This window comes from Castanea sativa, chromosome 4 (genome assembly GCF_040712315.1).
Source record: "Castanea sativa cultivar Marrone di Chiusa Pesio chromosome 4, ASM4071231v1".
Classification (NCBI taxonomy): Eukaryota; Viridiplantae; Streptophyta; class Magnoliopsida; order Fagales; family Fagaceae; genus Castanea; species Castanea sativa.
The window spans coordinates 7828898-7900986 of record NC_134016.1 but is presented as its reverse complement, the minus strand read 5'-3'; the positions used below and the strand labels follow the sequence as shown (position 1 = coordinate 7900986).

At 34.7% G+C, this 72089-nt stretch overlaps 3 protein-coding genes across 5 annotated transcripts; all 3 read right to left on the bottom strand.

The window, feature by feature from the left end:
* Positions 1-26304: 26304 nt before the first annotated feature.
* Positions 26305-28054, bottom strand: LOC142631848 (uncharacterized). Its single transcript, XM_075806171.1, has 2 exons — positions 27705-28054; positions 26305-27571 (listed from the first exon to the last, which is right to left on the bottom strand). The coding sequence occupies exons 1-2, from the start codon at positions 27946-27948 to the stop codon at positions 26553-26555; spliced, it is 1263 nt and encodes a 420-aa protein (XP_075662286.1). The 5' UTR covers positions 27949-28054; the 3' UTR covers positions 26305-26552.
* A 4660-nt stretch (positions 28055-32714) lies between these two features.
* LOC142630683 (uncharacterized) lies at positions 32715-40546 on the bottom strand. The gene is made up of 11 exons (XM_075804709.1): positions 39945-40546; positions 39257-39381; positions 36845-36987; positions 36549-36754; positions 35714-35995; positions 35574-35632; positions 35213-35249; positions 34887-34958; positions 34594-34744; positions 33587-33730; positions 32715-33412 (listed from the first exon to the last, which is right to left on the bottom strand). The coding sequence occupies exons 2-11, from the start codon at positions 39372-39374 to the stop codon at positions 32996-32998; spliced, it is 1629 nt and encodes a 542-aa protein (XP_075660824.1). The 5' UTR covers positions 39375-39381; positions 39945-40546; the 3' UTR covers positions 32715-32995.
* Positions 40547-48966: 8420 nt separating this feature from the next.
* LOC142631625 (uncharacterized) lies at positions 48967-55756 on the bottom strand. 3 transcript variants are annotated; one of them, XM_075805835.1, is made up of 7 exons: positions 55126-55756; positions 54099-54198; positions 53537-53602; positions 52528-52642; positions 50943-51025; positions 50560-50621; positions 48967-49549 (listed from the first exon to the last, which is right to left on the bottom strand). In XM_075805835.1, the coding sequence occupies exons 1-7, from the start codon at positions 55347-55349 to the stop codon at positions 49438-49440; spliced, it is 762 nt and encodes a 253-aa protein (XP_075661950.1). In that variant the 5' UTR covers positions 55350-55756; the 3' UTR covers positions 48967-49437. The 3 variants fall into 3 exon arrangements, with proteins under 3 accessions (XP_075661950.1, XP_075661951.1, XP_075661952.1); XM_075805836.1 differs by having other exon boundaries at positions 50943-51007; positions 55126-55755; XM_075805837.1 differs by lacking the exon at positions 53537-53602 and having other exon boundaries at positions 55126-55752.
* Between the last annotated feature and the right edge of the window lie 16333 nt (positions 55757-72089).

Sequence of the window (72089 nt, the reverse complement as noted above, 5' to 3'; positions counted from 1 at the left end):
TTTAGCTCTGGTAAGTTCCACCTCACACTTGTACTCTAGATTCATTTGTAAACACTTTACCATATTTTAACCTCCTGACATTTTTTGCAGGCCATCCAAGAAATTTTCGCGGCTGAGAAGTTCGTGGAGGATTCTCGGAAGCGCGCTGGGATGGAGCAAGAGCCACAGCTAGAGGCAGAAAGGTCCCTAGCCAGGTCCTAGCAGAGAATGGGAAGGTCACATCGCAGCTGGCGGACTTAAAAAGAGAGAAGGATGGTGCCGAGGCCAGCTTAAAGACGATGGAGAACCAAGTGGAAGGGCAACGTAAGCTTCTTCGCCAAAAGGACGACGAGCTCTCTCAAGCCCAACGGGCACGCTCTGATTTGGAGAAGGAGCTTACGCGGGCGAAGGAGGAGGCTCGCGCCCACAAGCACGCACTAGAGGCCACGAAGAAGGCCAGCTATCAGGAGGGAGTAAATGCAACACAAGAACGGTTGACAGAAGCCTTTGCGGCCTTGTGCCGAGAGTACTGTCAACAGGTCTAGGGAGAGGCCATGAATGCAGCAGGGGTTCCTCAAGCTTCCGAGCTGAGGAAGCCCGAGAACATTTGGCTTCCCCTAGACATACAGGAGATAGAAGACCCTCCTGTTGTTGCCTCCTCTGCCCTTCCTCCTGTTGTGCAAGAACTCGTTCCTGATCCTACAGAACCTGAAGGTTCCCATAAAGAGAAGGACGAGCGTGGTGGTGCCGAGAAGGAGCAAATTCAGAACGTGGAGCCCCTCGTTCCTTCAACAGACAAAGGGAAGCAAGTTCTGTCTACCTTTGAGCTGGAACTGAAGAGCACTGAGGCTGGCAGCAGCTCCCTCCAAGACCCCCCTCCCCAAGCTTAGGGCCTAGCATAGGACTTTTATGTACTCCTTTTTTGATGATGTATATAATTAATGAAGAACAATTTTATTCAACTTTCACTCATGTCGTATTTGTTTTACTTTATTCTTTTTGTGCTTGTCATGAAAGTTCTCACTAATACATAGTTAAAGGAAGAACGGAATAAACAAATCTAACTCCAAGAGTTGCACAATTATAACCTCCAAACAACCATGCGCATATTTGCTTTGTAAAGTAGAATATTTAAGAACCTGATAGAGATTAACTTAGTTTGGATATTAAACAATGCCTTAGTTAAAAAACTCATATGATGGTTAAACTTTTGTAATCTGAGGCATTACTTTCAGTAGGATGTAAGGTCCGAGGGCCATTCCTTACAAAAATTTGTTTAACACTTAAAGATATAGAACTTAAGATCTAAGTCAATGAATGGTAAGATACTGATTTCCACAAAACGTGTGATAAGAATAAGAACAGTGACTAAGGTGCTTTTTAACAAATGAGAAGATATCAATTTCCACGAGGTTTATGGTCCGAGGACCATACTTAACCAAGTTTCTGTTTGACACTTAAGAATAGTAATTTCAAATGTTAATTTCCCCAAAGTAGAAGGTCCGAGGACCCGGCATAACTAAGGTTCTGTTTAACAAATGATAAGATATCAATTTCCACAAAGTTTGTGGTCCGAGGACCATACTTAACCAAGTTTCTGTTTGACACTTAAGAATAGTAACTTCAAATGTTAATTTTCCCAAAGTAGAAGGTCCGAGGACCCGGCATAACTAAGGTTCTGTTTAACAAATGAGAAGATATCAATTTCCACGAGGTTTATGGTCCGAGGACTATACTTAACCAAGTTTCTATTTGACACTTAAGAATAGTAACTTCAAATGTTAATTTCCCCAAAGTAGAAGGTCCGATGACCTGGCATAACTAAGGTTCTGTTTAACAAATGATAAGATATCAATTTCCACAAGGTTTGTGGTCCGAGGACCATATTTAACCAAGTTTCTGTTTGACACTTAAGAATAGTAACTTCAAATGTTAACTTCCCCAAAGTAGAAGGTCCGAGGACCCGGCATAACTAAGGTTCTGTTTAACAAATGAGAAGATATCAATTTCCACGAGGTTTATGGTCCGAGGACCATACTTAACCAAGTTTCTATTTGACACTTAAGAATAGTAACTTCAAATGTTAATTTCCCCAAAGTAGAAGGTCCGAGGACCCGACATAACTAAGATTCTGTTTAACAAATAATAAGATATCAATTTCCACAAGGTTTGTGGTCCGAGGACCATATTTAACCAAGTTTCTGTTTGACACTTAAGAATAGTAACTTCAAATGTTAATTTCCCTAAAGTAGAAGGTCCGATGACCCGGCATAACTAAGGTTCTGTTTAACAAATGATAAGATATCAATTTCCACAAGGTTTGTGGTCCGAGGACCATATTTAACCAAGTTTCTGTTTGACACTTAAGAATAGTAACTTCAAATGTTAATTTCCCCAAAGTAGAAGGTCCGAGGACCCGACATAACTAAGATTCTGTTTAACAAATAATAAGATATCAATTTCCACAAGGTTTGTGGTCCGAGGACCATATTTAACCAAGTTTCTGTTTGACACTTAAGAATAGTAACTTCAAATGTTAATTTCCCTAAAGTAGAAGGTCCGATGACCCGGCATAACTAAGGTTCTGTTTAACAAATGATAAGATATCAATTTCCACAAGGTTTGTGGTCCGAGGACCATATTTAACCAAGTTTCTGTTTGACACTTAAGAATAGTAACTTCAAATGTTAATTTTCCCAAAGTAGAAGGTCCGATGACTCGGCATAACTAAGGTTCTGTTTAACAAATGATAAGATATCAATTTCCACAAGGTTTGTGGTCCGAGGACCATATTTAACCAAGTTTCTGTTTGACACTTAAGAATAGTAACTTCAAACCCCTGAGGTATTTATAACTTTGAACTGCTAACTAACAAAAGCACACTTTATTAATAATAATACCTTCGAAGGTTATTTACATTCCATGGGCGTGGTCAATTCTTTCATCTAGGTCAGCTAGCCGATACGACCCTATGCTTGCTACTGAAACAATGCGATAGGTGCCTTTCCAGTTTGGTCCTAGCTTACCCTAGGCTGGGTTCTTAGAAATGCCCACAACTTTTCTTAGTACAAGATCCCCAGATGCGAGTGGCCTTAGCTTCACGTGGGCATCATATCCCCGTTTAAGCTTCTGTTGATAATAAGCCATTTGGACCATAGCTGCCTCGCGCCGTTCTTCAATTAAATCCAGACCTTTTTCCAGGAGGCCATCGTTATTCTCCGGGCTAAAAGAACTCGTCTTCAGGGTGAGAAAACCTGATTCCAGAGGTATCACTGCCTCGGCTCCATAAGTCATAGAGAATGGCGTTTCCCCCGTGGACCTGCGCGGTGTAGTCCGATACGTCCAAAGAACATGTGGGAGTTCTTCTACCCACCTGCCTTTCGCATCGTCCAACCTTTTCTTGAGCCCACTGACTATGACCTTGTTAACGGCCTCGGCTTGCCCATTTCCTTGAGGATAAGCTGGGGTGGAGTATCTATTTATGATGCCCATATCACCACAATATTTCCTAAAAGCCTTGCTATCGAATTGAACGCCATTGTCTGAGATAAGTGTGTGTGGTATACCGAATCTAGTGACAATGTTTTTACAGACAAACTTCTTGGAATCAACGTCTCTGATATTTGCTAAGGGCTCGGCCTCAACCCATTTAGTGAAGTAGTCTGTTCCCACGAGAAGCCATCTTTTGTTTCCTGCAGCCCTCGGAAATGGCCCCACTATGTCCAATCCCCATTGTGCGAAAGGCCAAGGACTGGAGAGAGGGTTGAGAACTCCTCCAGGTTGATGAATATTAGGGGCGAACCTCGCACGATCACATTTCTGGCATAGTCCCGAGCCTCCCTCTCGCATATTGGGCCACCAATAACCCCGAGTCGAGCTCGTGGGTTAAGGATCTTCCCCGGTGTGGCTCCCACAAATCCCTTCATGCAGTTCTTCCGGAAGTGCTTCCGTTGATTCAGGGTGTACACATAACAAGTATGGTCCTGAGAAGGATCGTTTATACAGTTTCTGATCCTCAGACAGCCAGAAACGTGGCGCCTTTCGTCGTATCTTATCTGCTTCAGACTTGTCCTTAGGAAGGATGTCGTTCTTAAGAAAAGATATGACCGGGTCAATCCAACTAGGTCCAGGCCTTATCAGATGGATGCGAGCTGCGTTGACAGCGGTAAGAGTTGGCTCTAGCAAATCCTCTACAAGGATAATTCTGGGTAAGCATTGAGCCGAGGTCATGGCTAATGTGGCCAAAGAATCTGCATGGGTGTTTCCACTCCTAGAGATGTGAGACAAGACAAAGGAATCAAATTTAGCTTGCTGATGTTTGACATGGGCCAAGTATTCTTGCATTCTTGGGTCCCTAGCCTCCATGGTCCCCATGACCTGGCCGACCACCAACTGTGAATCCGAGAACACATGAACTTCCTTTCCACCTATACTGTGTACCATGTTCATGCCCACTAAGACTGCTTCATACTCAGCCTCATTATTAGTAGTCGAGAAGGCCTGTCTCAAAGACTTTTCAAAGACAATTCTCTCAGGGGGATATCGGGACAAGTCCAATACCGAACCCTCTCTCGATACCGCTCCATCCACATACACTTTCCAAGTCGGAGGTACTGCGGCTGTGATCACACCAACTGATTTTTCATCCATGTGTGCTTCTTTCAGAATTTCTTCTAGCAATGGTTCGATAAACTCTGCCACCAAGTCAGCGAGGACCTGGCCCTTCACCGAGGTACGAGGCCTGTATTTAACGTCAAATGCTCCTAGAATGGTTCCCCACTTTGCCACCCTGCTAGAGTAATCGGCGCTGCGTAACATCGCCTTGAGAGGCAACTGGGTTAGAACCACCACTGTGTGGGACTGGAAATAATGAGGAAGCTTCCGCGTGGCATGAACTATGGCCAGAAGTGCTTTCTCCAAGAGTAGATAGCGCACCTCGGCCTCATTCAAAGACTTACTAACGTAGTAGACCGGTCTTTGCACCCCACTTTCATCCCTTATAAGGACCAGGCTGACCGCATGGACGGCCACTGCCAGATAAGCAAACAAAACCTCGTCCGCCTCAGGGCGAGACAATATAGGTGGCCGAGAAAGATATTGCTTAAGCTGTTGGAAGGCTAACACGCAGTCCTCGGTCCATTGAAACCCCTTCCATTTATTCAACAGCTGGAAGAAAGGACGGAACCGGTCAGCTGACCGAGAGATAAATACTGCTCGGTGCGGCAATCATTCCGGTCAATTTCTCGGATTTCTTTTGGGTTCGAGGCGGCCGCAAATCCTGAATAGCCTTGACTCCGTGTCTTGGGTTTACCTCTATGCCTCTATGAGTAATCATATATCCCAAGAACTTTCCAGATCCCACACCAAAAGAGCATTTTGAGGCATTAAGGCACAACTTGTACTTTCTTAGCACTTAGAAGGTGTCAGCCAAATCTTTAACGTGTGAAGGTATTATTTTACTCTTCACCACCATATTGTCCACATAAACCTCAATGGTCTTCCCTAGTTGCTGTTCGAACATTCTGGTCATCATCCTTTGGTAGGTAGCCCCAGCATTTTTCAACCCAAATGGCATGACCTTATAGTAGTAGTTCCCTGATGGAGTAATGAAAGCATTCTTCTACTGATCCTCCAATGTCAATGGAATCTGATGGTAACCCTGGAAGGCATCCAAAAAACTCATATGAGGATGTCCGACAGTCGCGTCCACAAGCTGGTCAATACGCGGCATTGGGAACGAATCCTTGGGGCAGGCCTTATTCAAATCTGTGAAGTCCACACATACTCTTCAGATTCCATTCTTATTTTTTACCATAACTGTATGCACCAACCATTCGGGGTAGAAAACCTCTTTAATAGCCCCAGCCCTCTTGAGTTTGATCACCTCCTCCTTGACAGCATCGGAATGTTCCTTGGAAGAAAGGAATGTTCGGGGGAGTACGCGTCAACCACAATGAAATCCACCTCAACTGTTTCTGAGCCGGATTGAACGGGCAAACGAATCTGTCCCTTCGGCACAACGGTCTTTCCTTCAAAGCTTATGAGTGGCGAGTCATAAGGAGTAAGATCTTCCAGCTTCAACCTTAGCCCCTTAAATAAATCAGGGTACATGATATCTGCACCACTGCCCTGATCAATCATCACCCTCTTCACGTCATAATTCCCTATCGTGAGAGTGACCACCAGAGCATCGTCATGGGGTTGAATGGTACCAACCTTATCCTCCTCCGAAAATCCCAAGACGTATAAATTCACCTTCAACTTCTTCAGCTTGGAGCCTGCCTCTTCGGCTTGAGAATGGGAATCCGCCATTACCCTAATGGGACCCGAGCCGGTCCTGCCAGGTGCAGCAAAGATAACGTTAATTGTTCCCAATGCCGGCCGAGATGGATTATTCTTCTGATTGTTTGAGCCAGATTGACTGCCCTGCCCATTAGGTTGACACAGGTGCTGCTTCAGTTTTCCTTCGCTGACAAGCTGCTCCAAGTGGTTCCAAAGGGTCCGACAGTTCTCGGTAGTGTGGCCCACGTCCTGATGGTACTGACAAAAGAGGTTCTGATTCCTCTTCGCAGGGTCTCCTGCCATCTTACTAGGCCATCTGAAGAAGGGCTCCTTACGAACTTTCTCCAATAATTGGTGTACTGGTTCTCGGAACACAGTGTTCACGGCCTGAGGTACTGCCGAGCCGGACTGCCCAATGTAATCTCTCCTCGGCTTGTTGTTGTGGTATCTGTCCGACCTGAAATCCCTTCTCTCCTACGGGATAACCTTCTCCTTACCCTTTCCTTGCTGCTGGTCTTCCTCTACTCTTTTGTATTCATCAATACGGTTCATGAGGCGACGTACGTTGCGGACGGGCTTTTTGGTCAAGGACTTCCTCAAATTGTGGTCAGTAGGAAGACCTACCTTAAAGCTATTGAGCGCCACCTCATCAAAATCACCATCAATCTCGTTAAACATCTCCCAGTACCGGTCGAAATATGCTTTCAACGTCTCTCCTTCCCTCATGGTCATGGATAACAGCGAGTCCAATGGCCGAGGCACTCTGCTACACGTGATAAACTGCGAAGCGAATGCTCTAGTAAGCTCCCCAAACGAACCTACAGACCCCGATTTAAGGCCGTTGAACCACCTTATAGCAACAGGTCCCAAGCTAGAGGGAAAAACTTTACATATCAGGGTCTCGTTATGAGAGTGCACCGCCATCCTCTGGTTAAAGTGACTCACGTGCTCCACCGGATCAGTCCGGCCATTGTAGATGGTAAAGGTGGGCTGGGTAAACCTCTTGGGAAGCCTCCCTTTCTCAATCCTCCGTGAAAATGGAGATTTGGAGAGTTGGTGCAACGCCCGACTCATAGCATCGTTCCCCAAGCCCCTAGAAGGAAGTTTCTTGTGTCTGCGAGCTGGCGGGTCGTCCTCCTCACCAGAGGACATTGCGCTGGGGGTGAGCATGACCTCGAGCTGTAACTACCTCCCCGAATCTCCGCTGAAGAAGGATTAGATGAGGACGGTGAAGACTTACGTCTGGCGAAGCGTAGCTTTCTTTTCAAACGATTAATCTCCTTCTGCATGGCTTTAGGACCGTCCTCGTGGGTGGCGCTGCCCCCGCCATGAGTATGGCTAGCCCTAGGGCATTCTGTATGGACACTTCCCTCACGATCCCTTCGACGCTCAAGACGCTCGAAAAGATCTTCCGGTTGTGATCCTTGAGACTCTGCATGGTGTGAGCCTAGGTCTGCCATAGTATCCCAGCTCCTTTTAGACTATATCCCACAGACGGCGCCAATTGTAAGTGCACAATTGCACCTGGACCCAAAGAAAATTATGGGCTCAGGCCCAATGAGCCTTAAACAATGAAATTTGTAGAGTGTGGGCTTGAAATCTAGACTAAGGGTACTGAGAACTTGATAACAGGCTTTGGCATGCAAACACTTGTAAATAACAAATGATAATTGCAAAAAGTCCTCATCGGACGTAAGCCGAGGACTACCTCCGTATTATTTCTCTTTCTTTCTTAAAGATTACAATTCTTAATTTCTCTCCTTTTTTCTCCGCCCCCACTTCTTTGGCCTTCACCCCCCTTAAATACTTCTTTTTCTGATGCTTTATCCACGTGTTGCTCAAACCCCCTCTAGATATTTCTTTTCTTAGTGCCTTTGAATAGTGATCAGAAGTTTCAGTTCTACTGTTCAGGGGTCACTTCCCCATTAATGCGGCCAGGGAGGTAGGTGCAGAGTCTTTAATGTGGAGGTGGTAGCCTTTGCTCTTGGTATTTTTCTAACACCGGTGTATCTAGAAGGTTCAGGGTTTCCCCCTTTTAACCAACAGTCTTTCCAGAATTCTGGCTTGACCTTCGTAGTGAATCTCCGAGTTCTCTTGGATCTGTCCGAGGAGAAACTCACCCTCGGCTATATCCTCGGACCCTCGGCGTATGGGACGATTCGCAGTACTAACAAATCCTTAGCTCAAGAGCAGTTCGGCTCTCCTTGCTAGAGCCCAAAGGCCCAAATGCCTGCTTGGGTCCTTTACTCCCCACACATAGTATTTATAATTGTAATGACTTTTTAAAGAGGAAATTTAACCGATCAAAACCAAACATGATAATTAAGTATTGGATGTCCATGAATAAAACATCAACAAGAAGAATATCTGCACAAATATGACATAATAAACATTAGAATGGGTGAAGTTGTAGAAACTTTTGAAAATAATAATTATTGTTGTTATGTTTATAAATATGTTTAAGACATATTTATTTAGAAGTATCTTTAAGATTACTATGATTATATGTCTACAAATGCTTATTATTTATTAAATTCTCTAGGTTATGCATAAACTCTATTTATGTTTTCTACGTAACCTTTCCCCCTTTAACAAATGGACAGTCATAAAAGACTATTTAAATCTTATAAAACATCCTTCTTACGTAAGGGCTTGTGAACAAGATTTCAAGAATAGTTAGGCTAATCATTTGTACTTAGGGAGGTTAGCCTATAATAATATGTACTAGTCTGGTATCGAGATAACCCTTTATAAGGCTTTATAAGTAGAAGATGAGATCAGTTGGTCATCTTAAGCCATAAAGTATTTAGAGGACTTCTATAAAAATTGATTTTACGTATAAAATATTACAAATAGTTTATAGTCAATAGAAAAGTTATGCTGAAAATTGAAGGAATGATTTGGATTTTGAAGTTGGGGATATGAAATTCCTTAAAGTTGATCCTATGAAAGGATTTATGAGATTTGGAAAAATTTGATAATTGAATCCTAGGTATGTAGGGTAATTTGAAATTTTGAAATGGATTGGTTAAAATATTTTTTTTTTTTAAATAGAAAGTTCATAATATGTCTTACATTTTCATTATAAGAAAGTATATGTTTAATCAGATAAATTAGGATTCATTTGTTTAAATGTAAAATATTTTTTGAAAATTAGTTTGCCCAATTTGAGGTGTTTAATTCGGCTAAAAATGCTAGTCCACTTAAGAGTATAAAACAAGTTATACCCTCAATTCACAATAGACCACACCCCACCCACCACTGCTACCTAACCGATCCAACCGCAACCCACCATGGCCCACTAGTTCCCTTCTTGACCTAACCTCTCTCTCTCTCTCTCTCTCTCACAACCCAACCCCACTACCCATCTAGCCTAGCACCATAGCCATTCCCCCCATGCAATTTTATAATTATTAACTTATGCAATTTTGAGTGGTCAACGTAAAGTGATAGCTCACACAAAGCAAAAAATGTCTAATTCTCAAAGTTACTCAAATTAGAAAGTTATAAAATTGGGTGTATGATTTGTTGTATCTCTAGAATTATACCTATGTGGCCCACTACCATTGGAGATCAACCCACTTGCACAACCTTATTGAAGATCAAGTTTTAGATATGTTTTTGGTTATTGTGTGTGATGAATTTGGGTTATGGTAGTGGTATTTTTTACAGCTTTTAGAATATTTTTACCATCAACCAAACACATGAAAATATTTTCAAAATAGGTAACCAAACATTGTTTTCTCCAAATTCAGATTTTCACTAGTAGGGAGCCTCAAATAATCACGACTTGTGCATTAATATAATAGGGTGAGACTTGAAAGTAGTAAGTTACATATCTCAGCAGAAGTTCATCCTAGGCATGCTAATGCTGCCTAATTGGTTGGTTTATTTGTAAGACTCGATTACTTGAAAAGCTAATGACCTGTCTATTATTTAAAAAATAATATAAATTCTTACCACATCAATCTCAAAACAAGACAATATAAAACTTAAAACAAATTATATTTTTAAGTTTTCTTAATAGGAAAGTTCACCACATAATCTCCGTAATACATATTTTTTTAAGTTGATTTTTACTGATTAGAAGATTGGGTTACCCCTTAGGGTGTAATTTTTCATAACATCATTCAATTAAAATGAAGGAATGATTGATTTAATTGAGACTTATTATATGGTAGAGATTCGACCTATTTGGCGTTCATTTTTTGTTTTTAGAAGATATTTGTTGGACCTACATTTGATATTAAGGTAATAAACAAATTTGCATTTTTATTCTAAAAAAAAAACCAACTTTGCATTGTAAGATAATGAAATATTGATTTCACTTTAGTAGTGGAGAGGGGTTAACCCTTTTTACAGTGCAATGATCACTTCACAAGTATAAGTGCTTGTGGGGTGTGGGGGGTAAGGGCTGAGGTTCAAGTCTCTAAGAATGAGCTTCACACACATATATACTTAGATTACGTTAAAGCAAAAATTCTATCTTATATAAACAAATTTAAAAATAATAATAAAAGAAAAAACCTTTTACATTCAATATAGTTTTTTTAAAAACCTTTGGCCATGGCCCATCTATGCCAAACTGCCAATCTATCACTAGCCCTCTGGGCAAAGGATTTACCCGACATAGATTTTAAAACCCCATGAATGGAGACTGTAAATAAAGGGGATCTGCTTGGTTGCATGAACGAGCTAGGCTAAGGATTGGGCAAATTTGGGGACCTACAAACTTGAAAAATGTACATCTTCACCAGGATCACTAATTGGGAACTGGTTTGATGTATGCCTATTCCCCCCAAAAAAAAAGTGCCAACTTAAAGCTACATAATCAATTATTGTTAGTGTGTACTTCGAATCAATTTCTTCAAATCATGATTTTTAGCCAAAAAGAAAACTTTAAATCATGATTTATCTTTACTCTTATAGCACAAACGTATCTGCTTTATCTACGTAATTTCTTTGGTTTTTTTAAGGTACAATGATTCAATCTGACCAATATGAATATTCTATAGAACAAGTTGTAACTTCGTTTGTGTACTTTTTATTGTATTTTAGCCTCTAGAAAATATAATATGAATAACTTTCTGGCAAGAAAATTAAAAGAAAGAAAAGATATCTTCTATAGAAGGAATGTAAAACCTACCTAGTGCTGTCTGTAATGTATAGAATGAAAGAGGTTAAAGAGAAATTACAAACCGATTACCCTTACAATTATATCAAAACAAAAAAGGAAACTTCTTTATTCACATACAAACAGAAAATAAATAGAATATCTATAGCAAATATTTCTGTCCTAACTCCTAGCCATCTTTTCAAAAACTAATTTACACTCGTGATTTTATTACTCAAAACAAACTCTAAAAATAGCAGCAAACACACAAACCTCGTAAAGTCTGACTAAGGTCTCAAAGGAAAATTTACCGCGTATTACACAAATTACCAAATGGCTTATGGTCAAATACTACTGGGAGGCCCGACCTTGCTTCACTTCCAACTCAATGCCTTGCAAATCTTCCCAGCCCAGCACCATCATGCCCGCATACACCCGAACTATACCCGGGTTCTTAACACCATAAAACGCTTGCTAAGTCACCCCGTTTGAAACCCCTCTTCTAGACATCATATGCGCCAAACATCGTTGTAATTGGTCTCACCTCCACCATATACTTGACCCACACCTAGATGATGGCACCCAATTAATCACTACACTTCAAAACAATAAAAAAGTTTATCTCATTTTTAATGTGGGATTAAACATTTCACTAACTCATTGTCTTCTATATTAACTTTCATATCTTTATATTTATATTATTATATTTATTCATTTAATTATATGATATTAAAATGCTACAACATTTTATAATGATTGTAAAATTAATTAGTCAAAGGTTTTGTACTTTAGGTTTTGTAATTTAGTGGTATAACCTAGTCTCCTTTAAAAGGAGAAATAGGGTTTGAATCTCCTCTCTCGCCCAATATTATAACTATTGTGTGAGTTCTAGTTAGCTCAACTGGTAAAGTTTCTAATAGTTGAATTAGAGATCTGGGGTTCAATCTTTGCCTACACCAAAACCTGACCAATGTTTTGGTTTGATGATAAAAAGCTATCATCAAAAGCAGACAACATCCACTTCTAGGATGAAACTCTAATGTGTGTGTGTGTGTGTATATATATATATATATATAATGTCAAAATGGGCATTTGCCCCTTCTATCTAAAAGATGTAGCAAATTGCCCCTATTTTAAAACTCGATTTTTAGAAAATCGAGATTCAATGTAAAACTTGATTTGATGAAAATCGAGTTATTTGGAAAAATTCACATGGAACTCGAGTTCCATAATTTTTTTAAAAAAATTTTATTTTAAGTTTGATTGCCAATAACTGGATTTTCTAAAAATCAAGTTTCAATATAAAACTCGATTTTTAAAAATCGAGTTTCAAAACAGGGGTATTTTACTAGATAGTTTCAGAACAGTGGCATTTTGCTATATCTTTTGAGCTAAAGGGGCAAAAACCCATTTTTGTGGAAAATTAATAGGTACTCCCGGAGTATCATAAATGCGTACTCCCTCTTCTCACATGAATGGTGGGTCCCACTAATTAAATTTATGGTGAAACCCACCATTCATGTGAGAAGAGGGAGTACACATTTATAGTACTTCGAGAGTACACAATAATTTCCCCAGTTTTGCCTATAATGTAAAGCTAATTAGTCTTTGTGTCATGGACCATTAATAAACAACAATCTTAAAGAAACCCCTCAAACATGTTATAGTAATCAAGCAAGACGTGCTCACTTGTCCTTGTGGGTGCCCTTATACTAAAGTATAGAGATTCAATTTTTCCCCCTCTATAAATGATCAACGAACAACAGTAAGAAAGGAAGCTTCCCCATCTACCCTTCTGAGTTGTGACAGCGAATCAAAAGGAAGGATATAATAGGGGATGAGAATGGTTCCAACCTTCTTACAAAACTAACATGGATTTTTTTTTTTTTTTTAAATTATGAAAGGAGTGTTTTTGAGGGCTTCAATGGAACAGTGGGACAAAGGAATTTTTGTTTTGTCTTGTGGGATATATAGCACGTCAATTACGTAGGTCCGACCCTTATATGAGTGGATGATATATACTCTTCATGTAAAACATTGCTTTTCTTATTCCGAATTTTGGTTTTTTTTTTTTTTAAGTCTTTTGACTCTTTTCTATTCCAATTAGTTATATTCAATTTTTTCATTCATTTATCCGACTCAATTTTCTAGCATTTTAATATATATATATATATATATTTATTTATTTATTTATTGATAATTCGATAGTTACAACAAAAAAAGATATTTGAATCTTGAATATATTTATTAAAACCATCAGAAAATGTGAACCAATTAAATTACAAGTCTCTTGATATCAATAACAATATGTTATTTTCATATTATAGTTTGCCATTTTTCAGTTTTTCCATCCACTGCCTATCAGTAAGGACTATTTTAACATAAGAACAAAAGATTAAGGACTAAAATGAAACATTTATAAGGGTAAAGATGACTTTGAAACATTGAGCAATGATTGAAGACTAAAATGATAATTCAAATGCAATGTAATTTTAACAACTCAAATCATGGGCTAAGGTTTACCTCGGCTAGCTCTAGTGCTCATCACTTTGTGTGTGCCATCTAAGGAAACTTCAAAAGACTTTCCTCCTCCTCCTCCTCCCCCTCTTCGGCCAAGAAGATGGGGGATTTTTTTTACTATTTTTTTTTAGAGAGATTCACTAGGTATTAAAAAAGGGCACTTGGATGTGAAATTTGTAGATAGGAAATGGGCCACTATACATGGATTTGTGATTCAATATTTTTTCAATAGTCTTAGGATTTTTATTCCAATTTTCTAGACTCAATTATAAGTTCAAATTTTTGAAATTTTTACATTCAATAAGGGGAAATTAAAAAGAGAGGATTAAAACATTTAGGGGCTATTTGGATTTTGGTGTTTCCATCACCCATCACTCTGTTTTCATCACTCATCACTCAAAAATGGTGGGACCCACGGAGAGAAAGTCTGTTTGACTGTGTTTTCAAGTTTTGTTTCCATTACTCAATTCTCTGATTTTTGAGTGATGAGTTAGCAAAATTGAAAACAACTTTTAGCTATTTTTGAGTTATGAAAACAGAGTGATGGTGGCATTTTTGTAAATATATTCATATGGTGGGCCCCGTTGTCTGTGTCTTGTCTTTTCCCTGCCACTCCAATGACTACCAACGGCTCTCTCCTCTACCAGACCATCTCTTTTCTTTCTTTCTTTTTCCCTCTTCCTCTTCTCTTCGCAAGCCACTCTTTTCTCTCCATACCCATTAGCCATTAACACAACCCATTACTCTCACAGTTCCAGTTTGCCACTCCACCTGAAGCTCAAGTCTTCCTTCTACTCCGTCTCTGTCTCTGTCTCCATCTCAACAATAGGTCTTGTGGGCTGTGGGTATTTGTTGTCTCAACAATGGGTTTCTTCGTACCCATCTTCCTTCTGCTCTAGTTTATATCTGTTGTTTTTGGGCTATGGGTAAAAGGGAAAAAAATCTGAAATTTGGAGTGGGAAAGAGAGAAATATGGCCTATGGAAAAAAAAAAAAAAAAAAAAAAAGAGATTCGGAGTGGGGAACAGAGCAAATCTGGGCTATGGGTAAGGCAAAATAATGAGATTTGGAGTGGAAAAGACAAAAATATGCTTTGTGCAATTTTTTTTTTATTTTTTTTTTTATTGTAAGCTTTTTAAATTTTTTTTTTTTTTTATGTCTTTGTGGAGCAAAGAGTTGTTGCTCAGTTGCTCTGTAATTTCTATGTGGGTGTTGGGTATTGTGCTCAGTTTCTCAACTGTACTAATTTCAGCCAAAATGCAAGTTAAAATGCCTTTACTTTATGTCAAAGATGCCTAAATTATAACTTGACCCAAGTTGGTTGATTAGAAAAAAGTCGACAACATAATCTTAAGACTTAATATGGTCTTGAATATTTTGGAATAATATTAACAAAAATAAGTAAAGGACGATCATTGCTTATACTTTGCAATAAAATATTGTAGTTGAAGCCTATGCTATTCGTTCTATTCTTTCATGACCATTTTCCTAAGAAAGTTGTAGTGAAGAACTCTGGTTTGGTTTTGGGGTAAGTGGAGTAAAGAAGAGTGGGTAGGGGTTCTGGTGCATTGGTAGTATATGTCAGAGTGTGGGTCCCAATTTTTTGAGTTTTTGGAGTTGAAAACATAACTAGGTTTTTAAGTGATAAAAAATGAGTTATAGATTGATGAGTGATGATATTTGAGTGAGGAGTGATGAGTGATTTTTTTTACACCCAAACAGGCCCTTAGCATCTCAATTCTCAAGAATCAAGGGGAAAAAGAAACGTAAATTGAGTTGAAAAAAGATAGAGAAAGGGGGATAATAGAGAGAGAGAGAGAGAGAGAGAGAGAGAGAGAGAGAAAACATCAATTTAGCTCTTCAATAAGGAAGAGAAGTGGATGGAGAGAGGAATTAAATGGAAAGTAAATGAACAAATTGCTCTGACATATCTATATATTATATTTAAAAGTTAAAGCGTAACATTTAATATTATTACGCTCTTGTTAAGCCATTTCATCCTCCATGTCATTTTTTCTTAAATCATTTTTTTCTTTATGATTTCTCTATATTTTTTTATAAAATAATTAAATATAGATTATGGACAAACATGTTGGTGCACTGTATTACTATTCAACCGTTACTATTTATTTGCATTAAATACTAATGTTTTTGCTCCAAATTACAAACGTTATCATATATTATATGGCAAATTACACTCTCCTCTCTTGAGGTTTGGAGAAATGACTCTCACCCCCAAACTTGAAAGGAAAAAACACTCCCCTCCCTTGAGATTTGAAAAAAAAAAATAACACTCCCCCCCCCCCCCCTTCTATTAATATTAGTAACAAAATATTCCAATTTTTTAAAGATTCTCTTTACCAAAGTTTAACCATGGTTAGTGAAAAGAGCATTCACATAAAATAAAATAAAATAAAAAATCAATAGAGCATATTATAAAACATGTTGCTTAAGTGGATTTTTTAGTCTCTTCTAGCACCTTTCCAATTAATTTTTTAAAATTTGATGATCCTCTTAGATTTTTTAATCCCACCTCTCTCCAATACTTTGGATCAAAATTTATGAAATAAAACAATTTGTTGAAGCTTTCAAGTTTTTATTGTTTAAAAATGAGTTTGAAATTTTTAGAGTCACTTATCAATATAAAAAACTTTTAGACATGGGTAAATTGGATAGAATTTACATAGGTGCATGTGTGTATATATATATGTGTGTGTGTGTGTGTGTGTGTGTGTTTATCAAAGTGTTGTTGTGTTGCTATTTTTATTTCATTGCAAATCTGTTCAAGAAACAAGTGAAAAAGTGATGTTCATTAAAGCTCGACAAATTCATATATATCAAGGTTTAATGCTGAAGCTCGATAGTAGCTCGACAGAAGCTATATCTATCGAGAATTACAAAATTAAAATTTCCAGATCTGATTTCACACATATCCATGTGTATTTGTGTAGGGTTTCTTTTTTCTCAACCCTAGACATATATAAGGATTATTTTAAGGGCCGTCTCAAGTGATGCAAAGTGATTGTTACGTGCATATTATGACCCGAGACAATTTGCCCTAATTCATCATATTCTCTCTAGAAGCTACTACATCTTTGCGCCAAGGGTTTTGTGACCAATGAGCTTCCTGATCTTCATTGTTGGATGAATTGAAGAACTTTGCAGCCAACATCCTCCTCAAGTTGGTGTGTTAGTCACATACTGGGATATGTGCATCATTGATTAGTCACGTACTGGGACTCGTGCATTGAAAAGAAAAATTCCCGCTACATCACAAGTCCAATTGGGTATTGAGGTAAGGGTTTAACTGTAGGTTGGTATTAGGTACTTGGATTCCTTTTACTTGTAACCGCTTGTTTTAATAATAATGGATTCTCAGAAATGGTGACCTTAAATTCACCTGGTGGGGTTTTGCCTCAGAGGTTTTCCCCATTCCTAAACAAATCACCTGTGTCAAATTTATTTTCTACTACATTTAACTTAGTTCATGATTTGTTTGTGTTACCACGCTTTTTGCATGTAATTGAATCTAATTAATTAACTCAGCTAATTAATTGATTAATTTACCAAAGAGGTCAATACATTCTTGGCCTATCTTCTAATAGATGTTTGTGCTGGTTGATTTATATATATAACCGGTTGTTCAAACTAAGAATTCTTTGTCATATGTTACTCTCTAGAGATCTTATAGATGGTGTTTTTGGTTAATGAGACAAGATCAACAAAACGTAATTTTTATATAATTATAACTAGAGGATACTACAATGTCATGATGGATAGGTTGGTCTTATTTTACTACACTGAGTTGAAAGTAGTATACTATTCAATCATTTTGCCAAATTTTTTTATTAAAGTTACAGATTCCATCTTCAAATAGACGTTTGTGTTAGATGATTTATATATATAATTGGCTGTTCAAACTAAGAATTCCCTATCATATGTTACTCTCTAAAAATCTTATAGATGGTCTTTTTGGTTAATGAGACATGATCAACTAAACATAATTTTTATATAATTATAACTAGAGGATACTACAATGTCATGATGGATAGGTTGGTCTTATTTTACTATATAATCTAAGTAATCCTATGGCTTATGAATTTGAAGAGTTATATATTGTGGGATTTATTTATATGTTCATATGATGAAAAAAAAAATTTGCATATTATTTTATTTTATGTTATATTGGCGTAAATGCACTTTTAGTCCCTACATTTTGACCCGATTTTTATTTTGGTCCCTACATTTTATTTTTACCACTTTTTATCCCTAAATCAATTAACGTGTGACATTTAAGTCTTTACCGTCACCCAACTAACAAAAAATGCTGACGTGGCTGACGGAACAGTAAAATAATAATTAAAAAATCTATTTTGGCATTAAAAAATTGCCACGCTAGCATCTAAATTAAAAAAAATTAAATTATTAAATTTAATTAAATGAAAAAAATAAAGAAATCACATTAATTGAAATCTAAGAGTGCCTTGAACAAGAACAACAAGAACACAAAGCAAGTTTTAAGAACACATATCTAGAAATTTAAAAAAAAAAAAAAACAACAACAACAACAACAAACAACCATTCAAGATCGTCAAAAATGCAGATAAAAAACCACAGATCCAAAACCAAATCAAAAACCAGATCAAGCCCACCTGACACAGATCAAAAACCACAATCCAAGCTTCATTTGCATTACAACAATGCAAACAAACCAAACCCATCTTCGAATCCAAACACACCGGCCAAAGAAACCCCACACCCACAAGAACACCTGGTCAAACTAATCGCTTGAATCCGAGACTACCCAGATTGAAAAGAAAAACCCAAGACAAATTTGCAAACGGAGACGAGTAGACTGAGTATCGACTCGGAATCGGCGAGGGAGTACTCAATTGGCCTGCCGTCGTGGAGCAGACCCGAGCCAGATGAATCAGACTCGAATACGGGTTCAGCTCCAGGTGGTTCCTCTTGCTCCTTTAGAGGTAGATTGAGCTTTTCGATAACGGACTGTAGGTGCCGTTTTTCAATTGAACGAGAGGAACAGGAAGAGGAACACGAAGAGGATGTTGTCGAATCACGAATCGGCGAGGCGATCTCGGATGAGGAAGCAGAAGCAGCTGGAGGATCTGACGGACGAGGTGACTCGGTTGCAGCTCTCAAATTGCGATCTGGTGCAGAAAATCAATGCCAAGAAGCGGAACTATAGGGTGATCGAATCTCACAGATCGCTTGCAATCCTTGAACTCGGTGCTTCAGATGATCGAAGAAATGAGTGGATTCTTCGTGGATATGCCGGAGATTCCTGATCGAAGAAATGAGAGGATGTTCTCCAGTTGGTTTCGTGTGGGTTTTCATGCTATTTGATTTGGTGATGTTCATTTTTTTTTTCCTTGTAGGTTTGATGTTCATGTTTTTTGATTATGGGTTTTTTGGGCTTAAAGATCATTTAAGAACAAGTTCTTAATCTTTTTAGATCACAATTCTTGTAATTTTTTTTAAAATTTTTTTATTTAATTAAAATTAATTTATAACTCACGTGGCAATTTTTTAATACCAAAATATATTTTTTAATTATTATTTTACTGTGCCGTCAGCCATGTCAGTATTTTTTGTTAATTGGGTGATGGTAAGGACTTAAATGTCACGCGTTAATTGATTTAGGAACTAAAAGTGGTAAAAATAAAATGTAGGAACCAAAATAGAAATCGGGCCAAAATATAAGGACTAAAAGTGCATTTACGCCTATTATGTTTCCAATTTTATGATATATGATTTATTGATTATGAGAAAGAAAGAAATGTTCATCTATGTTTTGGAGAAAAATATACACATAAGAGTATAAGAGAGGACTTTTTTATTGCATTGTGTTTCAAATTTTTTGGCGCATTGCGTAGGTTTGCAATTAATTATAATAAAAGACAAGTACAATTAATTACAAAGACCTATGTTATTATGTTGTATAGATTATATGGTTCCTGACCGGAAACTTCAACATGAAAAAATTTTATTGTAGTGTTGTCTCAATTTTAATTGTTGTATTTATTTTCATAAATATGTTTTACATAGTATTTGAAGGGGTTTGTTTAAAAAAAAAATTGAGAAGACTTCTCTCTCTCTCTCTCTCTCTCTCTCTCTCTCTCTCTCTCTCTCTATATATATATATATATATATATATATATATATATATATATATTATTTTGTTTTAGATATCAATTGTAGGTGGGGGGGGGGGGGGTGGGGAGCTCAAATTCAAAACCAGAATTTGTTTGTTCAACTTTACTTCATCATATAAGGTGCAACCCACAATGTCAAAAGTGAAATTGAAGAACAAAATTTGAAATAATATTTTCCCTAAATAGTTATCATATTTTATATGTTTGTAAATATGTTTAATTTTCTTAATAAATATCTCTAAGAATTATGACTATGAATAAGTTGAGGATATTTTTTTGTGTGTGGAAAATATTGGTAGTACATCACTTATTACCATTTTCATATAACATAGTAAACATTAGAATGAGTGAAGTTGAAGAAGAGTATTTAAACATATTTTCTTTTCTAGGATATAACTTCTTCTTTTTTTTTTTCAAATAGATTTAAAAATAGGCTTAACTAGTTTGTTTAGAAAATTCCCATTAGTTGTAGGATTTATTTCTCTTTTAGTACCATTTTTTTAACAATTTGTTTTCAAAAAAAAAAAAAACCTTTGAATACAATTTTTTAAGTGATGAGTACAATTGCAATGCATATTTATGTCACTATATGTTTTATTTGTTAAGAATTTTTATTATAGTATACTTCTTTTTTTGAGAGTTTATTATAGTATACTTAAAATCATCAATTTTCAACACTTGTTGAACCTCTAGCTTTAAAATAGAAAGCCCGATTGGAAGTTCCATCTCCACTAAGAAGCATGTTAATGCAAAAACTGTTTGCAAAAATGAAATTATGATACTTTGGATATTAAAAGATTTCTATTAAACTTCATCATTTGTTGCTTCATAAAAAGATATCCCCTATAAAAATAGGTATAAAAATATTAGTTGGAACTTGGAAATCTCACAATATATAGAATAGTAATGTCTTTTTAAAAAGGAAATTTAACTAAGGAAAACCAAATGTGATAATTTAGTATTGGATGTCCATATAAAAACATCAACAGGAAAGAATGTTCTACATGAATATGACATTATAGAAATTAGAATGGGTGAAGTAGTTAAAGAAACTTTTGAAAATAATTATTGTTGCTAATATGTTTATAAATATGTTTGGAAAAATGGTACAGATACAAATTATTTTATAACATTTTTAGAAACTGTTGATATAACAACTGTTTCTAGTTCTCATCTAAGCCTACGTACTACTGATATCACATTTTTACTTACTAATAATATTCTAACACGTCAACAGTTTGTAAAACAGTTTATGGCTTTAGCATTTTCCATATGTTTAAGACATTTTTTTTCAATGCATATTAGATTAATATGGTTATATGTTTATTAAAATGCTTATTATTCAGTATATTTTCTATGTTATGCATAAACTTCACTTTTCTACACAACCTATTACCCTTCAACAGATGGACAGTTGTAAAGGACTACTTAGATCTTAGAGATGGCTAATCATCTGTACTTAGTGAGAGTTGCCTATAATTATATCTACTAGTCTAGTATCGAGATGACCCTTTATGAGGCTTTATATCTAGAAAATTTAGATTGGTTTGTTGGCGAAAAATCTTGGGCCATAAATCATTTAGAGGACTTTTGAAAAAATTAATTTGACTCAAAAGATTTTAAATAGTTTATAGTTCCGAAAAATCAACTGCTACCCACCATGGCCTACTAGGTCCCTTCTTGACCCAACCTCTCTCTCTCTCTCTCTCTCTCTCTCTCTCTCTCTCTCTCTCTCTATATATATATATATATATATATATATATATATATATCCCAATAGGCATTAACCTATATACAGCCCCATATTCCTTAGCTATTATAATTGTGTTTACATTAGTCTACTTCTTGGTGCTCCAACCTCTCCTGCATCGCCACAACCCTTCAAATAAAATTTTCAGTAACTGGTTATTACATAACTGGTTCTATTGGTGTCCACTCCTTAGTTTTTGCTGCTAGTGCTATGTTTTGTGATTTGCATAATTGATTCTATTGGTGTCCACGTGGATACTTTTACAATAGGGCTACTTGTACCCCCTGGGCCTTTGTGTTTGAGATAATGATTCCTTTATACTTTGCTAGCACCGGTGTAAAAGCAGATTTCTCCAAAGGTATTTTTTACACGGGTCCATTGGTTGCAAGCACGGGCTTTATAGCCAATGTCGTTAGTTTTAGGATAGCAAGAAGCGTCATATTCAATATGTCTCTTTGTGATGGTGCCACTCATGTTACCGTTTATCATCCTAAATGTTGGTTTGGAAACCATGGCAAGTAACCCTATAAAATTATGTTGTAACATGATTCCTATAAATATTGTGTGATAAAATTCATGTCTTCTTGTTTAACAGATATTAACCGAATATGAAGACTGTTAATGAGAAAATTGTTTGCAAATATGGAACCACCATACTTTGGATATTAAAAGACTTCTATTCAACTTCATCATTTGTGGCTTCATAAAATGAAATCTCCTATTAAAAGTAGTAGGATATTATTTAGAATTTGGAAGTGTCATAATATATGTAATAGTTATGATTTTTAAAAAGGATATTTAACCAATCAAAACCAAACATGATAATTAAGTATTGGACGTCAATGAATAAAACATCAACAAGAAGAATATCTACACAAAAATGACATAATAAACATTAGAATGGGTGAAGTTGAAGAAAATTTTGAAAATAATTATTGTTGCTGATATGTTTATAACTATGGTAAGGACACAATTCAAATTCCCAAACAATGACTGGAAGGAAATGGGCTTGAAAGGCCTTTTTTACAATAAATTTGTAGAGGATGGGTTTGTAATCTAGATTTCAAGGATGGTTTAGATAACAAGGAAAAGAACGGGCTTTGGGCCCAATGGCACAAAATAAAGAGTTGTTTGCAAGAGTAAGACTGAAAGTTCCTCCTCGGACGCAATCCGAGGATAGTTTATAATAGTATTTCCTAAAGTTTGGATACAATTATTGATTATCATATACTATTGGCCCTTTTTCTTATTGAAAAAGCCTCTCTTTGCTTCGTATGTCTTCCCCTTTATTTATACTTCTTTTTCTTCTTTTCATCATATTCCACCTCATGGTTGCAATGCTGATCCCGGATACTTGTCCCATCAATTCTTCTCTAAAGCCCGCTGGGGTTAGGGACCAAGTTTCCAAGCTCCATGCTCAGGTCCCATCCTTCCATCTATGTAGTCAGCGTATCAATTACAGAGCTTTTAATGCATGGGCGGTGGTAGCAGCTTTACCTTAGATATTCCACCGCTCTTTCTATTGTCCTCCACGTGTACTGTGTATTCCCGTAGTCGTAGGATTCTTTATAACATAGCCCGGGGACACTAAACCTCTCTTCCTATGTCCTCGGCTTAACAATCCGAGGACACATCTTCTCCTCGGACGTAATTGGTCATTTGTTTATCATATCCTTACTTGGCATTTCTTTATGAGATACATTCAGATACTCCAAGATCATTTTGATGTCTTCGGATTTGGGTTTCTAGCCCAAAAGACTTTGTTGGGCCATCCTTGGTAAATTACTGGGCCCAATGCCCCTACAACTATGTTAAGACATATTTATTTAGAAGTATCTTTAAGATTACTATGATTATATGTCTATAAATGCTTATTATTTAATAAATTCTCTATGTTATGCATAAACTTTGTTTATGTTTTCTGCACAACCTTTCGCCCTTCAACAAATGGATAGTTATAAAGGACTATTTAGATCTTAGAAAACATCCATCTTAAGGGAATGTGTACAAGATTTCAAGAATAGTTAGGCTAATCATCTGTGCTTAGCGAGATTCACCTTTAATAATATCTACTAGTCTAGTATCGAGATGACCTTTTATAAGCCTTTATAAGTAGAAGATGAGATCAGTTGGTAATCTTGGGCCATAAATCATTTAGTGGACTTCTTTGAATTTTTATTTTTTTTTTGAGATATTTTCAACCTACAACATAGCTTCTGATAATAGCTCTTTATCATCAGACTAAGATACCAATAAGTTTTAATGTAGGCAGATATTGAACCCCAGATAGCTTATTTAATCATTAGAGATTTTACTAGTTGAGTTAACTGGAACTCACAAAAGAAAAGAGCATGGACTTCTCAGGAGGTCATCCATCCTAGTACAACTCTCGCCAAACACGCTCAATTGTGGAGTTCTGTGGGATCCAATTCATTAGTGTTGGTATGAAAATTGATTTTGACATATAAAAAATTATGAATAGTTTATAGTCAATAGAAAAGTTACGCTGCATATTGAAGGAATGATTTGGATTTCAAAGTTGGAGATATGAAATTCCTTAAAGTTGATCCTATGAAAGGATTTATGAGATTTGGTAAAATTTGATAAATTGAATCCTAGGTATGTAGGGTCATTTGAAATTTTGAAATGGATTGGTTAGTTTCTTAAAATATGGAAAGCTCATAATGTCTTAAATTTTCATTATAAGAAAGTATATGTTAATCAGATAAATTAGGATTCATTTGTTTCGACATAAAATATTTTTTGAAAAATAGTTTCCCCAATTTGAGGTGTTTAATTCGGCAAATCAAATTGAGCGTATAAAACAAGTTACACCCTCAGTTCACAATATACCACACCCCACCCACCATGGCCCACTAGCTCCCTTCTTGACCCAACCTCTCTCTCTCTCTCTCTCTCTCAAAGGAAATTTTATAATCATTAACTTATGCGATTTTGAGTGGTCAACATAAAGTGGTGGCTCAAACAAATGAAAAAATGTCTAATACTCAAAGTTGCACAAATTAGCAAGTTAGGAAATTGGGTGTATGATTTGTTGTATCTCTAGAATTATACCTATGTGGCTCACCCCCATTGTAGACACCCACATGCACAACCCTATTGAAGATCAAGTTTTGGATATGTTTTTGGTTATTGTGTGTGATGAGTTTGGATTATGGTAGTGGTGTTTTTACTATTTTTAGGTTATTTTTACCATTAACTAACCACATGAAAATATTTCCAAAATATCTAACCAAATATCTCCAAATTCAGATTTTTGCTAGTAGGGAGACTCAAATAATCACGACTTGTGCATTAATATAATAGGGTGAGACTTGAAAGTGGCAAGTTACATATCTCACAAGAAGTTCATCCTAGGCATGCTAATGCTGCCTAATTGGTTAGTTGATCTGTAGGACTAAGCTTAAAACAGATTATATTTTTTAAGTTTTCTTAATAGGAAACTCCACCACATATTCTCCGTAATACATATATTTTTAATGATTAGAAGATTGGGGTACCCCTTGGGGAGTAGTTTTTCATAGCATCATTCAATTAAAATGATGGAATGATTGATTTAATTGAGACTTATTATACAATAGAGATTCAACCTATTTGGCCAACATTTTTTTTTTTTTTTGAGAAGATATTTTTCAGACCTACATTTGATATTAAGGTAATAAAAATATTTGCATTTTTCTTCTTAAAAAAAAAAAAAAAAAACTACTTTGCATTGTAAGATAATGAATTATTGATTGCACTTTAATATTGGAGAGGGGTTAAACCTTTTTACTTTTAATATAGTCTTTTAAAAAACCTTTGGCCATGGCCCATCTATGCCAAACTTCCAATCTATCACTAGCCCTCCGGGCAAAGGCTTTACCCAATTTAGATTTTAAAACCCCATAAATGGAGACTGTAAACAAAGCGGTAAGCATGATTGCATGAACGAGCTGAGTCAAGGATTGGGCAAGTTTGGAGACCTACAAACTTGAAAAATGTACATCTTCACTAGGATCGCTAATTGAGAACTAGCTTGATGTACGCCTGTTCCCAAAAAAAAGTGTGAACTTAGAGCTACATAATCAATTATTGTTAGTATGAACTTTGAATTAATTTCTTCAAATCATGATTTTAAGCCAATTTTTTTTTTTTTAAATCATGATTTTTCTTTACTCTTATAGCACAAACATATTTACTGTATCTCTGTAATCTCTAGTTTTTAATGGTAGTTCAATCTGACCAATATGAATATCTGCCAAGAATGATTCTATAGAACAAGTTGTAACTTCGAAGTACTTTTTATTATATTTCAGTCTCTAGAAAATATAATATGAATAACTTTTCTGTCAAGAAAAATAAAAGAAAGAAAAGGTTATCTTCTATAGAAAGAATGTAAAGCCTACATTTTATAGTCTGCATGGAATGAAAGGGGTAAGATTATCAAAATAAAAATTGAAATGAAAGGTGTAAAAAGAGAAACCTCACTATTATATCACAACAAAAATAGGAAACTTCTTTATTCACATACAAACAAATAGAGATTCTATAGCAAAGTTTGTGGCCTATACATCTTTTCAAAAACCAATTTACACTCTCAAGATGTCATAACACTAAACAAACTCAAAAATAGCACCAAACACACATAAACCTCATACAAGTATGACTTAAGGTCTAAAAGGTAAATTTGCCACCATATTACACAAATTGCCAATTGGCTTATATATAGTCAAATACTACTGGGAGGCCCAACTTGGCTTTACCTCCGACCCAATGCCTTGCAAATCTTCCCCACCCGATACCATCATGCTCGAATACATTGGGATTATACCCAGGTTCTTAACACCATAAAACGCTTGTTGATTCACCCCATCCGAAACCACTCTTCTCGGCACATCATATGAGTCAAACGTCGTCGTAATTGGCCTCATCCCTCCGCCATATACTTGACCCATACCCAGATGATGGTACCCAAGTGGTATTTGACTTGCCCCAATCGGGTATTGCGGAACATATGGGGCCCCCATATGAACGGTTTGAACCGGAACATTTCCGGATTGCACTGGACCCGAAATGTAATAAATAGGTACTTGTTGTACCGCTTGACCCAAATAATGAGAATTTGAGATGTAATGAATTACTTGGTTTTCCCGATACCCAGTTGGTTGTGGTATAACCGATTCACCCATCTCCACCTCAACTTGATTCTCTTTTGGTTCCACAATCGGTTCCGGGTTATCGGGTTTGGTCTTGACAAGTGGAAGATTAAGTATGGCTTGAGCAAAAGGAGCAGATGATGTTGAACAAAATGGTGAACTCACAACCGGAGCAGGAGAACCCGGATCCAAATTCGACACATTTTCAAGCTGCCGGGTCCTTATTTTCGGGTCACGGGTTTGGGTTTGGGTCTCTTCAAAATTATCTAACCCGAATAGATAATCAGGTAATTCAGAAACAATAGAAGAGACTTCAGATCTTCCACGCTCTAGACCCATGCCCGAGCCGCCATGATTTATAGCATCAAGAAACCAATGGTCACGATTAGCCGAGCTGATACTACTGGTTCTACTAGAATCATGGTCATCACTTTTACAAAACAAAAATAGCCTAAGCCGAGCCGACCTTCGGTTTTGATTCTGTGTGAACCGGTCGTACTCATCCAACATGTTCTCAACATCCTCGTCCGTTGTAACAGAAATCAACGCATCAAGATCCTCGTTCGGAAACTGGTACTTCACAGTTACAATTGTTGTACCTGTTAATTAATTACTACTACAACGTTAAAAAAAAAATACAAAAACAAAGAAACGGTTTTTTTTTTTTTTTTTTATTACTGAAATTTAAAAAAACCGTTGAATTAAGAAGTAACGGTTTATGTAGGTAGGTACCTGAGAGCTTAGATAGCTTGGTGAGGAGGGTGGAATAGTTTGTGGCGCGGTGTACAGCAACGATGCGTGTGTCGCCGCCGACGTAGCGGAGTTGGTTATAGTGCGGTCGTGGTAAGATCTTGCCGCCGAAGCTGCACATGAACCGTACACGTGTATGCTGATCATCTCCTCGAGGCGAGGACGCAACGGAGTCGGCCGTACCTGATTCTAGCTCAGTTGCTTTGTGTGAATGTGATGAAGTCATTTCTTGAATTCTGTTTGGAAAAGTAATTCCCGGTTAGAGGAATTCTTTTGTGTGGACTTGGACTGAATTCTCAATTGTACTGGAATCTTGGTTGGCTGTGTAAAATAGAGAATGTCTGTGACTGTGTTTTTGTTTTTTTTGGGGAACATGGCTGTGAAGGAAGAGAGTCACAGACAAATCAAATTATAAAGTGTAAAGGGTCCCACCCACTTGATGTAAGAAATTGAAAAATATCAAGGGGCGGTACCAACTGTGTGATTTTTTTGGGCATATATATGATTGGTGATTACAATGCATGCTTCAAAACCATCGCAACGTGGGATTTTTTTTTTTTTTTTTACATTTAATTGTTGGAGACCCATGTCAGCAATTCACATTAGGGTTGGATTAATCTATAAATATATAAAATAAAATAAAAAGATTTTACAAAAAAAATTAGGGTTGGATTAGATCAGTTCAAGTGGGAATTGGAAACATTTGTAATATAGTTTTTTTTTTTTAAATAAAGTATTGCAGTTGTGTAGAAGATGATTAGTTCTTATGTCATGGGGTTGCAGAGTTATTAACCAATGAAGTGTATTTTACTATTTTTGAATAAAAGAAAGCGATTGATTTATTTGAAAAAATGTTGATGTATAAACTAATAAGAGCTTACCTGTTCTTTGTGTGTATTATGGAATCAGACTTCAAATGTCACCTACAAGCTCCATGCGGGTGATGTGGTCCCCATTTTATTAATTATAACCTCCTAAGACAAAATAAATAACAAAAAAACTTTAACCACATACTATACAAAAGATAGGAAAAAAAAAATTATCCAAACATGCTAAGGATCCTAAAATGGAAGAACAATATAGCTCGAAGGAGTTAAATAAAAATAATAATAATAAAAAGGATGTGTTGTCAATCCCTCCCTTTTTTTGAAGAAGATATTAGACTGACACACAGACACAGGTATTAAAATAGAAAAAAAAAAATCTTGATGTCTTTGAAGAACATCCGAGGTGCCAATTAAAGGTATTGCAGTTTGTTGCTAATATATACTATTTAGGTAGACATATTCGAAGGCTTTTCTATTATTAGTTAGTTTGCTTCATTCATGCCCTACAAAAGGAATCTCAAGGTTTTAATTAAATAAAAAAACACATATTGCAGATTTCATAGTTTATAAAATATAACTAAATGTATGGATCCCTCTCCTTAATTATTCAGAAGAAGAAAAAAGCAAGAAGAAGAAGAAGATTCAAGATCCTAGACTAGTCCTAGAGTTTTGTTATAGTAATAAAAATTGAAACGCCAAAGCTTTGGGTACACAACACAATGGATTGTATAAAATTAAAAAATACTATCCATCCGCACGCCAAAACAAGGGAGGGATTGTATTTGCGTGTACGGTCTTAGATTGTGTGAAGAAGATTAGTGGTTAATGGGCATATGCTAAGTTCTCTCTCTCCACCACGTCTTTGGATTGATTACTTAATTGAATATTTTTGGATTTGGGATTTATTTGGTAGTGGATTATAGATGGTTGATTTTGGACTGTGGATATATAGCTAAAAGGAGATGGGAAAGAGAGATTGGTACCGTTGCGAGAAAGAGAAATTGTAGATAGTTGAGCCACACGATGGTGTGTATAGGTGATGATTGAAGAACTGAGATTTGTGAAGATTGATTTGGGTTTGATTTTCTGGGTTTAGTTTAAGATTAGCGTGTTTCAGATCTGAATTTTTTTTTAAAAATTCTTAAAATTGATAAATTAATTACTGAAGTGGAACTGTTTGAAGTTAATAAAAAAGTTTTATTATTATTTTAGTTGCCACATAGGCTCTAAGTGTACCAACAATTCACATCGTTTGTAACGTAGACATTTTTCGTTAGTGAATTAACGGTAGGGGTTAAATTGATTATTAGTACTAAATTGACTGTTACCATGACCAAATTGATTGTATCTCAAAAATATAAGGACCAAAATAGTATTTTCACTTACATTTTTTTTCTTAAAAACTACTAGCCCACACTAAACTTAAGGGTTGACTCTTCAAAGCCTAAATTTTAATTTCTTAAAAATCTCTTCCTGTATAAACTCATTCACCATAGATAAATTTAAATTGATAAATTACATTAAACTAAAAAAAAAACCTCATCACACGCGCTCTATATATTAATTATATGTGCAAAAAATAAGATGCAAATGAAAAAAAAAAAAAAAAAAGAAGAAGAAGGGAAAGTGAGAGATGAGTTACATTCACAAAGAAGTCATAAAGATGAAGGAGCAAAGATGTCGTCCTGGCCTTGCGTGCTTCACTTGACACTACAGAGTCCCCAGCCGATGTAGTGGTTGAAAGGGCTTTAGTCCACGATGCTGTATACAATCTAGAGGACAACTGAACGGAGACCATTCCCACAAGAAGTGACAATATTAGCGGAATCTAATGGTAGAGAGAAACAGAAAATTGGTGATAAGAAGGAGGAGAAATAAGGCTGAAAATTTGCCCTCAATTAAAAAGTGGAAGTTCTAAATGATAAGAAAACAAGGCTGGAAGTCACTAATATATATATATATATATATATATATATATATATGTCTCTAAAGCATACAATACAATAAAAGAAAATTAGTATTGTTGCACACATGTCTGCATATATGTGTGCAATACAAGAAATGTTAGGTATTGTTTGATAATGTTGTTCTAGTAACGTTGTTTATATTTTTTAGAAATACGTGTAGGTGAAAAAAGTGTGTGAAAGTACGTGTAATATTGTTAAAACATTGAAAAACGTTGTTTAAAATCCCTTATTAAACACCCTCTATATGTATGCAATACAAGGAAGGAAAATTATTATTGCAGACGTGTAAAAAGTGTTACACACAACCCGTAAACAAAGAGGTTGAAATTGTATGTTCAAAACACAATATTATTGGCTAGGCAGAGTCTGTAACTAACATTGCTCTAAAAGAAAATGTAGGTTTTTCTTTTTTATGGAAAATTTGTCTCAAGCTCAACTATTAACGGACTCACTAACGTATGAACCATTTGACAGCTTGGTCTTATATGGTTAAATTGACTCATTTAGGTTGGCTTCTTCTCTGTTATTAGTGTATCACTTCACAAAACTTGTCAAGAAAGTTTCCACATGGTATCTAAAACATCTCAATATCACACCAATGAAGGATGCACGAGGCAAGCACGCCAAAAAAAACAGGGATGGGCCCAAGTTGGCTGATCATAAGACTTAAGGTTATTCTTGGTTTGAGAAAAATAAAACAAACCAATTTAGGCCAAGAGAGTGTTAGAATATTAATTAAATGATTAAATTTATTATCTCAAAATATAATTTAAAAATCTCACACATTGGGGCCCACTTATTAAAGATAAATTTTAGCACACCCAATTTTTATTTCACATTTTGGGCTCCATTTATTAAAGATGAATTCAGGGTCACATGTGAAGAGAGGGAGAGTAGCATTTCAAAAAATTAAAAATCCCATATATTAAGCCTCACTTATGGGAGAGTGAGAGAGTAGTGTACATTTTTTCGTACTCGGAGAGATTTATTCATTTTGATGTACTTGCTTTTCTTATCTCTTCTACATTTGGTTTTTGTAACCGTTTATTTTTTATTCACTTGATGCTTTATTGGCTTATTGCTATATTTAAGATAGTGTATTTTTTTTCCAGCATGTTTGTTCTTATTGATTATTATATTGTGCATGTGTTGATTCATTTGAGCAATGATATTATTACTTGTCATGTTTTCCAAAGATTCCTTAATGCGTCTCGTTTAATGTATTCCAACAAAGATAGGTTTTTAAGCCGTATCAAGACTCAAGCTATATTGTTGCAAAGTTTTCCGGAGTTCAAGTTTTAGATTAGGCTAATTTTGATGTATTGCGAGTAGAATATATTATGGACATTCATTTACTTTTGTGGTTTTGTCATGGATTGCCAAATGAGGAGATTGTTAGGGTCAAATGTTGTTGTGTTGGCAAATTCAAGTCATATATTTGAGTTTTAGTTTTTAGTATCCAAAAATGTTGAAGACAAAAGAAAACAACTCAAAAATCTGCTCAAAACAATGAAGATTAGTGGTCTTGACTCCTGCTGGTTCTATCTTGAGATATGTGCACTATGGTTCCCAGAGGTATAAAAACAGAAGTTGCTGTGACATTGTGGTCCGAAATCAACACACAAATCCATACCATCTAGGCTATCTAGCTATTACAGTCTATGGATATAGATTGTTAATTCGAACCATGTTCTTAAAGAATGTTGACATTATTGTGTAGGTTCTAACTCTTTCTTTTTACCAAAATATTCATCTCGCGGTTGGTTTATAGCGCTATTTGAAAAGAAAACTGCTAAACTAGAACTTTAGCATTATTTAAGCAGCATGTGTCACAATCTGGGAAAATGTTAATCACATCTACGTTATAACCAAACACGTCTAGATCAATATAGTACACAATTGGTGTGAGACTCAACACATAATCAATCAGCACATACTCATACAATCAAATTCATTACAATCCACACCATTTGAGGTATTACACCGCACATTCAACTACTTCATATTATAGTTTCAATAATCATTAAACTGCAGCAGAATAAGTTGTTGAAATATTTTAGTGTTGGAAATAGTCTTCATTGTTGAAAACTCACTAAAAGTTAGATTGGAGAGGCAGTCCTTCACAAATGCAGGGATAGAGATGCACAATGTTTTTACTGTTTTGGTCCTCTTAAAATGCTGCATGCTGCAATTAAGAATTGAATCAAGTAAAATATATTATTGCTTGACGTATTTCCTTACACTTCATTATGGGGTTGGTCCCCTGCTTTGGCCTTCTACTGTATCAAAAAAACAAAGAATTGTGTTCTAGTTTTCTGGTACAATAATTTTGTTGCACCCATCTCAATTTCTTCTTGATCTCTGCTTTCTTTATGTACAAATATAATCTTGTATATGATAATCCTATCCTATTCTAGAGTTTTTGGAAATTGCTTGCGCGTTTGTCTTCCAGTATTTTCCTTGAAACTAATTGCTAGCTCTAGACTACGCTGGAATTTGGGTTACAGTTAATTTCTTCAGCTGTTCCTGCATCTGGCATATTTGCTTTAGCTAAATTGGGTTTCACAGAACTATCTGAAAAATGATGATTCTGCTCATGATTAGCTTGTGCTATCCATATCAAAATTAAAAACACCATGATCATTGACAGAAAGACCATTGACACCCAAACCATCTGAACATTTCTCTTCAAAGGTTTGCAGTGCTTTAGCAGGATCTCAGAAAAGGCATCCTTCACTGACTGACATTCAACCAGACTTTCCATACCTGGGTACGCATTTAGCAGATTTTGTACTGAACTTGAGTAAGACTCCACTGTCTTATAATCGGTATTGGATATAAATCCAAATTCACATGTCGCATTGTTGGCATCAGAACAAGTAAGAAACTTCAATACCTTCCAAAACAAAATAGATAAAAATAATCAGAGATAATGGATTAGACAGATTTTGTCACTGATTTCAGTGATACTACAAGATCCCAGGGATTCATCATGCAGATAATCGCTAAATAGTAGAGATAAATTGTCAATAAAGAAAGCACAAAGTTTTCTCAATTTCAACTGGCATACCTTTGGGATGTCACCTATTCGAATTGTATCAGCTGGACAGTTGTCTGGCTGGTATTGGTACTTTGGTGGTGAAGAGAAAGGATTGCAGACATGAACAAGATTTGGATAAGATGTTGCCTGTAGAACTGATATATTCAGGTTCACCTGGAGAGCGATTTACCAACAAAAGAAAATTCTGAATTTCAGTATTTTGTGTACATAATAAAGTTAATTGAGGTTCAACTAGAAATTGGACAGGTAAGTACGTAATATTTGATACATCAGTGTGCTCTTCCAATTTTGATTCTTATGGTTAGAGATCATTCATAAAAGGGCACAATTTGAAGAGGCTACAAAGTACAAAGTGGTTGAATCAATTAGAGCATTGGCCCCTTTCTTTCTTTTCCTAGACTTGATCCTTTTTTTCTACTTTATGACTCTAAATAGTACATTTCTAAAAAGATACTATTTTAGGCTAATTGAACTCTTCCCTGATTTTGGCATTGTAATGATTTACACGTTATGTCAAACTAAATCATTTTAGGATTGTGCCTAATATCTATTTTCTATATCAAATTATACTTCATTGGCTGGTATGTAATGTGTTTAGGAATTTCATTGTAAGCAGCATATAGAAGACAAGAAGGAATTATAGATAACCAATGCCACTTGAAGAAAATGACAAGAGCCTTGTGGCTAGGTGATATTGCACAGTCTCTTCATGAGAAGAACCTGGGTTCGAATGCTCTCATGTTGTGAGCAAAAAAAAAAGAATCAACTGACAAAGATGCAACTCATAGCTAATTAAATATGCAGGCAAGGTTAGTAAAGTAATTATATAATAAACCCCATAGTTTGAAACTGTATGGCAAATATTGATACAATTAAGACTATAAAGATTTAATTTGATACCAAGACCAATTTTTTTGGCGCTTATTATGCAATTAATCATAGAAGAGGAGACATTTACTTAGCAACTTAAGACAATTTTCCATTAATTATGTAACCAAAGGAAACTAATAATTTACCTCATTTACAAGGTTGTATATCCCTGCACTGACATCAAATAGGACTGATTTAGCTGAGAGCAATTCATCACAAGGAAGGATTAAGCTCAAGCTGTTGTTGTTGGGATTTTGTTGGAAGTTTTCAAGAGCTGTGCAAGTATCACCTGAGAACCTGAAATAGAATTGATTTCTTTTTCAATTATCATGTGCAAACTTCCTTTCCTATGTCAATTTCTTATTTTGGGAAATACTATAATATTTTGTAGTGATAGAAGTATAGAACACATGAGAAATGGCAAAAAAAAAAAACTTACTTTTCCAAGAAGAAGTACATTCCAAAGAACAACCAGCATAGAACTGTAAGGAACCAGCATAGTATGATGAATCTGTAACAGAAGTTACATAATGAGTTTTATTTCTCAAAATACATGGTGACTAATCTGTTTGGATGCAGCTTTTTACTAAAGCCTATTTGCTGAAAATTGCTTAAAAATGTAGTTGTATTTATAAAAATTGAGGTTTTAAAAAACTCTACATTAGCAGATAAGCTCAAATCAAAAGCTGTTGGCAAACGGACACAAATGGGCTAAAATAACAGCTATGCTAGTGTATCCATGTTCAAATGGTTCTATATACTCACAAGTGAAGTGCACGGCAAACCCTCAGAGCTCCAAAGACTGCAAAGAAGAAGAATTTTGACTTCAGTGATTTTAGGTCATTGATGATGGACTGGAACTACTAAAAGTCTTATGTTGCTAAATTCAAGGCAAGTTCTAGGTACTAGATGTTTAGAATTTTCACTTTTTTTAGTAGAAAATTTTCTGCTCAAGTTAATTTGAGGTAGCTTACTGGGAGTTTTTGGATTCTTTTTTAACATTGAGCAGGTTTGAATTAAAGTCCCAATCAAACCTTAGAACTTAATTAAAGTCGACCCTTATAACTATTTAGCTCTAAATCACTAATACTTGGAAACACACACACACACACACCCAGCCCCACACCTGATAAAGCTATGACCGCAACCAGGTTCAATGAAATAATGAATGTGGTTAGTATGTACCTGCAAGTATAAAAATGTCATTAGCATAAAAATTTCATTTTGATATCCAATGGAGAGAAGGAGAGAGTGAGAGAGAATTACACTATCCGTAGACCCTTGTCAATCAGACGCCTGTTCTTCTTAGCCTGCATTTGTATGTCTGCAGCTTCAACATCAAGTTTCTTGGATGTGGAGGTAAGGAAGCTAGAAGTGTCACTGTTTTCACTGGATGTTTCTAAGTTATTTGCAATGTTATTCATTGCCTCTGTTGTGTTGTGTATGGTTTCTGATGCCTCATCTGCGGTGTTAATGATAATGTTCACGACAGTTTTTGCTTGTGAGTGAAATTTTGCACTGCCCGCCAGAACTAACCCAGATGCAGCTCTGCAAATAATAGAAAGATATAACCACAGTTATACTCGTACCGTGGCAGGATGTCTCTTATCACCTTGCTTCAATGTCTAATGTGTGGATGATTCACTTGATAACACAAATTGTAAACTTGTTTTGATGTCAATGCATTTATTTGGTTTTGATCATCTATGCAAATATGTTCATCAGATCATCTTCAAAACTAACTATGGCTCTCCTAACACCCTTACCAAGAACAAGTTCTTTTAACTTCCATATCAGGGAGACCAAATTTTGTAGTTAGTTTTATTTGATTCAGTTAGAAATGCAAAAAGTCTTCATGTGACAATGAAGAATCTGAGAATGGAATTAAACATTTGTGTTTTACGGTCAGGTTTTCCGAAATTTAGAAGAAGGTAAGATTTGAAACTTGAATTACACAAACTTGGAGATTAGTCAGGTGCTATAAGAGCCCTGGACACCCTTGTCAGCAAAAAAAAAAAAAAAAGGTAGCAGAGATTTATGCAAATTTTGGTGTAGTGCTTTTAGCATTGTATTGTGTGGACTACAAAGTTGAATGACTTACATTGCCAGGATTGTTAAGGATATGACCACGAGAATATGCCAGAGGTAACACTGCCTGTGATGACAAGGTGATCTTTGCCTCAGCTTTCCACTCTTTCTAGTTTTACTACAATATATATTTGCCAATAGAAAGCCTCCATATACAAGTCCACACAAAAGCCACAACACCCCAATGAAATATCCATAACTCCCAGTAAATATAGTTGACTGCACAATATAAACAACAATTCTAAATACCAAGTTACATTACAATTTAGGAGGAGAGAGAGAGAGAGAGAGAGAGAGAGAGAGATTTACACTCCAATAATGCTTGTTGGTAATGTTATATCCTCCTCTGTATTTCTTAAAATGGTCTAAAGGATCCACCCTCACAGTATCATCTGACTGTCTAACGGGTTCTGACTCTTCTAAGACATTGTCTGTCTGAAGCAAATTTCTCCCTATGAAACCAGGTAAAAGGAACATTAGTATGCTAGACAAAGAAAAATTAGTAGCTCAATTAAGTTAACTAGTATGGACTCTGAATCCAGCAATCTAGTTGACCTTGAAATGTTCTTAATATGTAAATGTTTATGAGCAAACATTAAAAAAAAAAAAGGATATTTTAACTTGCTCTCTACTTGAGCACTATATAATATATATGCCCCTTCTTATCCTTGTTGCTCCTAAAATTTTGAAAATAGAAGGCCTTTTATATATATAAAAGCAAGTCTTAACTATTAGGCATTGGATCAATAGGTGAATAAGAATTACTAAGATATTGCCATTAAAGTTTTTATAACAAATGTAAGTGTGTCCTTCTTTATGCCTTAATATATTGTTTGACTTTTTTAATAACAAATATTGTTTGATCTAGTATAATAGTATATGTTTTTTTTTTATGAAAAGTGTAATAGTATTTAATAGTGCCTAAATTTAGATGCATCGTTAATTTAACTTGGTCCCAATTGAATAAGTCTAGTAAAAAATGGGAAAAGCCTTATAATTCAATGATGTAGTCTTTTTTTCTTTTTTCCTTTTTTTTAAGAGAAGAGTTTAAAAAAGTCTAGTGGGGACAACTTTCCTATAACTTGTGGGGAGAATAAAAATGATGCAAGTGGTGTATGTAAAAGTGATTGTGCACTTCTTACAACCTATATTTTCAACGAATTGTGAAAAAAGTTAATAAAAAATAATGTTATAAAAAACTGTTATGTTCCCAATGAAATTGGGACGGAGATTCATAGTTAAACAAATGGAACATTATGACAGATATAGTTTTGCAAATAAAATGGAATGGATTTTGGATGAAAATTCTAAAATTTAATTGGATGTGATATGTAAAATATTTAGAAGATTTGAGTTTGAAAAGAATTCTTTCGCCCCAAACAGAATGGGTTGCCATTCCCTAAATGCGGATGGGTTATGGGTCATACTTTTCACATGATTATTCTCCCGATGCCGTGGATAGGGAGTTATCCTTTTTCACCATAAAGGAAAAAGAAAATAAAAAAACACTTTTAGTCTTAGGCACCAGCCATATTTTTTTTTAATTAATATTTTTAATGAAAGAGTGCACTTATATTATTTAATGGGCTATAATGGATAGTAAATTTGCAATATAACATAGGAAAATTCTTAGGTAGTCCCGGAGTATAGTGAAATGATGCTCCCTCCTCTCACATTCATGGTGGAGCCCACCATGAATTTAATGAGCGGACCCCACCATGAATGTGAGAGGAGGGAGCACCATTCTCCGTGCTCCGGGAGTACCTAAGAATTACTCTATAACATATACTTAGCATCTTTTTTATTTTTTGAATTTTATATTCTCGGCATCTAATTTATCATATTACGAGCAGTGCAATATAATCATTTTTATTTAAAATCTATTTGGTAAAATGTTTTGGAAGATTAAATAAGGGTATGTTTCATAACTACTTTTTCTCCTTATTTTTTGTTTCCAAAAACAATTTTCTATTTTTGAGACTAAAAAACTTGTTTGGCAACCCCAAATGGACAGAAAACAAAAATTGTCCTCAAAACTTAATTTGTGAAGGAAACTGAAAATATCCAACAGGCTGTTTTCAGTTTCTAATTTTCAAAAATAAATGAAAATACGCATTTAATTTAATGAATCTGTCACATTTAATAAGGTAGCATTAGAGTTCAAATCCTAGTAACAACATATTTTAGTATTTTCTATTTTTTTTTTCAATAAGCTATCTTTTTAATTTCAACTAACCAAACATATTTTTTATTTCAAAAATACAAGAAAATTGTTTTTTCATTATATTCTCAAAAACAAGTTTTTGAAAATAAAAAACAAAAACTGTTATCAAACATAACCTAAGTGTTTTTAAAACTCAAAACTCTGTTTTGCAATCACAACTCCTCATAACTTTTTTTACGGACACTCATTTTAAACTCAAAATTTAGTTTTCTAACAGTATATACGAACGTACCCTTATTTGCAATATTCTTTGTTTTAATAATTTCCACATAAGTTAATAATGTTTTCTAACCAATAATTCTCTTTTCATAGTTTGTAATAGTAACTGAACTAAGAAAATTCAAATTAAATTTATAATTTGATTAATTATCTACAACAGTTACTAAATTATTACTATGTAACAACAATTCTGGTACAACAGAAAATTTCTTTCTAAACAGGCATAACCTTAAATTATTTCAAATAAAATTTCAAAATCATCAAAATATAAAACTCACCTGTTATGAATCCACTAGATGAGATTGTCTGTCCAGCAATTTCTGGGAAACTCAAGGCGAAAATTACCATCATGAAAGTTAGGGAGAGGATGACTCGCATTCCATGTGTGGATCCCATAACTAACCTGTCAAAGAAGTTTACAATAGTCAACAAATGTGCCAAAGCTGACTCATTTTCTTTTTCAACTAACCCATTAATAACTAAATTGGTATGTGAACCAAAATTCATTGAACAAGCTCTTAATCAAACCTAAACATGAACCTAACTAACCAGTCGGAGAGGGAGAGAATCATGGAGCTTTTCACTCTTAAGTTAGGGACAGTTCTGATGCTTATATTTGCACACATAGTTGCAAACAAGGAAACTTTGACTACATACTACTCCAAAAAGTAGAATTTATGTTAAAACTAAACTGAGATAGATTTGTTTGTTTGTTTTTTTTTTTTTTTTTATGGCAACAGAACTATTCTAAAAGCAACCTCATTTGTATAGAATGAGTTCTTTGCAAGTAAAGAACATCTTAAGCCAACAGAATATATGAACATATGGATAAGAAACAGACTTATTTCTGAAGACTAATGTTTAAAGATACACAAATGCAGGTTTTTCAAACATGAGCAAGAGAGAGTTCCTATACGCAAAGAAGTATTTGGAGTATAGAAGAACCATACTATTCCATGACCTTACCTGAACTAATACAGATGAAAGGTTCTTCCACAAAGCTTCAATGGCGATTTCTCTGCATTAACTTGGATAAAGGGTTCTCCCAAAGACTTCTCTCTGATGTATATTACTCGATCCTCTCAAAAGGCTTACATTCAAAAGCAGTGAAAACCCATATCAAAGCTTCTCAGATATATCCCTGAAGTCCCAACTTATAATATATATACTTGATTAAAACTTTAGCTGAGGCTTTTCTGTCAAGTGAACCATCCCATTCTCTGTTATAAGAGGAGCTTTATAAAGATATTCGTTGAGTGCAAATATTATATATCTAGAAGCCTAAGACTTCAACTTCTCTCTTTCTTCTTAGTTTTCAAAGCTTTTAAAGCAAAATTCAAGTCAAGCATCTCAACTGAAACACCTTCGTCAGAACTCCACTATTCCTCTTATTATTCTTTTATTTTATTTCAAACACCAGAACCCATTTCAGACCTTCCACTTTGGTCTCTTCCATGCTCTAAGGACTAAACAACACCGTGTCAAACACTCCTATAATAACATTTAGAAATAGAGGAAAGGGAGGGAGAGTTTTTTCAACCTACTCCACTTTCTCTGATATGCAACAACTCCAAAATTAAGGCTTTCTAAATAGTATATATCAATGAATTCTAGTGGGGTTGTCTGAAATTTATCTGATTCCAACCAAACCTCTCTCTCTCTCTCTCTCTTCAAAGTCAAAAAACCTCGAATGTCTTTTAACGACAATTTGGTCATGGATGATGGATGCAGTAGGAGATTTCCCTCTCTCTCTCTCTCTCTCTCTCTCTCTCTCTCTCTGGTTTTCTTAACTAGGTGTGACATCTTATTTGGTAAGATTACAAAAGTAAAACTTCCCTTTACTTTTATTCAGCCAATAAAAAATAATAAAAAAAAGATTACAAAAGCAAAAACCGAGCAAAATCATCTTTCTCATTTAAAGGGTTCTATCTTATAGTCCACCGAGTCACCAACGTCAATATGTTACATGTGATTTAAAAAAAAATACGTTACAAATTGTTATTGGTAAAATATAAACTAAAGCACTCACATTGGGATAACAATTTTTTTAAAAGCAAACTAGCTTCCCTTCACATTAGAAAGAGACAAAGAGAAACAGGAAAAAATAAAATGGCATAGACAGTTATTTTTTATTTTTTGCTTTTTTTGGTACCCAAAAAGCATATTCAAAGGGTGGCAGTCAAGGAATTGGTAAGGTACTTTGTCTGGTAAGTTTGTAACTGTAGAGTTACATACTCAAAGAGTTAACGCTCTTTCTTCTTACATAATAATAATAATAATAATAATAATAATAATAATAATAATAATAAGCTTTTTTAAAATATATTTATGTTGGAATTCCACTATAATTTCATATGAAGATAGGAACATTGTTCATGAAATGTTGAATAATTTTTCAGGACAAAGAAAGGTGATGATATTGGCATTGGTGGTTGCAAACTTGCACGCAAATTTTCAATCAAGAATTTTGGAGTTACAACTTGGGTAAGTTTTGAAGAGAAAATAAATAAATAAATAATATGTGTATCTATTATCTAGATTATGCCAATATGCTATCTACATATATAAAGGAATGAGTATCCAAAAGTTGAGAGAAAGTATATTTATTGGGAACTTTTATATCAATTTTACAAAAATAACGGAGATTATTATTGTCAAAAGTACAAAACTTTAATAAGTCAAACAATGTAAAAAAAAAAAAAAGCGATGCTAAATAAACTGGATTTATACTACGTATTTTAGAAGCTAACATAATTTCTTGAAGATACTTTTCTTTTTCTTTCGGCTTGAAGAAAGTAGCAAAAAGAGGCTTTTATTAGTGTATTTATACCATTTACACTTTCATGCTGTATTTTGTGCCTATATAAAATGTTTTTAACCTTCAACTTTATCTGAGATTCAAAAGCATATAGCAACTTGGCTTGTCTCTTTCATAAGTTTAAAAAAAAAAAAAAGTGGAGGTTCTTTTGGCATTCATGTACATTAATGAATATGTAACAATCCAACCTTAGTATCCATGAGAAATTATGAAGCTAATTAGGTATTTGTGCACATTTTTTTCCATTATTGTCAACTCGGTAGATGAACTCGAAAGTAAAATAAACAAATAAAAATGATATTGGAGACCACCCTATGATACTCAAATTCTTATGCTAATAAAGAGGGCCACATAAACTTTTCGTATAAGATGGTCCTAAAACTCTATTTATGATAATGAGTAATGACACACTTGAAAGCAACTCAACTAATTCCGTGTGCAACCATCCATCTTTAAAGTGATGCATGCATCGTCATTCTTTATCTTGCGGTGTCCAATGTAATCTATGGTGCTTATTAAGCTTGTTAATTAATGGTAAAAAGCAGCCTGCGGTTTGGTTTTTGGAGCCGCCAAGCACACACTAGGAGCAAATGTTAAATAAAAGTAAATCAAGAATTAGGACAATTTATTGTTAACGGTGATAAATACCCATCTAGCGTATTTTCTATCTTATTCTGTGTATGAATAAGCATAGTTTCATTTAAATTTTTATGGAGAAGTAAACTATTTACTATCATATAGTTAAAAGCCTTTTGTCTTATATATGTGATCGAATAAGAAATCTAAGGTTCGTAAAATAAAAAAATAAAAAAAAAAAAAGATCTAACGTTCAACGGGTATACATAAAAAACTAATTAGTATCTTAATCTGATAATAAAGAACATTCCTCATAGAGCGGACCCCTTAAGTTTAAAATATTATCATATTTATTGAAAAATAAAAAACTATATACTAAAGTCAAAAATTAAAAAGGTTACTGTATCTGTATACTCAGCATGCATAAAATATGTTTCTCAAAAAAAAAAAAAAAAGCATGCATAAAACATGTGTTACTTTTAACACCAATCCTAAGTATATCACAATCACTTACCTTTCTCTTTCCAGTCACCACATCTTCTTTTTCAAACATACCCGCTTATAATGTTGAAAAAGCCTACTTCCCATCCGTTCTTCTCTGATTACAACATGGGCAGCCTCATCCATATGGTTAAGAATAATGTACACATTAGACCTTTCTTTTTCAAATATTAAACGTGAAATAAAATTTTCAAATTATTTTATGAAATATTAATAAAAAATTCACCTTTTCTACTTTATAAAATACACATGCTTCTATTGTATTTACAAATTATCATCTCACTCCTTCACTTCTAATAATTAAGAGAAAAATACACACAAGTTAATGCAAGCTATCATTGTTAAATTAAGATGTACCATTTGAGTTGCCAACAACTTTGTAACTCAACTAATTAGTATCTCCCAACTTTCCCAACAAAAACATATCTAGCGTTTGAATTCTCTTTTTCCATTATAACTCTCAAATTATAGAAAATAAATAAATTTTAGGGTAAATTCCAGAAACCTTCCCTGAGGTTTGAGGAAATACCAAACACGCCCAACAGTTGTTGAAAATGACCAATTTGCTCCTAAAAAGCAGATGGCGTGTACTGCCATTACTCTCTCCAAACGATTGTTCTCTGTTTGTTCACTTTCTTCTTTGCGCCATAACATAAACGCTTCTCTCTGAAAGCTCAAACCAGTCCAAATAATACACACAAAACATGTATTTTGAGAAAGATTACAGAAAAAAAAAAATCACTAAGCCAGTACCCATGTTTCAAATAAAAACCATACATTTTTAAATCAAAGCCATACATTCTCATTTGGAAAAATAAAAATTTACATTACATTCCAAAAACAAAAATCCTCCCTCCATCAAACCAAGATCAACCCAAAACAAAAATCCTCCCTCCATCAAACCAAGATCAACCCAATTAGATCCAGTATCACACAAGGCAATCAAACATAGATCAGCTCAACCAATCAACCATCCAACATCTCACCTCAAATAGATTTGTTTACATCACACCTCAAACAAATCCCAAAAAAAAAAAAAAAAAACCCAGACCCATTGGTGAGCATTGTGTGACCCAGCAACCGCCGGCAACCACGGCACCACCCATCGATTTCAAACCCAAACCACTCCCACCATCAAACATCGCATGATTCACACCTCAAACCCAAACAGACCCCAAATTATTTATAAATAAAATAAATAAATAAAAACCACCATCGAGCATCATGTGACCCAGCAACCACTGTCCACCACAGCACCACCCATCACTACCCACCCATCTTCCTCAAGCCCAAACCATTCCAATCATCAAACATCACACCTCAGATCCAAACAAAACCTAAAAAAAAAAAAAAAACCCATACCCACAACGGCAGCTCCACCAAATTGACCTCACAACCGCCATCTCCACTCATCGTGACCCAACAATTGCCATCTACAATTCATCATGATTCGCAACCCAACCACAAAGCTTTTAACGGCAGAGTATAGCATGAGATTTGTGGTTAAACCGGCTTTGAAACCATTCTGGTGGAGGAGTTGTTGGTCCCGAGTCTGAAATTTCAAACTTGAGCTTGAGAGAGAGATATTTTTTGGCGTGAAGAAAAAGAGAGAGATTTTCTGGGCATGAAGGAGAGAGATATTCTGCGTGATTCATGAAAGAAGAGAGAGAAATTACAGAATATAGTTTGATATATGGTGCTTAACGGCGTTACACGCCGTTTGCTTTTTATGAGCAAATTGATCATTTTCAACAACTGTTGGATGTCTTTGGTATTTCCTCAAACCTCAAGGGAGGTTTCTAGAATTTACCCTAAATTTTATAATTACCAATTTGGTCTTTTACCCAGTCCAAACCAAATTCAAAGAACCTTCAACATAGATCTTTTTTCTTTGCCGACAAGGACCTGAAGATAGATTTGGTTGTGGAAATTTTTGTCAATACTCAGGTCCATAAAAATAAAAGGCGAATAATCTTTGTAAAAAACACAAAACAAGAAGGTTTTGCTATGCAGATGATAACTTATTAGACAATATTGAGCTTCTTTAATCGCAAATTTATTCAACTCTTTCTTCTCTTTTTCCGGATAAGTTAATTCTATATATTCAAGTCAAACGGCTGCTTGGATTGACATCTGAGCAGTGTGGCAAGCTTATGCAATCATAGTTATTAAACATGACCGGACCAATAACCCAGTAAATCAGTGCTTAAGTCAATCCGGTTGTTTAATTGGACCACCTATTCGATTGAACACGTAAAATTCGGTAAGACCCAATGGTTTTTTTACAATTTGTGCAACACAAACGGGTTGTTATGACCAAGAGAGTCAATCTCGTACCGGAGGCTATATCGGTTTGACCAGTAGAACAATATATTTCAGAACCCGTTAATATCGGTATACCGTTTCGGGTTTACTATTATTTTTTATACTTGTATGTGTGTGTATTATAATTGATAGGGGAATAATATAGCCCATCTCCAAGTCGTCCATACAGGTCGTCCATAGCCCACCTACTACCATAAACACCCTCAGTAACTTACCTACAAGTGCCTCGTCCAGGGAAGAAGAGCTCAAGACGAAGTACGCACCATCAGAGTGATGCACTCGTCCAGAGTGTCGACATCCTCGTCTTGAGCACATTCACCCGTTAAACGAGGCAGCCCCCTCGCGTGAAACAAAGCACGCCCAACTGAGGAACTCAAGGACGAGGGTGTCACACTTAGAAAAATCTCCAAATGAGATATGATAATCCCTTATCCCACGCGTAACCGCCAGGTATCCGTTGTGAAACAAGAGCATAACTTCCAGACGGTTATGCAAGTTACGTTTGATTTCTATCTCTCCTTGAAGCCAGGAGAAGTTCCAATTTTGGTAACCGCCTATGATAACACTATATAAAGGCTGTTTCAGACAAACCCAAGGTACGTTCAGTTTTCACTCCAAAAAAGTTGGAATTCGAATAACTTAGAGGAAAAAACTAACTTTGCCATCGGAGGATTTTTGGCCGGCAGCCCCGGTCGCCTTTGATACGCTTTTCTTTCTTTTTCAGGCCGTAGAAAGATCCAGTAGTCCTTTCAAGTCCGAAGCATCCAGCCTACTGATTTTCTTGGCATCATCAATAATAAATATAAAAGATTACTATAAAACATTACCTAAATTCATAACAAATTATTCATGATTTTAGACTTTGGCATCAATTAAAAGAAAAAAAAAACACATATAAAAAAAAAAGCTTAATTATTTATTACATACTAAGAAAACAAATAATACTAATAAGTTAATGCAAGTAAATTATCATTCTGTCCTTACAAAAATTCAAAAATTACAAAACTAAAAAAAAAAAAAAATCTGTACCAGTCGGTAGTGCTCGAAATCAGTTGGTATGACCGGTACAAAGCTAGTACAACTGGTATTTAAACTAGTACAAAATGTTGGCGTTTCGATATCGGTATATGTACCGGTACAGTACATACCGGCCGGTACCGGTATGATATCGACCACCTTGGTTGTGACTCATCCGATTTTGTAATTTTGAAATCAAATTACTTTTATAGGTTCATTGTAGTACCTTTGTTTTTTTTTTTTATTCTAATGCTTGACTTTTCAATAAGCATAGAGCTTCAACTTTTAACTTAGATCGTAATCCATGAGATTAAAGGAACTAGTGAGATATGCAGTAAACATAAAATATGACTTTGAATTGTAAGATATGTTTTTATTCCTATAGTTTTAAGAAATATAGTGCAATAAGATTTTTTAACAAAGACTTTGCTACAATATGACATCCTTTTTGTATATTTTTTTTCTTAGTGATGTTACATGTGAGATCTAGAGTTTGAATTATATTATTATTAGGTGACTTGTTTTTTTAGACTTAATATTAATTAATAATTTAGACATGCTTATTTTTATCAATTTTTATATTAATTTAATGACTTTTTAAATTTATTTTTATAATATATTCTTTATTGTTTTTATATAACTATGCGATTGGAATGATGACCCACTAGTTGAACTAGTGACCCAATAACCAGCTCTTAAACCAAGTTAATGTCTAGTCCAGGTCAATAATTATGTACACAATACAGGGGAGAGTGACTATGACTACGAGTTCTAAAATTTAAAGAATAATATATATATATATATATATATATATATATATTAATTAGTGACAAGAAAATTATAATTTGAAGCTTGTAAAGATAAGTAACTTGTCCTGGATGCAAAATTTATTTGGTTAGACGCTATTCTATATCTTAAAGACAAAGTTTGAAAAAAGAAAATCTTAAATATTTTTTTATTGAAAACGTATAAAGATAACAGTAAAGTAATTATTTGCACCAATTTTTTGCCCTGAAACAGTTTACATTTTAGAGAAAGAGAGAGAGAGAGAGAGAGAGTTGTTGCAAAATAATGTGCCATGGGTTATCTTTTTAACATTTCATTTTTTTTTTTCTAAATCTGTAACATTTTTTATTCATTTATTATCTCGTTTAATTAAATTTATCTTCTAGATGACAAAGCTTGGAATAATAATAAAAACTCTTGTCACTGTTTGTAATCGCCGCCGGCTGCTAAACCAAACTGCCGAAAATGAAATTGCCGTACACCAAAACAGTGAAGTTAGAACTTGACTTGACTGACCCATATGGGGAAAAACAAAATAGAAAAGAAAATTTTCAAAGAACACCCACATAAAAAAAATGTAAAGTGAGAAAGTGCCCCATGGTCAAAACCCCATTCCCAAGAGTTATGCAATCATTATTGAAAAATAACTAACGAGTGGATAATCATTTTCTTTTCTCAAAACAACTATATAATCTCTACTTATGATTGCCCATTTAGATGATTTTTTTTTTGTTGCTAAATCTTATTATTTTATTTTCTGAAAAGTTGATTAACATATAATTATATATCAAAAAAATTAGACTTTAAAAATTTGAACATAATAAAAAAAATCCAATAACCAGTAAAAAACATGCTCTATGAACTATTTTTGGCCTTTTAAAAAAAAATAACTTCAAAGCAAAACCAAAAATAATGAAAAATCAAAAAAAGATTCTTTTAAAACAAACTTAGGTGATTACATACTCAGATTTTTCAAGAAATAAATTACTACCTGTGTACTCTTAACATGATAATCATTTTATAAGGACAAAATTCTTCTTACAACAAAGCTTGAAATAATAAAAGAGTCTTGTCACTGTTTTGTAATCGCCGCCGGCTGCTAAACCATCCTGCCAAAAATGAAATTGCCGTACACCAAAACAGTGAAGTTAGAACATGACTTGACTGGCCCAGATGTGGAAAAACAAAATAGAAAAGAAAATTTTCAAAGAGCACCCACATTAAAAAAATATAAACTGAGAAAGTGCCCCATGGTCAAAACCCCATTCACAAGAGTCATGCAATCATTATTGAACAATAACTAATGAGTGGACAATCATTTTCTTGTCTCAAAACAACTATATAATCCCTGCTTATGATTGCCCATTTAGATGATTTTTTTTTTTTTTTGCTAAATCTTAGAGCCGTTTGGTAACATTGTTCTAGTAATATTGTTTATATTTTTTAGATGTATGTGTGAGTAAAAAAAATGTATGAAAATACGTGTAATGTATCTAAAAATTAAAAATATATATTTAAATATATATACTAAACGGACCCTTATTATTTTATTTTTTGAAAAGTTAATTAAAATATCATTATATATAAAAAAGATTAGACTTAAAAATTTTGAACATAAATATACAAATTCAATAAGTGTTGGAAAATATGCTCTATGAACTATTTTTGGCCTTTTAAAGGAAAAATAACTTCAAAGCAAAACCATAAATGATGAAAAATCAAAAAAGGGTTCTTGTAAAACAAACTCAAGTGGTTGCATACTCAGATTTTCCAAAGTATAAATCACCCCATGTATCCTTAACATGATAGTCACTCCATTAAGTACAAAGTTCTTGTGGGACGGGAGTAAAGTTCGAGGTTCAAATCTTTAGGAGAAAGCTTCACACGCATATATATACTTTGATTAGGTTAGAGTAGAATTTTTATATGGTATATAATTAAAATAAATAAACAGAAGTAAGAACATGCCAGTAACCTCACTTAGTAATACTTCATGTGAAATTATTCAAGTTCTGAGAGTACTACATAAAATCGCAGGTCGGTGAGTAGACTTACATAGTATCAGAACATAAAAAAGCACTATGAACATGAACACAATAACATTTAATCAAAATGAGTACTGATTTTTATGACAAAAAAGAACCCTTATTCCCTAATTTCTAATCAACATCTAAAGTCACAATCTATGTCTAATTTTAGAACCAAACATGAACAGCTAACAAAGAAAAAAAGAAACTGACTTCTGCATACTGAAACAATTGGGTCAGACAATTTTTCGGAATCAGGACCCAGTGGGTCAACTTGGCAGAGTTATTTTCTTCATTTCAAGGTCAGGGTTTCTTTGAGAAATCCCAGTTGAGCAGGACCAGTGCTGGACTGAGAAGCTGGATCATTCTTCGGGACAGATCCACGGCCTAGACAATGACAGAGGCTGAATCATGATTGCATTGAGAGGTTTCGGGGTGGAAGGATCGAATTAGCTAGCTCTTCATTCAACTTCACTGGGAGTGGTGGCATCTGCTTCATTACTTCTGGGGTGTCATTCAAGCTGAAGTAGACAAAGCATCATAAGAGAATTTACATGTGCATAAATAATTTGTGTCATTCTTATATTCAGTACACAAATTTGAGGGCCAAAACTCTCTCAACAGAAAATTCAAACAAACCAATCTCAGATTTTGTAGAAGAAAATTATTAACCATATAACATTTTCTCCTCTAGGAAATGAGTCAGAAATGGTAACGGCTAAAAGATTTAAATCCTACTGAACACATATGCATGCTTGGCAACCTCTAGAGATCATAAATCTTGTCATTTTGATGAGAAGTCTGTAACCATAATAATATATTCAACCCACCAAGATGGAAACACAAAGGAGCATTAGAAAGCATAAAAATTTGTTTGAGACGACAAAAAATAAAGGTATTTTTTCATTCAGGTTTTAAAGTAAGGCCCCTTTGCCAAGCAGCACCACAGGCTCTCCACCAAAGAGATGAGATCAGGCCCAACCCAGATCAGGCCCAACCCACTGGCTAAAAGAGAGAAGATAGCATTCTTATAGCTGAGGAGATCCTCGAGCCTGATGTTCTAGTCTTTAAACTAAAAAACATTCGGAATGCAAATAAAAGTAGTATACACAAGCTTATAATGATGTCCAATCTTTATACAAATGTCTGTACATATAATCGAGGTGATTTTGGCACGTGCAAATTAGAGAGGGCCAATAACATGCAAGTCCACTAAGACAAAGGCCCAAGATTGGTAGATTTATTGAAGCCAATGTATGCATATGAGCCAAATGCCCAAAACTAAATGGGCCCTGATATTAATAAACTTGCCACTGAAACAATGATGGTAGTCACGGTACACAGGATTAGCAATGAAGGCCAGTAGAATTAAATTTCTACTGGTGGCCATAAAAACATGCACTGCAAGAACATATAAGAAACATATATTTACATGTACATGATGAAAACTACATATATGCACATGCATCTCAATCCATGCAAGCAACAGTATAATAAAAAACTAAACAAACATCAATCAAATTCAACATACTCATTCATGATTTTGTGGATGTTATCACGAGTTTGACAGAGAAGATTGATGTTCTCCGGTATCTGAAATCAAAAAGAAAATATGCCCAATTTAGTTAGATAAACAGCAAGAATGCAACATAATGGAAAAACGCAATCCTTTCAAAATGATAAGTCAAATCAACTTGAATTGTACAATGTTGATTCAAGCATAGAAATTTAAAATATTCTTTAATAACATCACAGAAAAAAGTATATCAAGATCCTCCAGAGAGGGCTGCTAATTTTCATCATCAATGAATAATGGTATGTCCGGGTTTGTAGTTTTACTTTCATCTATGATTTTCATACTAAAATAAAAGCTAATGTAAAATCAATAACCATTTGGTGTAAGTTCTTCCTCACCTGTAAAGCTTGTAGGTTTGCAGAAATTTGATTTAAGGCCTGTGCGTTTTGCTCAAGAAGCTCTCCTGTAGGACCACCAATAGCTGCAAGCAGCATAATCGAAATTTCAACATAATAGACAAGGGCATAGAATAAATAGTTTCAAAAAATGAGGATATACAAATTTAAACAATAAGGCTTTGTTCCTTGCAAACAAAACAAACTCTGCTTCCAAATATGCTTGACATGGATGAGGCCATACAAGTTTAAAAAAATGAAATTTTGTTTATTGCAAAGAAAACAGTCTCTGCTTCAAAACACATATTATAACCTATTATTTGTGGGACAGTTAACCCATTGAATATCAGGTGTGTCAAATACTCAAGAACTCGACACTTGAGCCAATGTTTGACACTCTTTTTTGACACTAATCAAAAGAACTTTCATTTAGGGGAAAAAATGGGTGCTCAATTCTAAGAGTATTAGCCCTGAGTGTCATATATATTTATTCTTCACTTTATATATTCACTACGATCCTAGTGAAAGCATAATCTTGGATCGCTCAATTGAAAACATGATACACTTTTCTCTCAATACTCCAATTTTGGCAACCCAATAATTTTGTTCGTTTTCTTCACTTAACTCATCTTTTCTACCCAATGTAGAAATTAGTATTACAAATACCAGACAAGAAAGTAATATTGTTACCCAAATTTTTTGTCCAAAGAAATTAATATTAACCAAAAAAAAATATACAAATAAAAAATTTCCAACAAGTGGGATTAGATGGAAAATTTCATTTGGGTGAACTCAACATTGGCTTTGCAAATCTTCGATTTGCCTTCTTGTTTGTCATTTCATCAGGCACTCCTGTATGTATGTACTTAATCCAACGTGTTTGAAAATTATCAGCTTGATAAAGGTTCACTGCACACACCAACTGAACTGCAATAATATTTATTAACTAAAAAGATTGGAATTTGCATTTATATTAAAACCACAGCTGCAAAACTACAAATCAGAAAACTAGTGTCATCAACAAGGGGAAAATCTTAAGTCCTTAATAAAGAAGGAAACCAATGGCCACGTGATATCAATTCTTTTATATCAGCTCTTTGGTAGTAATTTTGCATAATCTAAGTTATCTAACAAAGGAAAAACAGTCATCCACCAACATAACTGAGAAGCATGATGCATGTATAGAAAAGCCCAGACATAATAGACCCCCAGTTTACTTAGAAGCACATGCAAAAGACACGCATTGAAAGTTCAAATGGCAATTGAGTGTAGGATGCGACTGCCAGCAACTTAATTGCAACAGTAAAATGTATGATTCAAATATCTTCAGCCCACTTAATGATGAAACTGATAATGTTAAACTTGAAGCTTGTAATTATTTTAAATTTGAGGTAAGATCAGACAAGATGATGACAGAATAGAGAAGCCTTTGGTTATAATGATATAAAAGCAGAAGTGTAGACAAACTATGGAAATGAGTTTATATAGATGCAAGAAAAGCATCCATGAATAGTGCAAGCATGTGATGCTGTGAATTGGAACTATTGAGAACTACACAAAAATTGGGAAACAAACTATATAACCTGACCTTTGAATGAGATGCCATCATCATTATCCACTGGAATCATTGGTGGAGCATATGGTGGAACATTTGGCCGTGCTGCAAAGTGAGATGGCTTAGCCGAAGGATCATTGACTCTTTCCTGAGAAACAAATACAAAAATAGTTTAGCAGAGCATCTGGTGACTAAAGAAACAGGTACTATACAGATAAGAAGAGCCAAAATATTGCAGCAAGAGAAAAGAAGATGCTGCAAATAAAACAGGTAATCCAAACACTCAACCCTCTTTTCTTTCAGGTGATGAGAAAAGAATTACAATCCTTGGGCTAGTTGAAAAACGAAAAAGAAAAAAAAACACACACACACAAACAATTTCCACTTCAAGACTATGTTCAAAAGAAATCATTAAAAGTCTTCCACTAAACAATCAAGAAACACGGAATAATAATTGCATAGATGTCACAAAAGATGAACTGCCATCTGATAATTCTTCAATATGCAGAAAGGCTTTTTCCAAAAAAACAAAATTGTTACCTGAGCATTCATGGCATAATATTTCATTTACTTCAAGGATGCAAATTCCACTAACAATTAAGCATAATTTTACAGTTACTACTCTACACATGTAAAGCAATTCCAACGCAATATTCAGAGATGTGGTGACATTCATATTTAGGGTATTAAACATAATATTTGTGGTTCCATGTAGGCAAAATCAGCTGCAAGAGTCATACATTATATTAAATATCCAACATGCTATGAAATCCTTGGCACATTCTAGAGCAATTGCCACATGTTCTCAAGCTCACAAAGTTAGGTTGTGGTTACCCCTTGAGAGAGAGAGAGAGATGGAAAAAAATTTAGTACTAAAAAGTTCTCTAGGCATGATGCATATATACATTGATTAAGCAAGGGAACTAATAAGAATAAATCAAACATACAGTTGCACAACAGTCCACATGAACAAAAAAATTAGAATCTTCAACACTTACCAAAATATAGTATAGTAAATAGCACAAAATCATCGTAATCATACCTTTTTATCTTTGTTTTTCCTTGTTAAATTATGATCTTCCTTCCTTCTCTTGCTATTTTCCTTTTTCTAGAGAAAGGAAAAAAAAAAGAAAGAGAGAGAGAGAGAGAGAGAGAAGAGAGAGAGAAGAAAGAGAGAGAGAGAGAACAAGTACAGAGGTAAATCAACTCATAAACTTGATACTCTGATGCTGAATGAGATGGCTCACATAAAATGAGATATCATGTGTGTGCTCAATTGGAAGATGTTGAATGAACTAAAAGATATCTACTAACAAAAAATAGAAGATTCTTTGAACCTAGCACATTTCCTAGTGCAAGCTTCTTAAAGATTTAGGTCTATTCTCCCTCTCTCTATAGAAACAATTACAGAAGGGTGTCACCAACCCATTTCTAGTTGAGAATAATCCCCCATGGACAGATAAGCCATTACCTCAGCCCACTTGACTATTCTTGCATGTCATCAATTGGTTTTTTGACTAATGCATCTGCATTTTTCTTTTTTCAGAAATACTAATTTGATGCTTATCAGAAAAGATGCAAGCAAGAAGAGTTATAGAGCTTACAGTCATCCATCTGCAACGCAAAGCCACATCTCGAACGGTCTTATTTTGCAGCAGCATAGCTATCTTTGCATACCGAATAATGTTTGATTCTGAGGGAAATCTGCAAGGTATGTACCAAGGCCGTATTATTTGGATGAAAGAACCACGAAAGAACTAGAATTAACATAGAAAGTATATTAGAAACCAAAGATCTGGTGTCAAGAGCAACATCAACAAAAAGTCAAAATATTGCAACTTCAATCACATTAATGGATTTAAACGTATAATATAAATTAGATTTTGAAATCCATAAACCCAAACTACACACATAGTTAATAAAACTACACACATATTTCTCTAAAACCAATTGTATTCAACATACAAAAACCTCATATTAGCAACAAAAAAAAATCCAACTCTCCATTCACAACCCAAAATCCAATCAGAATTCTCAAAAGCCCAATTAAACAACAACTACAAGAACCTCGAATAAGCCAACAGAAGAATCCAAAAAAAAACTTCAATTACCACTCATAACCCAAAATCCATCCATAATTCTTAAAACCCAATTCACCTATAATTACATTGACACAAAATACCACTCACAACCCAAAATCCAAACATAATTCTCAAAACCCAATTGCACTAAACCTACAAGAGGGCCTCAAAAGAATCCAACAAAGAACACACACACACAACAACAAAAAAAAAAAAAAATTACTAATCATAACCCAAAAGCCAATCCTAATTCTCAAAACCAATTTCACCTATAACCAAAAGAACTCAATTTACCACCCCAAAATTTAATCCTTAATTCTCAAAACTCATTTCACCTATAACTAAAAGAACTCAATTTACCACTCCAAAATTTAATCCTCAATTCTCAAAACCCATTTCACCTAATAACTACAAGAACTCCAGAGACCACTCACAACCCAAAATCCAATTACACTTCTCAAAACCCAATTGCAAAAAACCTTCAAAACAACCTCAAAAGAATCCCACAAAGCAAACCAAAGAAGAAGAAAAAAGAGTAATCTTTACTCACTTAGCTAGCCCATCATCAAGAATGGCCTGCTCATCTGAGGTCCAATCCAACGAAATACCCGGGTTGTGCTTCATAGCCGAGGCTGAACTCTCAGGCGCCGCCGCCCCTGAAGAGTTCCCGTTACTCTGGTTCCCTCCTCCTCCTCCGGCTCCGGCAGCTGCTGCCACGTGTCCGTTGAACGAAGAAGACGACGCCTCTTGATGATTCCCAGTTGGGTTTGCCATCCAATTTCCCAATCAAAATTTTGCAAAAACAAAACCAACCTTCAAAATTTTCAAACCCAACAAGGAAATTTTGCAATTACAAGCAAAACCCAATTCCCAGAAAGCTCGGAATTGACCGTTGGTTCCCGCCAATTGGGCTCTTCCCGCCACGAAATAGCAAGAACCCAGATAGAGAAATTAATTGAAAAAACAAAGATTTGGGTCAGATATATAAATATTGACAGGGAGAGAGAAAGAGAGAAAGAAACCAAAGAGATTATATATTTCTATGAATATATATAAAAATATTTACACAGACATACACAGTTGAGCAACTATGTATATATTATTCTTATGAGACTGAAGGGAGCTCTACTATGAGAGACTGAAATTATTGAAATTGTAGAGAGAGAGAGAGAAAGAGAGAACGGAAAGATCTGTACGGAAACCGGATAGATATAGAGAGAGAGAGAGAGAGAGAGAGAGAGAGTCTTTTGACGTTTGAAGGTGTATAGTTGAGTTGTATTGGACTTCAATAATATTAAGATTCCTTTTCTTTCTTTCTTTTTTCTTTTTTTGGATTAAATTTCCTTTTTTATTTAATCTTCCTTTTAACTTTTTTGGGATTAATCTAAGTTTAAGCATATCTTATTAATTGTTAATCTATGTTTTGTTTTGTTTATTTATCAAATCTGAATTTGATATTTGTAGATTCCATTTTCCAACGTGTCACTTTGTGAGATTGTGCAAGTGTGAGTGTGTGAGCAAATATTTTAGCAATATATTAGATCATAATAAAATTTTATCGTGGCTACTATAGGATTTTAAAAATATATATATTAGTTAAGAAACTTAAAATTATATAAAATCTAATAAAAAAATAAAAAATTCTTTTGAAAAAAATAATTTAAAAAAACATGTGAATGTATGAATTTTTTATAATTTTCTTCTATTAACAAAATAAAAAGGCAAAAAATGAATGAGAGATAAATTGAGAAATTATATTTGGAGGCCAAAATTATTTTTACAAGAAATGCTACGGTCACAATATTTTCACAACAAATCTTATGTGACAAATTGTTATTGGAAGATAAAAAATTAAAGTCAATGGTGGGCTCAATTTAAAACTAATAACAGCTAACCACCTAAGATTTTTTGTTATATTATTGTAGAAGTATTATAGATATAGGCGTTACTCTATTTTTGTTAAACTCAAATTATTGAGATTCTCAAGTTAGGGTAGTCAATAACTATTTGTAGGGTTGACAAAAACAGATTAGTTTAAAAATAATTATTTATATAATAGTTTTATGGAAAATCATGGTAGTCCCGTGTTTCTAAAAAAGTAGTTCTGTGAACACTCTTACTTACAAGTAGAGCTGCCACTAACACTTTATAACTATTTTATAATATTGAGCTTACCACAGTATGTAATTAATTAATTTTTTTAATGAAACTTTAAATTTGATCAAAATACCAAGCTCTTTAGCTAAATTCCCGAGTTTAAAACACCTTTGTGTTTGGCTCACATGTAACAACTTCCATACAACACGATGGAGACGTCACTTTCACTTTCAACCATTTTATTCACTAAAATATAAAATAAAATAAAATAAAATAAACTATAAAAAGAGTTGCAATCTTATAACTATACCATCGGTCACAACTTAATAAGTGGTCCATTATGAGGGGTAAATAACCATTTTTTCAAGAACTCACTATTTTTTTCTGAGAAATGTCACGCCTACAACATTTTTACAATAAATTTTAAGTAATTAATTGTTATTGATTCTAATTTGAACTCACTACTGAATTTTTTTTTTTTTTTTGCCCACTATTAATAGCTAATAACAGTCTATTACTTAAAATTTGTTGTAAAAGTGTAATAAAAATATTGTAAATTTCTATGGCCATTGCAAAAAGTATAACACAAAAAATAATATCTCTAGATTTTCGAAAAATAATCTTATAGATATAAGTAACAATTAATGAAGATTGGAGTGTTTGGTACTTAAATCCACATTAAAAGTTGTGACAGTAGTATTTATGTAGGACACAATTCCCTTATTTACTCCTCTCTAGTTGTAGTATCCTTAAATGTCTCTCTCTTTTTCTCTCTGCCACTTCTTCACGAAACCGAATGAGGAAAATTCTGTACGGGGGATGGAAAACTTGATAGCGAACTATTAATAGGGTGCAAGCTTATCCAATATTTTGTAGTTTGCATCAACTTGATGAGATTGTGACAGAATATTTCAGCAAACTTCTAGAAATTTCAATTAATTTTTTAGATGAGAAACAATTAATGCATATTGTATTGGTACGACTGTTTTTCCTTATTGTACTCCTCCCTTTTTGGTATCCTAGTTTACCTCTAAGTCTCTCTGATTAGTTTTTATTTATTTATTTATAGCAAAATTTCAATTTACAATCAATAACTTTTATCAATTCTCATTTTAGTCCGTTAAGTTTAAAGTTTATTATTTCGGTCCAAAAATGTTGCTAGCCCACACATTTAAATTCTTCCATCCATTGTCGTTAGGCCTGCTCTATTAAAACCCTTTAAATGACATTGTATTGGTGACTTTGCAATTAAAAAAATCATTTAAAGTACTGTTATACTAGTTTAACCAAAATATTTAAACTAATAATAAATAAATAAATAATTGAAAGTACGGTGACATAGCACTAAGACTCGCGTGTAATTTAATTATAATTAAATTTTTGATGAGATTTATTATAAATGTGAGAAAATAGATTATCAAGTTAACGTTAACTCTAGGGCCCAAGCTTTAAGAAATCCAATGTGATGTCGCATCTTGTAGAGTTCAAACTAAATTTATGTTTATTTGTTGACAGATTATCTCAAGCATATCCATAATTCATTGCTATCGAACTTTTAAACTTTATACTTGCTTTATTCCATATTATTTACAAACGTCATTTTATTTTTATTTTTTTTCTTTAGATTTACTATTTATACTTCTTGGTGTTTTCAGACGTTCAAACTCAAATCTATTTATCTAACTATCTAAATAAAAAAAAATTGAATAAAAGAAAAAGTACACATAGATTTCCTTCGAGGGAATGGCTATAGAAATTTTATTAAAATTGAAAGAACTTATACATCGTGAGCCGAAATATGCTCAACACAAGGAAAGTTCTCCTCCATACATATAAAAGTAGACGTAGATTCAATTTTTCTCGTTGTGCGCCTACCCTTTCTTCCTCATTTCCATGTCCTTTATGGTGCATAAATTACACAACACACTCATATAATAACTTATGTTAAATACATGGTTTGAGCATAAATTACATAACACATTTACTTAACTACATTCTTGATTTTAGTCTAATGATAAAAAATTATTATTAGAAATGAACGTCATAGGTTGAAATTCTCTTTAAAAAAAAATTACATTTTTTATTTTAAGAAATACATGGATTTGTTTTTTAATTTTTTAATTTTATGGGAAATGATAGAGTTAAAATCATATATTATAATTTATACATACAAAAGTCACTCATATAACAATTTTTTCCCTTTTCCTTTAGAATCTAGATCATGAATCCCCCCTCTCACTTTTTCCGTTCTCTCACCTCTTTTGCTGCCAATAGTGTTGCACTAAAATACACTTTGTTGTGGAAAAGTAAGCTTGAGGTAGACCGCAAGATTCAACCATTTTTTATTAGCGGGGTTTCCACATCTTAGGGGGGCTTAGCCACCTTGGAACCATTTGTAAAGGAAAGTAAGAGAAAGTGGAAAATGATTTTTTAATTTGGACCTCCTTTTATTTTAGATCAAGTTTGAGGGAATTAGTTTCTTCACATATAATATAGGTACAAAACAGGAATTACTTAACAAAACTCGTAGAAAGTGAATGTAGTGTCCACAAAGCGAGGAAGAGTAGTGGGGGATGGGATTTGGGTATAGCCTGAAATGATTCTGCACCAAAATGGTACAAAGTGAAATTTAATAGTGTGCACAAAGTGCAGTAGACACACATCGGAGTATGGATGTTTAAGCACTGTTTTGAAACCCGGACCGAACCGGGCGATTCGACCGGGAAAATCGAGAACCGGTCTAAAATTTGGTTTTTTAAGCTTCAAGAACCGGTTATACTGAAATCTGAGAGAACCGGACGAACTGTAGTTCAACCGTGAAAACCAGACGAACCATAGGCCGGTTCAACCGGTCATGGAATAAGGGAAAATAAAGAAAAATGCGGCTACCAAGATTTGAACCTGAGCGCTGACACCTTGTAAGCAAGACTGAAGCCATGACCAACGGACCAAGTGCTCTTCTTAGGAATTAATATGCAATATTATTAAATTTATATTAAATTTACATGATTTATAGTTTCTAGACTTGTATTTAATCTTTCTCAACATATTAAATATTACTAAATTAACTTTTTATTTAAGAATAATACCTATGCAATTTATGAATTTATTTTAAAAGTCATTTTTAGTTGATTGAAATGATTTCTCTTAAAGATTATTATAAAATTTTCTTTTTATGCTTATTTATGATGTACTATTTTTTTTTATTAACCTTATAATGTACTATTTTATGTATTTTGTTTCAATTTTTAAGATATTTTTAGTAAATTTTGCTAATATTTACAAATTTAATATATTTATTTATAGTTAAATAATTATTAAATTAATTATAACGTCATCACAGTTCGACCTTAAAAACCTTGAACCTCTCCCTTTTACTGTTCAATGAACGGTCCGGGTTTCAAAACCATGTGTTTAAGGCACAGATTGGTCTCTCTCTCTCTCTCTCTCTCTCTCTCTCTCTCTCTCTCTCTCTCTCTCTCTCTCTCTCTCTCTCTCTCTCTCTCTCTCTCTCTCTGAATTTTGAGAATAAATTAACTTGTTAGAAATGGGTTTAGATTTGAATTCTGTTGGTGGACCAAATAAAATGGGTTTTGGATTGCTAGGTGCTTATGTGTAATTTTTAAAATATAAGAAATTGTCACATCATTAAAAAAGTGTCACATTATTTTTATATTTTTTTTGATGGGAACGCAATGACTTTATTAATCCATAGCAGAAGAAATTGCATCATGTAGGAGAGCTTGATCTAAGAAACAATAATTCTCTTCCATCCAAGTAAAGAAATCAACAATGCCCTTGGCATGTTTAGCTAAGAGATAAGCCGGTCTATTACTCTGATGGCATACATGGGAAAAGGATACTTTACGAAACTCAATACAGAGCAATTGCAAGCCTAATACCACATAATCCACTAAAGAAGGAGGTGAAGATTGCCCAGTGAGAGCTTGGTATAAAATCAAAGAATCACCCTCCAAGATGAAGTCTTGAATACCAATATCCTTAGCAAACTATAACCTCGCTTCCATTGCTTTTGCTTCCGCCTCAATTGCACCTAGAGGAGCCTGGATTTTTCTACTCAACACCGCTGCCACACGCCCCTGATCATCCCTCACCACCACACTGATACCCACTTCCTTCTGCTTAGAGAAAGTTGTCCCGTCTACATTAATTTTGTAAGAAGGAGCAGGTGGAGGCTTCCAAGGCGTGCCAAGAGGAACTAGAGCTGGAAGTGACTAAGATGATTCTATTACAGCATAATGCTCCACCAAAAACTGCAATGCCCACTGCAACAATGCAGTCCTAGGCTTACGTATACCCCCAAGTCTAACCTCATTCCGATTATGCCAAAGAGTCCAAGCACAAGTGACCACCTTCGCTGTCACCTCAAACGTTGGTTGATCCGCCATCAATAAGCACCAAAGCACGTCCTTGAAAGAGGAAGAATGGTTAGTTTCGGCGAGGAAAACCATTATTTCCAAGTCTGTATAATTGCACCGCCCCATGGTAAGCGCTGCTAAACAGACCATTAGAGTTAAATGCCCAGATTTGTTTATCAGTGGGAAGCCGAGAACAAAGTGGTATGCCTTTAATCACCTCTGCTTCATGAGGCAAAAACAGGGCATCAATCACTTCGGTTTTCCTGCTAGCCTCCTCTTTATTGATCAACTGACTAATTCAAGTATCCTCATGCATGAACAGTCTAGGAGATGCCACCTGAAATGTAGTAGGAGTTGTTGGATAAATACATGTCTGTATCACATACAAAACAGACGCAACGTAAAATTAACGGATCTACTTCATTCGTAATTGATAACATGTACTATGTAAATTTCAGAAATTAATAACAAGAGAGTGTACCTTAAAGCGGTGATTTTCAAAATAAATATCAGAAGCACTTGGGAACACTTAAATCTTACTCCAATTCCACTAACGCCTAAGAAACGTGGTCTCTCAATCAATTTCCAAGAGAGTATTAGAGAGTGGCTTTCTTTCACACATACACACCATTTCACAATAGTGTCTCACACACAATATTCTATATGTTTCTCCATTTGTATCTAACTAATTATTTGATTGGGCTGGCCTTTTGGGCCTTTCCAATTGGGTTTTAGTATGTGACTTAGAGTGGAACCAAAAGGGACCAATAAGATACTAGCTCTAATGGGCCTTGGGCTTTTCTATCAACTCTTAATAAGTTCAAAGTTACCATTAACTATATTTAATACCACTATATAAATATAGTTGCACTCTAGGCCTTATATATAAATTATATCCCAAGACTTTATTATACATGCAACCCCTTTATAAAATATTCGTAGTAATACAAAGTCATGAATGTAGACTGCCACTTTGTAAATTACTACATCTTAATTCCTTGAGTACCCGATTTAATCCTTTAATGTTATTCATCATATATTTATGAAATCTAATTTCATAAATATATACTTTAGTAACTTTTTACTAAAGTAATTAGGCCTAACACTTTGAATAATCAAACCCATTAAACTTATCTCAAGGGAATATTTTATATCTCCGTTAAGAGACTATGAATTCTATCTTGAGAATATATGTTCCATCAACACTAAATGTGGCTGCCCAACATACTGAGGTTTTGATCATTGACTTTAGATCTTACTCCTGATATATCAAAGCAACCTACACCTCATGATCAGGTCCATTATTCTCTTAAGATTAAGAGTTCATATAAATATAAGTCGTGAAATTTATTATTCATTTGACAGTCGTTAGGAGAATATTAAATCTCATAGCGGTCTAGTTCAATATGTCTTAACTCTTAAAACACATCAACATACCGACTAGAAATCTCCATTTCCATGATCAAGACAAATCATCTTCGTTGATATGTTATATTCTTCGTAAATAAAATGCCCAATTTTATCACCAACTATGAACTAAAATTCTGAGTTTATAAAAAACTTGTGATGTATATCTTCTATGACTAAATCACATAAATCACATACTATGCATCTCACGGACTATATGATAATGTCCCAATATTCATGTTACCATTATTTTTAAATAATAATAAAACAATTTTATTAATTACAACATTAAGTCATACATAATGTCATGCATAGCATCATACAATAGGCTTTAAGGACACACATCCTAACAGGAGTTGACATCCATTTTTCACCCCATATACGGATCTGCTCCCCATTACCCACTCTCCACCTTAAACCATACTGGACCAAGTCTTGGGCAGCTAGGATACTTTTCCAAGTGAATGAAAGATTATTGTCCAATCAAGCCTGGATGAAATCACACTTGGGAAAGTATTTTGCCTTGAGAACTCGATAAGCTAGAGAGTCTTGTTTTATTTGAAGCCTCCATCCCTGTTTGGCTAAGAGAGCCAAATTAAATTGTTTCAACTTCTTGAAGCCCATCTCTCCCTTCTCCTTTGGTTGACACAATTTATCCCAACTCAACCACCCCATTTTTTTCTCGTCATGCCTTTGGACCCACCAAAAATTCCTAATTATTGTTGTAAGATCACACAAAGAATTAGGAATTTTGAAGCAACTCATGGTGTAAGTGGGAATAGCTTAGGCTATAGCCTTAATTAGAACTTTCTTGCATGCTTTTGAGAGAAGCTTCTCCTTCCAATACTAGCTTTTTACCATATTTTTCTTTGATGTCATTGAAAGTATTCCGTTTCCTCCATCCAACTAAAGAAGGCAGCCCCAATACTTTTCATGTTGTTTGATCACTTGTGCCCCGAATTTGGTTTTTATCTCCTTTTTAACTACAGTTGGAGTATTGCTACTAAAGAATAGATATGTTTTAGCCCTATTTAGCTGCTGCACAGAAACTTTCTCATAGACAATTAAAATTCTCTGTAAAGCATTACACTCCTCAATGATAGCTTTACAAAAAATTAAACTGTCATCTGCAAAGAATAGGTAAGATAATTTGGGACCCCTACAGCACACAGTTACACCTCCTAAATGACCATTGGCAGCTGTTGATTTGATCAAGGTTGAAAGGCCTTCCGCACAAAGCAAAAATAGATAAGGTGATAAAGGATCACCTTGACGAATCTCTCTACTTGGAGCAATATGTCCCCTTGGCTTACCATTAATTCTAATTGAGTAAGTCACAGAAGTGACACACTTCATCACCAACTCCCTCCATTTCACGTCAAAACCCAGTTTCTCCATAATTTTCTCCAAACAAACCCATTCCACCCAGTCATAAGCTTTGATCATATTTAGCTTCAGAGCCATTTCCCCTGATCTTCCCACTTTCTTCTGGCTGATATGGTGCATAGTCTCAAAAGCTACCAGAATATTATCAGTGATGAACCTTTTGTGCACAAATGCACTTTGGGTATCACTAATAACAGAGGGTAAGATCTTTTTCAACTTGTTAGCAATATTTTTTGACGCAATCTTGTAAACCACATTACATAAGCTAATAGCTCTATAGTCAGTAATTATCACGAGCTCCTTACATTTTGGATCAAGCACAATATGGGTATCATGAAAGTTTGGAGGAGAAATACCTACATTAAGGAAGTCTAGGACTGTCTAGAAATGCTAATACATTTGGTTGTCTAGAAATGCTAATAAAATAGCAGCGGCATTCCATCTGGTCCCGGTGCTTTGAGTGAATACATTTGCTTTAGAGCTAGTCGGGCTTCATTAGCTATGAAATCCTTTGTCAAGGACTGGTTCATACCTAATATGACTTTGGTTGAACTACTTGGAGTATTCCTCTAGATCTGAAGGATTTCATGAAGTAAAAAGATCCCGGTAGTACTCCATAACAATCTCTTCTATTTTGGCATCATCTTCCTGCCATAACTCCTCCGAATCCATAAGGCTTGTGATAAGATTTTTATTAAAGAGAGCAGAAGCTTTTGCATAGAAAAACCTTGTATTTCTATCACCAGATTGCAGCCAATTTATGCGGGACCTTTGTAGCCGCATAGCATCTTCCTTGTCTAGCCAACAATTCAACTCCACCCTAGTATTCTTCATATCTTGAATTACACCTGGGATGATGGTTAAAGCTCCAACCATTCAAGGTGCTTTTGCAACTCGGATATTGTCCTTCCTACAAGGCTAAACAAAGCTTTATTCCAAGTTTCCAAGCGAGAGTGAGATTTGTCCAGGCATCTACCTAGCACATGGTTTGAATTCTTGGCCATACCTTCATTCCATGCCTCATGAACAATCTCTTCGCATCATGGGTCCTTAAACCACATCGAATCAAAATGAAACACCTTCCCTACCTTTCTCTTGCGTGGTTTGGGGGGACAATCGAAGAGATAGGGGAGAGTGGTCTGAAGCTGATGACGTTAAGTGAAATAACTTTGCTAAGGGGAAACACAACAACCAATCCAAGGTAGCAAGAGCCCTGTCCAACCTTTCCCTGCTCTGAGTTCCATTTGTTTGTTGGTATAACCAAGTAAATTTCGGCCCCACAAAGCCAATATCCCGAAGACCACACCAATTTATGGTATCTACAAACCTATCCAATTGGGGTCTCAGTTTGTTATTTCCCCCCTCCTTTTCAGAATAACCTGTGATTTCATTGAAATTTCCAATTACAAACCAAGGCAAGGTAGACGTGCCCCGTAAGTGTTTGAGTTTCGCTCATGAATCCGGGCTTTTTGTTGTATTTGGGTCACCGTAGAAACCTGTCAAATGCCACCAGCCAATTTCCGTTCCTTCGTCTATAAGTGCATCAATATGAGTTGGTGAATATGTCTGAACATCCAACTTAATCCCTTCTTTCTAGTACAAAGCCAAACCACCACTTTTCCCCCTGCTTGGAACCATTAATTTGTGTTGAAATTTACATCTATCTCGAACTTTAACCATCCATTCTAAGTCTTATTTTGTCTCTATGAGGAAGACAATTGTGGGCTCTTCTTGTAAAACCACTTTTTCCAAGGCTTTAACTATCTAGAGGTTCTCAAGCCCCTAGCAGTTTCAGCTTAACAAACTCATTGGACCCGGCAGGGTTACTCAGCAACCTCCGTCGTTCCTAAATGTGCTGCCATAGATAAGTCAGTAGTCATTGTGTTATCCTCCATTTTAGACTTCTACTTCAGCCACAGGTCCTTTGGTTTACACGAAGGGCTGTATGCCTTCCTTTCTGGGTCACCCTCTCCCTTAGGCAAATTCCCCTTGGTAAGACAAATGGGCTCCACAATTGCTTATGTCTTGTTCTAAGGCCTTTTTTGGGCTGGTTAATTGACTTGGGCCTTCCTATGTTCCTTCCAAATCCTTTATCCACAGTTACAGTACTTCCCACACTGAATAGCAATTCCTTAATTAACGGGTTATTGCCATTTGAAATAGGATGATGCTGATCAACATTAGTCACCCCTATATCCGAACCTTTAGAGATAGCACTGTTATCCATATATTTAAAATATATTGGATTCCCCTCCGTTTCTACGATTGGCAAAGATAGAGCCCTGTATGAATTCAAATTGATGTGAATACCGTGAATAGACTTATCAATCTCCTGGATTATCTCCTTAAACTCCGGCATGGATTGATTTGCAAAAAAATTGCCGGAACCACCCCTTGCCGTCATCACTACCTGTGCTGGCCCAGCTTCCTCAACTATCATCGCATTCTCCTCTCTTGTACCATGTTGTTGTTCACAGGGTCCTGAATCACCATCCAGAAGAGACATCACCTCCTCTGTTGGTAGTGGGTTCTTGCTTTTGTGTCCAGAACTACTCCCTGAATTCTGCATTTCAAATCCTTGGACCTTTACAGTTGTCTTCCTTGTCGGGTTGAACTAACTCGCTTTAATCCAAGCTCCAAATTTTTGATTCTCTACCGATAGTGAACCTTTACTCTGAAGCCATAGTATATAATCTTTATCATCATAAGATAACATACCGCACCAATAACAAATATTCGGAAGCCATTCGTACTTGAAAGAAACCCATCCTTCCTCCGAATGATCCCACGTAACTCTTCTTCCTCTACATAGTGGTTTGTGATATCCACCTCTACCCGTACTCACATGAAGTTACTCCCTCTCATCTCACTCAAATCTTTAGGTATCGTCATTGTGCCTAAAGTTTCTCCCAGACTAAGTGAAGTATTGGTATTTAATAGGGAGTAAAGGAGATTATGCAGCTGTATCCAAAACACAATAGTATTGAATCTTAAGTTTTGGACCAGAGATAATCCATCATATTTCTCCAACACCACCAAGTGTCTATCATAAGACCATGGCTCTCCCATAAGAATTTTCTCAACATCCACTTCTAAGTCAAACTCGAATAGTACGATATTGTTTCTTGTGAAACTAACCTCAAAATCTCTACGTGTTCTCCACAGAGGTCGGAAAGTTCGAGCTACCACCTCAATATTAACTGACCGCTGAGTAAAGAACTTTGCCACCAGCACCAACTTCCCCTCCTTCTTGTTCTTAGATAAATCCATATGCCTCCCTTCCTCCTCTAATAGCATCAACTTCCTCCAACTTTGAGTGAGTTCCTCCATCCTGCAACAAAGGTATCATAACCTGTATTCCTGAGACAACACTAAGCCCTAATAGCAACTACAGTTACTATAGGGGAAAATTGTCCTTCTCGAAGCGAGAAGGGAACCCTATGCTACAAAAGAGAGAGAGAGAGAGAGAGAGAGAGAGAGAGAGAGAATCCCACTCACCCTACCAAGAACAATTTTTTTTAATGTCACATTATTGGTCTGTTAAACTTAAAAAATTTACTTATATGCAAGGAAACTAATAGAAGTTATCATAGGGCCTAATTGCACTAATTTTTAAAATTGTAAAGACTAATAATACTCATCCAAAATTTCTGGCACTGAAAATGTATAGTAGGTAAACATTTCTTTTTATTACGAAAAATTATCCATTTTATAGTTAGATTACGTATAAAAAATTTGAAAATGTATTTAGTAGTATTTGTTTAAAATTTTAAATAGTATAACATTTTGTACACTATTAGTTCCAAAAAAAAAAGGTAAAAATCTAAAATTAACCCTTTAACTTTTAGCATTTTTATTTTAGTCTTCTAACTTTCAATTTTGTCATTTCAGTCCTTTAACTTTCAATTTTTATCAATTCGGTATTTTATTAACCATTTGTTAGCTGTCTCTATTAAATGAGCAAAACGACGTTGTTTTGGTTTTTATGTTATTTTAATTTTCATAATTAAAAGAAATTAAAAAAACTGTTATAATATATATATATATATATATATATATATATATATATATATATATATATATATAACATTTAGGCCGAGTTTGAGATATATATATATATATATATATAGATATATATAACATTTAGGCCGAGTTTGAGAGAGAGACCAAGTCCTGAAATCTTCTTCTAGGTTTAGAAATCTCAGCCTCTACGTTAGTCAATGGCCTGTAAAATCTCTATTAGTATCTTGCTTACAAGCTTTGATGTACAACACCTTCACAATTCCTGCCTTATCATCCACAACTGCTTCTCCTCTAACAAACTAATATCAAACTATTACCTCTATACATACATATATACACCTCAAATCATTACACCTCAGTGTCTCATCCACTTTTTTTGATTGCGAAAATGGCTAGAGTCTTATCTCTGTTCACTTTTCTTGGTTGGGTTCTTCTCAAAGATCTCATTAATAGCAAGCATTTGCCCATTGCTCTTCTTGAACTTCTTCAGCTTCCTTAGAAAATACCAGAACTTGGACTTGGCGTGAACATTGTTCGTGGCCCAGAGCTTCATGCGGTAAATCTTATGTGACGTTTGGTACAGGGAATCCACATTACTCCTGGCATCTAGATTCCCAGAATGTGATTCCTAGGAATCACATTCCTAGGAATGTAGCTATTCCTAGGAATGTAGCTATTTCTATGTTTGGTTTTATTGGGAGATTCTCAGGAATGTGAGATGATAATGTTTGGTGTATTCCTAGGAATCGTAAATGAATTATTTGTTTTTCCCATTTTGTCCTTAGATTTGAATGTGAAGTACCAAGCCCATTAAAAAAAAAAAATCTTCCTTTAAATAAATAATGAAAAAATATATATAAACTATTAATTAGTCCTTTAAAAAAATATCTTACTCTAAATAGATAGATAAAAAACATTATATAAACTATCAATTAGCAACACATTCATTAAAACTGTGATCTAACGTTTCAAAATGACAAGAATAATACAAAAATAACTATTAGCAGAGTTATTTATTCTGTTTATGTTGTTTTGGCGGGAAAAGATAAAGACAAAAGAGAAGATATTGATAATTTGTTTTATAGTTTATCTTAATTGCTTAAATGATAAGGAAAAAGGGTTAAAATTGTCAATTTATAAAAAATACAATTTCTTTTAAGTTTTGGAATCTGGATTCCCACATGTTTTAAAGGGAATCCACATTCCTACTGAGAGGGGTTTAAGGATTCCCCTGGCATCTGATTCCCTAGCGTAATTTGCAATCAAACATGGGAATCTTTAAACATTCCTGGGAATCCTAAAACATTACCCCGTACCAAACGCCACCTTAGGGTGCTCATCGGATTCAGTGGGCAAAGCACGCCTAACAACTTGGTACTGGTAGAACCTGAAAGTAACCATTTCTGATAACAAGCTAAGATCTCTGAAGCCTCTCTCTCACGCTCTCTCTCCCTCTCTCGATGTGTATGAAGAAGTCTCTGTTCACTTTTCTTTTCCTTGGATTTCTTGGCTTAATTTCTTTTCCAACTGAAGCTGCCATAAAGAAGTACCAATTTGATGTGAGAAACTTTTCACGATTTGTGTTTTGATTTCAGGTAAGGGGAATGAAATCGTTCCCCTAAATGTTTTTTTTAATAACAGTTTTTTAATTTCATTTAATTACGAAAATTAAAAAAAAAAGAGCGAAAACAGCGTTGTTTTGCTCATTAAATGGAGACAGTTAGAGGACTGAAATGAAATGACAAAACTGAAAGTTAGAGGACTGAAATGAAAAACACTGAAAGTTAGAGGTACAATTTTGAATTTTTGCAAAAAAAAAAAAAAAAAAAATCTTAATCATCATATAAAGAGGATCTTATTCCTCTAAAATGTGCTTACTCAAATAAAGTTTTCATTTTTTGGGAGGGGGAGGGGGTTCCTTGAGAAGTATCGCTTCCTCACAAAAAATAAATAATGAAATATAAAAACTATCATAAGATTTTAAATGGTTCCGTATATATTGGTAATTAATAAAAATCTTCTATACTATTCTTGAAGTTCCATTTTATATTTTTCATATGTTCTTCTTTAAAAAAAAATATTTTATAAGGAAACAAAAGGAATCTGTCACAAGTTCTAATTAGTGTAGTTAAATCTATAAAATGAAAAATTAAGAGTGGGAAAATAAATTCTTACCCATAAATAGCATATAATGAAGGAGTTTCAAAAAACCATACTGTATTAATTACTTTACATTAATTGGTGCAGTTAGAAATGCACATAAAGTCACTAAAGCGGAAGTGCATTTTAATGAAAACTTAGACAGTTTCTTTCTATCTCATGCACAAATGATATATATATAAACCCAATACCCCAAACTATGCATAACCATCCCAAAAACTTTTTCTTCTACCAAGAAAGGAAGCTTTGTCAATTGATTCACATCATGGCAAATTTGCATTGCAAGCACCCAGCCATTTTGGCAATGTTCTTTATATTTGTAGCAATGCTCTTTGTAGCCTCAGAGGGTCGTCAACCAGTTGCAGCACAAGATCAAGGAAAGCCAATATATTGGCATGGCCACCGATTTCCCCCACAGCCTTGGAAAGGATATTACAAACATTTAGGAAAATGCTTAAACGTTTTAACTGTTGAATGTGGGCACCAACTGTACGATTATATTTTTCACAGGAGAGAGAGTTTGGCCAACAATTGCTGCCTCAGACTCAAAAAAATTGGAAAATTGTGCACTAGGCAATTGGCATATACCCTTTCTCACATTCCGCAACTTAAAGAATGGAGGAGAAATATTTACACAAGAAGTGACGAAGCCTATTATAAGTGTGCTAAAAAATATTCTTAAATTGATGTAACCTTTGATTATTATTATTTTAAAGTGGAATAAATTTATATCTAACTCTATCATACATAAAGTAATTTGTTATGTTATTTTTTCAAATTTCTCCAAATATCTTCAGTATTTAGATTTATTTTTATTGTTATTTATTTTCTTCAATCACGGTGTTGGGTATATGCACCCTTATTGAGTTGTTTATCGTAATAAAAGTGATGTTAGTAGTAAAATCACGTGAAATGTGTTAGGAGGTGCATGACACCTAAAAGAAGTCCAACCATGTAGAATTTGTGCCCAAGATAATGAGCTTGCCATGCAAGCATTGATGGAATTCTATTTCAATTAGAAATAGGTGAACATGGTTGACAAGTCCTAGAATCCTACGCCAAATGTAAGTAGGAGTTCTGTTTAATAATTAATACTTGTAAGAATCCTAATTCAAGTCATGTTAGGAATTCATATTATGCTAGGAAAAGAAGTATAAGGCAGCTAAAGCTTTTTTGTGTATAAAAAGCATGTGGGTGTGCCGCATATTGAAGAGAAAGAAAAGAAAGAGGAAGCCACAAAAGAAAAAAGAGAGAGAAGCCAAGAGGGAGCCGCTTAGAGAAAAGAAGACAGCCAAGAGAGAGCTGTGCGTGGAGAAGAAAATAGAAAGGAGAGAGCAAAGTGTTGCCACCTTTGAAAGAGATAATTAGTGTGTGTGAGAGTAAAAAAAGAAAAAGATTTTTTCTTTAGTCGTGAAATATATACAAGAGATATTGTAATTGATTTGAGGATAGTGAAATTATTCGGAGTTTGTCCCGTGGTTTTTCCTTCATGGAGAAAGGGTTTTCCACGTAAATATTTGTGTCCTATGTATGATTGCTATTTTAGATTATTAATATTATTGATAATATTATTTGGGACCCAACAAAATGATATTGCTTCAGCAATGTTATCAATATATGAAAACATTTTCTACCTTAATTTACTCATCTCTTAATTAAATGATGGATGCTGGCAAATCAATAAATTTTAAACATACTCCTAGGCCCAAAAAACCTGTACAAAATTCAAAGTATTACTCATTTGGGTAGGAGCTTGGAGATATGTACACATTTTCTAAGAGGTGGCTAATCACTACAACAAAATGTATTTTTAGCGACAAAAATTAGTGAGGAAATATTTTTCGTCGCTAAAAGTACAGCTTTAGCGACGAAATATGAATTTCGTCACTAATAATGAAAAAAAATTATAACATTTAGCGGCAAAAAAATAATTATCGTCGCTATTGTGATTTGAAAAATGGGCACCAGCCAGGGGAACTTTGGCGCAAACTTAATTAATCTATAGCAACGAAATATTTCGTCGCTAAAAGTTGAAATTTTTAGTGACGAAATATTTCGTCAC

Bases quoted from the DNA above. Each gene is read 5' to 3' on its own strand.
- LOC142631625 (XM_075805835.1), bottom strand. From the start codon at position 55,349: ATGGCAAACCCAACTGGGAATCATCAAGAGGCGTCGTCTTCTTCGTTC. The intron at 54,199-55,125 runs GTGAGTAAAGAT...CATACCTTGCAG, and splicing joins CTTGATGATGGGCTAGCTAA to ATTTCCCTCAGAATCAAACA. The intron at 52,643-53,536 runs GTATGATTACGA...TTTGTTTCTCAG, and splicing joins GGAAAAACAAAGATAAAAAG to GAAAGAGTCAATGATCCTTC.
- LOC142631848 (XM_075806171.1), bottom strand. From the start codon at position 27,948: ATGACTTCATCACATTCACACAAAGCAACTGAGCTAGAATCAGGTACG. The intron at 27,572-27,704 runs GTACCTACCTAC...ATTAATTAACAG, and splicing joins CAAGCTATCTAAGCTCTCAG to GTACAACAATTGTAACTGTG.
- LOC142630683 (XM_075804709.1), bottom strand. From the start codon at position 39,374: ATGGGATCCACACATGGAATGCGAGTCATCCTCTCCCTAACTTTCATG. The intron at 36,988-39,256 runs GTGAGTTTTATA...CTGGTTTCATAG, and splicing joins ATCTAGTGGATTCATAACAG to GGAGAAATTTGCTTCAGACA. The intron at 35,996-36,548 runs GTAAGTCATTCA...TATTATTTGCAG, and splicing joins TCCTTAACAATCCTGGCAAT to AGCTGCATCTGGGTTAGTTC.